The sequence below is a fragment of the Macrobrachium nipponense genome, chromosome 12 (genome assembly GCF_015104395.2).
Source record: "Macrobrachium nipponense isolate FS-2020 chromosome 12, ASM1510439v2, whole genome shotgun sequence".
Taxonomy (NCBI): Eukaryota; Metazoa; Arthropoda; class Malacostraca; order Decapoda; family Palaemonidae; genus Macrobrachium; species Macrobrachium nipponense.
This window is the reverse complement of record NC_087205.1, coordinates 8,959,086-9,031,174: the sequence shown is the minus strand read 5'-3', so window position 1 is coordinate 9,031,174 and position 72,089 is coordinate 8,959,086. Positions and strand designations below refer to the sequence as shown.

General features: G+C 40.8%; 1 protein-coding gene across 1 annotated transcript; it reads left to right on the top strand.

The window, feature by feature from the left end:
* Positions 1-16,272: 16,272 nt before the first annotated feature.
* On the top strand, positions 16,273-69,161 carry LOC135224339 (ribitol-5-phosphate xylosyltransferase 1-like). The gene is given in 13 exon segments (XM_064263247.1): positions 16,273-16,542; positions 22,078-22,279; positions 22,890-22,990; positions 36,909-37,074; positions 48,140-48,289; positions 48,292-48,302; positions 50,004-50,131; positions 52,557-52,730; positions 61,256-61,360; positions 62,963-63,127; positions 63,310-63,449; positions 64,416-66,300; positions 66,844-69,161. Coding segments are annotated over 11 exon segments (1,425 nt in total). The 5' UTR covers positions 16,273-16,443; the 3' UTR covers positions 63,434-63,449; positions 64,416-66,300; positions 66,844-69,161.
* Positions 69,162-72,089: the final 2,928 nt, after the last annotated feature.

Sequence of the window (72,089 nt, the reverse complement as noted above, 5' to 3'; positions counted from 1 at the left end):
ATTATGCAACACAGTGCAATAGCTCTGAACTGAACGTGTCTGCGGAGCCAAGATTTCCCGCGCTCGTTACATAACATCTTGCATACATAACAGTCTCCTCCCCCTTTACCTGTGACTAAGAAACAACTGTTCCTCACATTTACAAATCTAATCTTTCAGGAGGTTTTCCTCTACTCATTCTGTTAGGGAGTACTATAAGTGTGTTCTGACCTGTTGCATGATTTTCCTCTCTATTTACAGTTGGTGGTTGAACATCTTGGTGAGCAGTTTGCATATCTGAGTTGTTTAAGTTTGAGGTATTTGAAACTTGTACTTCTGCATGATTTGTACTAAATGACTGCAACTGATCAACATGACGTTTTACTATCTTTCCACCGACATTAACATCATAATGTAAATTACCTATCTTCCTGACAATTTCTCCTTGTACCCATTTTTCTGGTGTATTGTATGACCTTACCATGACTTAACCTGAAGGAGCGAAATGTCTTACATTGGGAAGTTTTTTTACTTGATCATAACCTTTCTGTTCTAACTGACTCTGCAAGCTTGGATACATTAGATCTAACTTATTCCTGATCCTCCTCCCCATCAACAAATAAGATGGTGTTACACCCGTAGTATTATGCACGGTTGTTCTATAGGATAATAGGAACTTTGCAATGTGAGATGCTACATTACCAGAATTTGCTTGTCTACACTTCATATTATGTTTGAAAGTTTGAACAAATCTTTCTGCTTCACCATTCGTGGATGGATGATAAGTAGCTGATAATGTATGTTGTATACCATTTACATTCAGAAATTCCTTAAACTCCTGTGAAGTAAACTGTGGGCCATTGTCTGTCCTATTCTTTCTGGCAAACCATGCGTTGCAAAGATTTGCATGAGTGATCTTATAGTTGCTACCGATGAAGTTGTTTGCATTGGTATAACTTCTGGCCACTTACTATATGCATCTACTAATATCAAATATGAGTATCCTAAAAATGGACCTGCAAAATCTACATGTACACGTTGCCACGGGTATCTGGGTAATTCCCATGGGTGCATTCTTGTTGGTTTTGGATTATTTTGTTGCATTGCACAATTCATACACTTCTTAACCAAATTTTCAATGTCCCTATCAACACCTGGCCACCAAACATAAGTTCTAGCAATTGACTTTGATCTGACAATACCTTGGTGGTCTGCATGTATTTCTGATAGAACTCTATTCCTTAATGCATTTGGAATCACTACTCTTGATCCTCTCAAAATACATTCTTGTGTTACACTCAATTCATTCCAAATTTCTTTGTATGGTTTACAATTGGCATCTTCTGCACAAATATCTCTGCCGGTTATTAGACTCTGCACTACTTTTGAAAGTACTGGGTCTTTCTTTGTACCTTGGGCTATTTCCTTAGCTGTAATAGGTAAATTATATGCAGAAATCAAAAGAATACTTTCCTCATATTGTTCTGGTGCTTTGTCTACAAGCAATCTCGACAAAGCATCTGCATTACCCATCTTAGATGTTGGTCTATATTCTATGTTGTAATCATATGCCGCTAATATGGTTGCCCAACGTTGTAGTCTTGCAGCTACTAACGTCGGTAAACTTGCCTTTGGACCTAAAATCATCAATAATGGTTTGTGGTCTGTAACTAATGTGAACCTTTTCCTGCCATACAGATACATATGGAACTTTTTCACTCCATACACTAGTGCTAATGCTTCCTTTTCTATTTGTGAGTAATTTCTCTCTGCTTTGTTCAATACTCTAGAGGCAAAAGCTATTGGTTTTTCTGTACCATCTGGCATTACATGTGCTAGTACTGCACCTAATCCTATGTTTGAGGCGTCACAAACCAACTTTACTGGCAAATCCATTTGATAATGTACTAGGAATGTGGGTGATGTCACTTCTGCTTTGATTCTTTCAAAAGAATTTTGACATTCCTTTGTCCAATTCCATTTTACATCTTTGTTCAGCAAATTGTATAATGGGTGTGCAATTGTCGCTAAGTTTTGAATGAAACTACCATAGAATGTTACTAAACCTAAAAATGATTGCAATTCCTTGACATTTCCTGGTAACTTTGCTGACTGCACTGCATTTACCTTATCTTGAGTCTTATGAATACCTTTACCATTTACAATAAAGCCTAAATACTCTACCGTATCAACTTCTAAAATACATTTACTCTGGTTGACCTTGATATTGTGTTCCTTTAGTTTCTTTAGAACTGCACGTAACCTTTCTCTATGCTCTTTTTTGTTTTTGCCAGCGACTAATATGTCATCAATGAAAATGAATACTCCTGACATACCTGCAAATATTTTGTCCATTGTTTGCTGCCATATTGCTGGACTGCTAGCAACACCATAGGGAAGTCTTTTTGTTTACAGTACATAGCTTTTGGGAATTTTCATCCATGGATAGTTGTTGAAATGCTTGTCTAAGGGGAATTTTCATCCATGGATAGTTGTTGAAATGCTTGTCTAAGATCTATCTTAGAAAATACTGAGCATCCTGACAAAGTTGCGAACATATCTTTAGGATTTGGCAATGGATGTTGTGCTACTTGCAATTGTGGATTTAATGTCACCTTGTAATCTCCACATAACCTAACTTGACCGTTATCCTTAACAATTGGAACTAATGGTGTAGACCAATCTGAATAATCTACCTTTTTCCATGAACCTTCACTTTCTAACCTTCTAATTTCAGTTTCCACAGCTGTTTTCAATGCATATGGAACTGGTCTTGGAGCAGAAAATCTAGGAGTAGCATTCTCCTTTAAAACTAAGACTGCTTGTGCATTCTTTACTGTTCCTACTCTGTCTTCAAATACTACTTTGTAATCTGATAGAAGATTAGTTAATGAAATTTCTTCTGCTGGTTCTTGTTTTGTACCTGTAACCCTTAGAATACTAGGCCAATCTAATTTTATGCAACTTAACCAATCTAATCCTAATAATGTCTGTCCTTGACCCTTGACTATTGTCAATGGTAACTTACCTATCTCTTGATCGTTGTACTGAACTTTCACTTGTGATGAACCAACTACTTCTATGTTTGTACCATTATAACTTTTGAGCACTTTGTCTGAAAGTCTTATCACTAGGTTAGGTATCGTTTGTGCTACTCTTTCAGAAATTATTGTCACATCTGCAGCTGTGTCTATTTGCATGGGTGTGAGTTTCCCATTTATTTCTATCTGAGCCATAAGACGTTCTTGTGCATCTTTGTTCACAGAATTAATGTGAAATGCAAATTGTTCTACTTCTGTGGTCTTATGTACACTTTCTTCATTTGAGCTAGAGCCATCATTTGAATCTAGGGTTCTATTGATCTGTTTTGTGGTCTTTTGCTTAGCAAATTTACACTGACTTGTTAAATGACCACGCTTCCTGCAATTATTGCACGACTGACCTGAGGCTGGGCACTTATCCCAATCATTGCTATAATGATCTTGTTTACCACATCTAAAGCACGATTTCTTTTGAGGTTTTTGTGTCCCTATGTGACTTTGACTTTTCTGTGAGTAGGCATTAGGTTTACCCTTGTTATATTTGGATATAACTGGGCTAGGCTTACTCGTTTCATTTGTTTGCCCTTTCTTTGCATGTTGGTAACTCCTTTTATAGGCTACATGATTCACCTGACTACTGTTGTTATGAGTCTTACCTACAATGACATTGGACTGATAATTAGCTGTTTCTATTGCTCTTGCTATTTCCAGAACTTTTTGCAAATTTAACTTCTTTTCTTGCAGTAACTTTTTTCTAAGCTCTTGCGAGTTACTCCTTACTATAATTTGCTCTATTAACCTGTCTTCCAGATCTCTAAATTCACAAGTTGAAGCTAATTTCTTTAACCTCGTTACAAAAGAATCTATTGTCTCACCTGATTCCTGTGATGCTTCTATGAACTGATAACGTTCAAAGCATTTATTTGCTTCAGGAGCAAAATAATTTGAGAGCCCTTCAATTGCGTCCTGCAATGAATCACCTGTTAGATTCAAAGTATTGAATACTTCCTGAACTTCTAAACCTGCAGTATGAAGTAACAAAGCCTTCTGCTGCTTTTCGTTTATTTTCCCTAGTGCTTCTAAATAAATTTGGAAGCTGCCTATCCACTTTTTCCATCTTGTACCCACTGATTTAGGATCATCACCGATGCTAAAGCTGTCTACGCTTTGGACATCTATCGGCATTTTTGCTGTGATACTAAGAAGTTTAGGCTAGGCTAGGAATTTGGAAGTTCTTTTTTTTTCTACCTTGTAGGCTACACTTGCATAGACATACCTTTTGCACTTTTACTCTCTAAACCAATCCTTTTTTTGTGTGTGTGTTGACGCTCCTGACTTGGCACAGCGTTGCTTGGTTTGAGTGTGATGAAGGCATCTAGATAATTGAGAATCTTCGTTTTCGGGTAGACAGTAGACTTCGTCCGATTGGGGTCGTCGTCTTCCGCTTCTTGGCTAGGAGATTAGGCGTAGGCTATAGGCTCCATTTGGCTGCTACGAGTTCGTCATCTGCGTTGCCAATGTTTTGTCGTCATTATTTTGGGTCTGCTTTAGTTATATGACCCATACGACAATTCTTCACTCTTACCTGTAGGTAGAGGGAAAGATGGTTTTTAGTATTGGATGTAAAGTCCCATCCTCGTCGCCAATGTTTTGTCGTCATTATTTTGGGTCTGCTTTAGTTATATGACCCATACGACAATTCTTCACTCTTACCTGTAGGTAGAGGGAAAGATGGTGTTTTAGTATTGGATGTAATATTCCATTTCTCGTCGCCGAGGTTCCGGGATGAAGGGCGATAATAAAGCAATATCTTCTGGCTTGTGTTTATTGTCTTAAACTACATTGAAGAAGGCGGGTAGTTGAATATACAAAATGTAGGAATGTTCCATTTGAGGTACGATATGTTTTCCCTGTTATGTGTATCTCTTTGCACGGGGTTCAGGAAAAGACACAAGTCAGTTCCCGCTCATCCCTTGATCTGTAATCAACTCTTGTACATTAAAGGAATCAACTGGTCCCGAGTATGTCTCAACCTGCTTACATGGCGCAGTGATTCTCGTTCCAAAGCAGGACCTACAAGATGCTGAGACGAGGCCATCACAACACACCCAGGGGCACAGCAAGACGTTCCCCCAGGGGTACTGCAAGCAGGAATGCAACACCGGCACGCCGGCACCACGAGGGACAGGACTTGTTACGGGCTTTGGTTGGCCTCATGGCACAAGGAAGACCACATGGTTCAGCCTCGGCAGGTGTTAGAGCGATGTGCCCTGAGAAGTGTAGCTATGAGATGACACAAAGCAGTTTTCGAGAATGGTGTCGCTCTATGAGTGATTGGCTGGCCTTAGGAAACGTCTCAGGAGAGAATGCACTTATCAGTATCCGGTTAAACTGCGATGAGAAGTTAAGGATGGCTATAGATGCAACGCACTCAGAGGTTCAGTGGAACTCATTAACGACCTCTGAGGCATTTGACAGACTGGAGGAGATCACGACGAAGTCTGTGAATAAGGCAGTGGCATGGGACAAGTTTTTCTCAGCGCAACAAGGCGATCAAGAAACCGCGAAATCTTTTTGTGCATAGTGCCAACAATTGGCCTTAGTTGTGGGTTTAAGTGTCCCCATTGTCGAGCTGATCTGAATGATTTTGTGTTAGTTCAGCGATAACAAGTGGTTTAAGCAATGTGGGACTTAAGCAAGAGATCCTACAGGATCATGAGGTTTTCAATACTGTGCAGAAATTGTTACGTAAATGCGAAATTTATGAATCCGCAGAAAAGGATAGTATTAGCGCTCGTGGAAGGGTAAACGTAGCTAGTTTGGTAAAAGGGGATGAGATAGGCTTAGGCCTAGTTGAAAGTGGGTTAGAAGGTGAAAGTAAAATTATTGCTAGCTATAGGTCTAATAATAGTGACAAGGGACACGGCCGTGGCCGTAGTAGCTCGAAACCTACTGGTAACAGTAAGTCAGATACCAGGTGTAAAAAGTATGGTGGTCGTTCTCATTGGCAGGAAAATGTTCCTGCTGTAATGTTAACTGTTTTCAGTGTGGTATTGTGGGGCACTTTGCTAAATTCTGTCGTCAAGGGGGGCAACAGCCCGCAAAAACGGCGCCTATTGTGGACGCGTCTGTTACGTCATGCACTGTTGGGGGTGGTGGTCGTCAGCGTGAGATGCCATACGCTGCCACGGAGGAGAATGTCCCTAGGCTGAGGGACTGGCTACTGCAACGTTTTGCGAAGACTACGTTCAACGTTTCAAGAAACCCTCTGCCGATGATGAAAGGAGCCCCTCACCACATTCACCTGAGGGAAGGTGCCATCCCCTATGCGTGTCATACACCTATACCAGTTCCTAAGCATTAGGAGGCCGATGTTAAGGCTCAGCTCGACGAAGATGTCAAATTGGGAGTAATTAGGGAGGTCCCTGCTGGTACAGCTACGGACTGGTGTGCGAGGATGGTAGTAGTAGCAAAGAAAAATGGTAAACCACGGAGGACCGTGGACTATCAAGAGCTGAATAAGAATTGCAAACGAGAAACGCATCACACATGTGCTCCTTTTGACATGGTCTCGGGTGTGCCACTTTGTACATATAAGACTGTAGTTGATGCCTATGCCGGATTCCACCAGGTGCCATTAGATGAGGAGAGCCGACAGTTGACAACGTTTATTACACCATGGGGGAGATACCAGTAAATATTGTCGAACACCTATGGGTCATTGCGCGGCCCCCGATGCATACACGAAAAGGTTCGATGACGTCATTATTGATGTACACAGAAAGTACAAGTGCATAGATGACGTGTTGTTATATGACGACAGTGTTGAGGGAGCCTTTTGGCATACTTGTGATTTTTGCAATTATGTGGAGATAATGGTATTACGCTGAATCCGGATAAATTCCGATTTTGTCAAAGACAGGTAGAGTTTGTGGGGTACGAACTTGATTGGGATAATTATAGACCTAATGAGCGTATGAGTGCCATTAAGAACTTCCCCATGCCTGCAAGCCCAACTATCATGGATATAAGATCTTGGTTTGGACTTGTGAACCAAATTGCACCTTTCGTGGCTGTAGCACCGGTAATGGAACCATTCAGGGATCTTCTCAAGAAATCCCCCCATCGGAAAGTTTATTGGGACCAACACCTTCAAAACAGTTTTGTTGCAGCCCGGGACAGCATTTGCAAGATGTTGGGCGACGGACTGACTATTATGATTATAAGACAAGGTGCACTGCTGTTGTTACCGATTGGTGCAGAGAAGGAATGGGATTTGTTATATTGCAACAATATTGCAATTGCGAGGATCTCAATGCCCCTTTTTGTTGTAAGGGGGGATGGAAACTGGCATTATGTGGCAGCAGGCACCTGACGGAGGCGGAGGCCGGCTGTGCCGTCATTGAGGGGGAAGCGGCTGCAGTAGTATGGTGCCTTAGGAAATCGAGATTGTTTTTATTGGGATGCCCGAATTTCATTTTAATCACGGACCATAGACCTTTGGTAACTCTTTGGGGATAGGAGCCTAAAAGACATTGCAAACCCGAGACTACTAGGTTGAAGGAGAAAACTATGCAATATAGTTTTACCATAAGATATTTGCCGGGGAAGAAGAATTCGGCAGCCGATACGTTATCAAGATACCCAGTGATTCGCAGTGAAACTACCGTCAAAGACGAAGAAGAGGAGGAACTTATGAACGAAGTTTGTATTGCCTCCATGACGTCATCGCTGGCGGATGACGTCATTACTATGGACTGGGCTACCATGAGGGGGGAAGCAGAGAAGGATCTGATTATTTACTATTGCAGCGACGTGTCAGCGAAGGGGTTGGCCGTCGTCAAGGTCTCAAGTGGAGCCCTGCCTAAAACCTTTTTTCAATGTACGTGATAGACTGAGTGTCATTGAAGGATTAGTCACATATGCATATGACGAGGGGCATGTTCGTCTGGTAGTTCCGGAGGCACTACGTTTACGCATTGCAACCAATTTCCATTCAGGTCATCAATCAACTGACGCCATGATCAGAAGAGCACGACAGGAGGCGGTTTATTGGCCTGGGATTGAGGGTGACTTGGCAAATTATAGGGCACAGTGTCATGATTGCAACGTTGCAGCACCTTCGCAACAAAGGGAAAGTATTATATACACTCCCCCTCCCGAATATCCGTTTCAGAGAACTGTTGCAGATTTATTTCAAGTAGCAGGGAGGCAGTATATGGTCTACGCCGATCGACTGACTGGATGGATGGAAATTTATTTCTTCGCTAACGGAACTACATCCGCGAGATTGATCCCAGTTTTTAGAAGATATTTTATGCAGTGGGGAGCACCTGAAGAAATATCAGTGGACGAGGGCACGAATCTAACGAGCATGGAAATGAGACATTTCTTTGGTAAGTGGGGGGTATCTTTGAGAGTGTCGTCTGCTCACTACCCCCAGTCCAACGGGCGGGCAGAAGCTGCTGTGCGCACCGCCAAACGAACATTAATGGGCAATACTCTACCTGATGGAGGGCTAGACAATGACAAGGTAGCTCAGGCGATATTGCAGTATAGAAATACACCATTATGTGGTATAGATAAGTCTCCTGCACAGCTCGCCATGGGTCGCCAACTTCGAGATTCGGTGCCAATGTTAAAAAGTTATCATTTCGTCACCGAGCATTGGTCGGAAACCTTGTCCGCAAGAGAGAGGGAAAGAAGCGTTGTTGAGCAACGAATATCATCCAAGTATAATGAGAAAGCCAAGGATCTTTCCCCCCTACAAATAGGGGAGAGGGTAGCTATCCAGGATGTGACTACACGAGCCTGGAATAGAAGCGGGTGGTTATTGAAAAGAATAGATACCGCCAATATCGCATAAGGTTAGACGGGAGCGGAAGAATTTCGACAAGAAATCGCAAGCATTTGAGATCCCTACCACCCACACCACCTGAGGGAGAACCTACTCCCACCGCCTCGGGGGAGGCTGGCCCAGTACCCACCCAGGAGAGAAGTAGCACTAGGGTACGTCGTCCTCCGCAATGGCACGATGATTATATTACAGAGTAATTCATTTTAGTTGTGTTTAATAAATATCCCCTAAACATGTCAAGTTTTGTGCATATACTTTAATCCTGATTATTTGGGTTTAATAAGTGTTCCTCTTGTCATGTTTACCATTTATGTATGTTCCAGCGCTGTGTCCGAAGGACTATCTTTATTATAGCTGAATTCCCTTTGCTTCATATGTTACTACCTTTACCAGTTTTATTATTTTTGCAACTAAAAGGAGAAATCTATACTTATGTTTTAAATATAATATGTTTGCTTTGAATGGGGAGCTTTGATCTTAAAGGGGAGGTGTAGGAATGTTCCATTTGAGGTACGATATGTTTTCCCTGTTATGTGTATCTCTTTGCACGGGGTTCAGGAAAAGACACAAGTCAGTTCCCGCTCATCCCTTGATCTGTAATCAACTCCTGTACATTAAAGGAATCAACTGGTCCCGAGTATGTCTCAACCTGCTTACACAAAATACAATAAGCGTATATAACAGAATCATAACAAACATATGAGCATCGAAGCTCTATACACAATAAGGAATCATATCCTGCATACATGAGGTAGAATTTATAAGATCGAAGCCTCTGTGTCGGACTCGATACTAACACAATAATAATTGGTTATACTTAAAACATTTATGCATTATGCAACACAGTGCAATAGCTCTGAACTGAACGTGTCTGCGGAGCTAAGATTTCCCACGCTCGTTACATAATGTCTTTTATACATACATAACAAAGACCTCACTGAGGAAGATGTATGTAAGGAAGGAATCACTTGACATCGTATGTCGCCGGATCGGCGCTCTTCGGGCACTCAAAGGACCCCGGGAAGAGGGTAGGGAGGTGATTTACCTTGATGAGACATGGTTTACCACAAGAATGACTAACAGCAAGAAATGGGTGGACAGTACTCGGAGCGCTTACAGTTCAGTTGACCACGGGTTTCGTCTGCTATGGAATCGGCGGAGCAATACAAACAAGATGGCGGACGCTTTGTTTTGGCGCCCGGTTTAAAAACCCCGAAACCTATAAAAACGATAATGGGGGACCCTATTGGGAACCGGGGTTTTTGGGTGGGGGAGTACATGCGAGTAAATGAAAACGGTAAGGGGGAAGCCATTGGGAAACCGGGGTTTTTGGGTGGGGGGAAACCCAGATGACGACAATGAACACGAAAAACAACAAAACCCTAGCAGACGAAACCCGTTGCCAAGTAAACTGTAGGAGCTCACGTACCAACAAAAATGTAGGAGGTCCCGTCCCCCGTTGTGTTAGGCTAACCAAACGACGGCAATGAACACTAAAAACCACGAAACCCAAGCAAAAAAAAAACAGTGGCCAACTAAACTGTATGAGCTCCCGTTCCAACTAAACTGTAGGAGCTCCTGTTCCAACTAAACTGTAGGAGCTCCGGTGATCGTAACCAAACGAACCAACCTAACCAAACTTAGGCCGCGTGCCCTTACCTGGCCGGGGGGCTTCGCCCCCCTGGGACCCCCAGTATAGTATATTAAGTGATTGCTACCTAACCAAAGGAACCAACCTAACCATAGTTAGTCTCCACGTCCTTACCTGGCCGGGGGGCTTCGCCCCCCTGGACCCCCCAGTATAGTATATTAACAGTGATTGCTACCTAACCAAAGGAACCGACCTAACCAAACTAAGTCTGCATGTCCTTACCTGGCCGGGGGGCTTCGCCCCCCTTGACCCCCCTGTGTAGTAAGTTAACAATTATAAATATCTAACCAATATAACTTGTCCATAAATATGGCTGGCACCCATATATCCTTACTGATAACTAAACAAAATGAATATTTCCGAGAATACATTGGACTGCGTTCGAACACGTGGACTTCTAGCGAACGTGAATGTTCGGATGTGTTGAGCGTGCCTGACTTCAGCAAAGCGGAAATAACAATGGCGTGCTTAATTTTGGCAAAATAATTAGAATAACGTGCATTTACATTGATAACCTTACCTTGGAGATGTTGCTAGTCGTCCAGAAATATAGAACTTAATAAGAGAAATCCGAGTCGTTCAAATCTTCTGGGTAGAGGATTTTTTTTTTTCTTTCTTGGCGGGACGGTTGTTTTCCGAGATGACTGAACAAGGGGAATTTGTTTTCATTAAATAACTAACTAGGGATCGTTCGTCTTGACACAAAATGTATATGTCTTCCAGCGTGACGGGAACGGCGGCAGCGAACGCCACGTGTGCGGAACACGACAAATTCTCGGCAGAAGAAGACATGGTAGTTATGACGAAGCACTGAACTGGCTGAGAAGCAGGAACAGACTGAAGGGTCGAGGAAGGTCGGGCATGGTCCGTTCCAGGTACTAGTTATCCTAGCGGATAACTAGTACCTGGAAAATATGTATCGAAGAATGTAAAAAAATGTAGGTCATACAGATGAGTTGGGCAAGGAAAGAAATATCGAATAATGGGGAAAAAAATGTATCTCCTACAGATTATGTTGGCACGGGTAAAACTATCGTGGGGATGAGTCAAAATATCGAATAATGAAAAAAAAAAAATGGAACTCCTGCAAATTAGTTGGGCAAGCATGGGAAAAAAAATAGAATAACGAAGGGAAAAAAATGGAGCTATTACAGTTCAGTTGGGCATGGGTGAAAATATAGAATACTGTAAATTAAATTGGAGGTCCTAAAGATTAGTTGGGCAAGATTAAAAATATCGAAGAGAATCGGCTTTCATGTTGATGCATGTTCGGGTTCGGTCCTGTGGGTTGGGTTCGGGTTTGGTCGGCTGGGGTCGGGTTTGGTAGGCTGCGGGTCATCTGCGAGAACTACTTACCTTGGCGGAGGGATTACGGACCGGGCAAAATGGTGTTACACGGTCCGGTCAACTGAACTGTAATCTACCCCAGTACTCAGCCAATTACCAGCTATACACACAGCCGTCAAGTGCCTCCGGGAGAAGGCGAACGATTTGTAGTGGTTGCTGCGGGCTCATCGAGTGGATTTGTTGAGAATTCTTTTCTCTGTTTCCCGGCAAAAAACACCAGTGGGGACTACCACGGAGAGATGAATGGAAAATTGTTCCTCCAATGGCTGACAAGACCACTTTTACCATCCCTTCCTGAGCCGTCCGTCCTGGTAATAGATAATGCACCATATCATAATATGTTAACAGAGGATAGTCATTGTCCCACATCTGCAACTAAAAAAGATGACTTAATAAAATGGCTGGAAAATCGAGGCATACCCTATTTACCACACGCCCTGAATTGCTGAAGATCTGCAAACAAAACAAGCCGGAGCCACAATATCTGGTGGAAAACACCGAATCTATGTCATCTCGTACCTTGACCAACTCGTACCCTACCAACTCGTACCTTAACCATGTCGTACCTTTGCCAACTCGTACCTTTACATAGTCTACCGGCATAACAGTATAATAGTAACTTAACAAGTAGCTGCAAAATGCTGATTATAAATTTTGCTTATGTCTTACCTGTAGTCCAAGCTCCTGGACGTGTCTGAAGACAGCTTGGGTGTGGTGGAACAGACACCCATTGAGCATCTTTGCTGGGAAGACCTGGCGGAGAGCCTGCCACACTGCTGGTTCAAAGTCCGCAACAAAGCCACACACACTGGTCTGCGAAAGAAGGTCCTTAACAGCCTGAAACACCTGAAACAAAAATATTCTATGAGTTCAACTGTTATTACTTTTTTAAATTCAACTTAGCACGTATCTTATCTTCATGTTGAATATATCAGAAATTGAATTTGAAGTTACCTTCACTTGTCACTCAATATACTACTAAATCATAATAGTAAAAATGCACTTACTGGAATATAGGTACGAGTTGGTAGGGTACGGAGTTGGTCGAGGTACGAGTTGTCCTGCTTCCTGAGTTACACTGTGTAAATAATGACTCTTCGGTTATCAAGACTGGGCGTCCAAAATATCCGAAAGATTTTTTACGTATAATACAGCCAACAAATAGAATCAGCACAAGATTAGCTTCGCATTGTTTCAAGTTATTTGAGCTAAGGTACACTTCGAATGTTCGTTTAAGAGCCTTTAAATTTGCATCTTCAAGACTGTACTACAATAAGACTGCACTTGAAATCAGCCGGATTGAAAGTATTCCTGTGGCGAAAAAGGATGGACTTATAGTGGACTGTATTATATGCTTAACGTTGTTACTTGGTCAAAAACCGCTAAAAGCCTTACGTAACAACTCCACAAAACTCCCTTTGCGGTTTCTAAATTACGGGGAGATTTCTATCAACCCAATTCAGTATTAACTTGGATAACACACCAATATCATTAATGAATAGTAGCACAATTAAGTATTTTCACTTACTGAGCAGTCCTTGTAGACACGAACTCAGATCATAAATCGCTACACGAGATACGACGAGAGGTACGTGCCTCTCTCTCTCTCTCTCTCTCTCTCTCTCTCTCTCTCTCTCTCTCTCTCTCTCTCTCTCTCTCTCTAAATGTTGCGAGTGCTCACGGGTTGAAAATCTCTCTCTCTCTCTCTCTCTCTCTCTCTCTCTCTCTCTCTCTCTCTCTCTCTCTCTCTCTAAATGTTGCGAGTGCTCACGGGTTGATTTTCAGACCTTAGAGGACCGCTGTGTTATCTCGTTTCTAAAAGTTATTTGCATAACCTTAAAATATGAACACAATAAAGGTTTATCAGATCAATTCATATTCACCATCCACAAAACTGAAACATAGGAAAAATGAAATAAAATCGAGGGATATTGAAACGCATTTGATAAATATAAAGTTAAAATTAATTTAATAACTAAAAGTTAAGCATATCAAAGAGTAATAACATATAAGTGACAAATAAAATTAATCACTCAAGGGGATTTGTAAATCAATGGCACTCAAATGAAACAAATTACGACAAAATTCAAAGAATCAGGGCAATCGCCCTTTCTAAATCCACACACACATCACTACACAAACTAGATAACAGGTCACCTCAAAAGTTGAGCCAAGAAGCTGTCCGTTCCGTCCTGCATTCGGGTTTTGTTGGGGAAAAGGAGACAAGTTATACAATTACCACGAATGCAGAACTGACGTACAAGGTTTTCATAAACATAAAAAACTCTACAATGATTATCAACTTCGTTGTCAAAAATAAATTCCAAAATATAATAGTGTGCAACTTCAATATATTTATTAAATGTAGTGAATTAATTGGTGGTGTGTGTCATACAGTGTACTACGCACATACGCATACACACACCTAGAGGGGCACGCAAAGGAGCGTTCAGAGGGGCGAACTACCACCCTTCTTTTCCTTTCCCGATCTTTTGACCTCTCCTAATGGCTTCTCTGGCGAGAGGCACAAACAAGACCCAATGACACCAACTCTTACCATACGTAATATGCGCAATACATTCACCAAGAGCAATTTCATATATATAAAGACAAATGAATCATCATAACTAAAACAGTAATTATACTTCGCTACTAAAACGTCTACCGACGTTATGTCAAAAGACTTCGTCTTTGTGTAAAATCATCTTTTCGGTGCTAACCGCACCACAGATACTACGTACTAGAACATAGCAAAATCAGATAAAATAATGTTAAGAGTGTCATTCTCGAATATATGTGGTTCTTCACCCTTATTATGTCATGCAATGTAGACGTACATATCTTTACAAAATATATGGGCATGCGAATATATTTGGTTTTCACATGAATACAAATACAGTAAGATAGTTCCTGTCTGTCGATTACCTGACAGACGGCAATACGCAGTGAAAATCAATCAATAATTTCTTATGAGACAGACACTAATAACTATAATAAAAGACAAATAGCGTGGAAACAAGTGGATACAAAAAAATATTAGAAAAATAAAATCGTTGTGAGAGGAATTCCTCACAATTCCCTTCCCAGAAAATTTTGAAGATTCTTACTTTCTGAGCACTGTGACATTGTCGATTTGACAATTTATGTGGAGTAGTATAATGTATGTTGTATAAATCTCAGAATGTCTTTGCATAATTTTATGACAAGAGAGTTTGCGGGTATCACAGAGTGCCTTTGGAATAGTGCCTGAGTAAAAGACAGTTAAGTATGTGTGTGTGTGTGTTTGGAATTGGGTCGTGAATGGAATGTGGGATGGCTGATTTCTGCAGACGTATAGGAATTGTCGAGGTAATTCTCTCTCGATTATTGAATCTTGGGGTTGAAAGGACGAGGTATACAGAGGAGACGGAGAGAAAGTTACAGGCTGGTGAGACGGTGTACGTGCGCAAAAATAGGGTTGAATGGTTCGTTACAAGTTAAAAATGTCGATCTCCTCCTCCTCCTAATTCAGTGGTAGGATGAATGTTTCATGATCTTTATGTTCAACTCTCTCTCATACAAAAGCTGTATGTATACAAGGACATGCGTCTGCGCGTGGTTGTCCGTACGAGTGTGTATTTGTTAGTTTCAAAGTTTTCTTTTTTAATTTTCGATAACCTTCAATACATCGATCAAATTCATATTCAGTTAATCTAATTTCATTTGTGTGTGCGTTATAAATATAATATTCATTTCGTACTAACGCGTTTTCAAGCAAATTACAATACATTACGTTATTGATCTTGGGTGCTAACTTCCAAATGCGGTGGTCCGGTTCTATACTGAAAATAACTGTTCGAGGGGAACGGGAATGGCGACGACGGGACTGCTGATGGGTGGTTGGGCAGAATGATTCAAGTAGTTAATGGAAGTTGAATGGGCACACCCATTTGGTCTTATTTGTACCAGTCAAGAGAATTCTCTCGTCTTTTATAAAAGATCCGAGTGGATGAAACAAATTTTACAAACCTCCGGGGGTTACTCACTCACTGTTTGATGTATTTATCATGTTAGTCTGCTTTAATTTAATAAGAAACACTTTCAGTCTCAGACAATTACTTAGAATTGGACTGTGCGGAATAAGATGATGTGGCATTTTGAGTAATTAAAGATCTCGCTGAATGATGAAGTTCACGTAAACAAACTTACAAATTCTGAAATATTTTGTCAAATAATAGAGATGTGAGCTCAGTGGTAACAAGATGACTACTTTACAAATTGGTTCTATCACATTTTCGGCAGTTATTTACGAAATAGTTATCTTGACGCTTACGCGTATCTATATATACGGGGCATGTGTGGTATGCATGCCATACTCAGCGAATTGTGGAAATAAAGAACGCATCCGCGACGCGCCCTTTATTTGGGGGGAGGCAAACGTCAAAAGAGAAAAAAAAAGAAAATGTCGAAGCGAACGACTCCCAGTGTCGCATAGCAGCAGCGGACGAAGTCCTCGGTGGGCACTGGGCAGGCAACTCGATACCTCGGAGAAAGGGGCATTCAGAGGACTTTTCTGCATTTCAAGGCCAATGCAGAGGCGATCACAGCAACCGACGCCGAAATCTAAATCGCCAAACCAAATGTCAGGCAAAAGGAAGCGCTCGCTAAGCCCTTCTATCGTGAATGATGTGAGTAGACGCGAAAATCCATAGTTGGAACGTCTCTTGTTTGTTTACTGTAGACTTGTTTACCGTAGATTAAAGATGTAAACAACGGCTCCTCGGTCATAACCAGTTGACTTGGGTTGAATGCTGGACATTTGGACCCGATATTTACTAGAATTTTCAAAGGTTTAGCGACGATTATTTTTATTTCTGTAGTATCTATCTAGCCAGTACTACCAACTAGGTATACCTAGTATGAGTTAGGTATGGGTAAATAGACAGGTTGTGCAAGTTACTAAAGGTAGCTTACTAGTAGTAGGTAGCCCTAGTCATGAGTATGGTAATTGGTATCACATCTAACTACTGCACTAATGTCGTCTTCAATTAGCCTGTATTCTGGATCACCTTGCCATTTTGGTGAACTTCTTAGACTTTATTAGATCCAATCGTTTTGACGGCGGGATCTGTAGCAACGTAGCCAAAGCTTATTTTAGCGAGGGGTATAGCCTAATTACCTTATTTCACTCATCTAGTGAGGCTTTTCCTGTTGAGTTAGACTAAGGAGATTCTCATGGCAACACATATAGCCTGGCCTAAAGCAGATACTACAAGGAAAAGGTTTTGCAAGTGCGTTTTGAAAAAAATCCTGTACTCCTAGTAGCTATTATCGCGGTGTAGGCTACTGGTCATTCTAACCTTGCCTAACCTTACTAGCTTATGCTCAGTTAACCATTCCCCATATTTCCTAACCTTATCAAGCCTGTGGTTTCACCCCTGTAATCCTGTTATGTGTGCCATCTGGTAATCTGTAGGCTAATGTGCTTCATTTATAAGAATTCAGAGCAAAATCATGTGTCTACAATAGGTACATTTCATTTTTTATAGGTATGACTTATTGTACAATAATTATGATAACTTGCTGTGGTTTTTTTTAAATGTCTGGAATAGTTTGCATTATAAGCATTACAGTGTGCTAAATTCTGTCAGCTGAAAGTGTGATATTGCCATACTGACATGATAAGATGACATAGGTAATAGGAACTGTTAAATTCTAAGGACAACTTATGTTTCACCCATTAAAAAACAAAAGATTTGATATACTGTAGTTACCAGTTTGGTGAGATCTGGGATTAGTAGAGCAGTAAACTGTAGTGCCCGCAGGGGTGGAGACCACTTGGACACGTCCCCCCTCTCTAAGTCGAGGTGAAAAAATGATATCTGCATATTAGAAGCAGTTCTTACTGAAACTAAACCCTCTCTATTGAAGTTAAAATGCCCAGAATAGCTGTTAGCAATACAGATTTAACCACCCATATAGTAGTGTAGAGAGAGCCACATTTTTGCCATTTTTGGATTTCATCATTGCTAAGTTTCATGATAAATTTGCTAATTATCAGTGTTGATAGGTCATTTTACTCATAGATATAAAGTTACTTCAGTTGCACTACATTCCAGGGTTTGGTTCCGGCACCGGATTTATATAAAACTTATATATGTACTTGAACATATAGTAACCGATGTCGAGGAATATGAAGTTGAACACAAACTTGTAAAGAGTTAAAGGAGAGCAACGGTGGGACAAGATTGACTGAATGGCCTTGCCAAATTATATATTCACTATGCCTTTTCAGAAAATTATCAGGAAATTATTTCTTTTGTAACCAATATATTTTCTAGAAAGGTCAAGAGGCGATGACTTTATATCGTAGGTAAATAGTTTGTCTATTACGATAGTCTAAGATTAATCAAAGGCACTACAGAATTTGTAAAATTTTGAAGAAAGATCTAATATACGATTTTGATATTTTTTTTATTGTAAAATTTATGTTGCCTCATTGGTACTAATATCTGAAAATAAAGCAATACTTAAATCTATAGTTGGTACAACTTTCCTAGGTGGGGCTGAGTCTTATCAATTTGGGGGAGAGAGACTGTGTGATATGGAAAGGTGGCTCCCGATCAAATTTCTGCTCTCTCTACTGACAGTAATGCCATCTTTTTGGAAATTCTGTGGACAATTAACATGCCTCCCGCTCAAAGAACTTAAGACTTGATAAGTTGCCAGTTAGCTATTTATAGTCCACTCAAGTCTAACAAACGTGTTCCTTGAATTTTGTTCAAATACCATGGTGAGACATGAGAGGATGCATGAGGTTTGTCAAACACAGCCACAAAGACAAGGGGTTAATATTTAACTTACAGGCATGAGATTGGGGAGTTAACCTAAGAATCCAAAGCTCAGCTTATTGCAGTGAACTTGAAAAATCCGGTATGAATGGTAATGGTTTACTATGAGGTATGTAATGCCAAAGAAATGAATCTTTAGGTGCACATATTAAATACAGTAGAACCTCGGTTTTCTTACATAATCCGTTCCAGAACCTCCCATGAAATCCGAAACAATAATTCCCGTAAGGAATAATGTAAACACAATTAATGTGTTCCAGACTCCCCAAAATATTAACAAAAAATAAATTTTTCCTGTAAAGTCACTTCCCCAGAGATTAATTCAACATAAACAGTCAGTTTGCTATGAATAACAGATCTCACCTATTTTTAACCATATGAATAACCACAACCACACAATAAACTGGAATTTGTCACACTTAATTTATAGCAGCAAATGTCGACACAAGAGCCAGATGATAGAGTCGGCCTTGATTAAACAAAGACAGGTAATGAACATCTCATGGGACACCTGGGGTTCAGATATCATAGATAAAGTCTTACTTCTACCAACGCTTAAGAAGATTAAAGAGAAATTATCAACCGGGGTGACCTAATTAAGTGGCAACCTATGGATGGATCTCTTGGTATAAATACCGCCTTTTCTGTAACTTTTCTCATTCATTACTTACCTGGAGAGAGAGACAGTAGTCTCTGAAATATAGTACTTATTCTCTATATTTTGGTGTTTTTATGGGCTCCTTTTATTAGATGAAATTCTGTTGTAACAGAACATATTTACCAGTCGTATATATATATATATATTATATATAATATATATACATATATATATATTTATTATAGAGAACTATATATATAATATATATACATATATATATATATCTATAGAGATAGATATTATATAATATAAATATAAGATATATATATATATATATATATAATAGATATATATATATATTATATCTATATACTTTATTATATATAAAATATTATATTATATAATATAGATACATAGAAGATATATAATAGATAGATTATATACTTAATACGAATATATATATATATATATATATTTATATATCATATATATAGAGTATAAATAAATAAGTAGATATATAGATTAAAGATATATATGTAATAATATCTAATAGATATTATGCTATATATATGAATAATACGTATATATATATATATAAGATTAGGAGATATATATCTTAAATATATATATATATATATATATATGTATAATGTAATATAGTATGTGTATATATTTATATTATATATAAAATTCTTCTGTTGAAACAGGATATGTCTCAAATATAAAAGACCTGTTAAAAAACACTGTTTTTAATGGGCCTGTTGTAATGAGCCTCTTTTATTATATATATATATATATATATATATATATATATATATATATATATATATATATATATATATATATATATATATATAGATATATATATATATATATATATATACATATATATAAATAACCCATCATGGGGCCAAAGAAAGTTAAGTTCCAAGTGCCAGCCCTTCTGTAAAAATGCTATAGAATTTAAGAAAGAACTCATAGCAAAGTGTTGGAGGATGTTACATGCCAATCTCTGTAAGAAAATGCCTACAACAAGTGCTGCTGTTAGCGAATTTAAGGCCAGCTGAAGTTGGTTTGAAATATTCAGAAAGCGAACGGGCATACATAATGTACCTACGTCAGTGATTAAGGACATGTTTGCAAAGTGGAGTGATGTAAAATATTTTGTGTGGAGAATTACCAGCCCAATAAAAACGTTGTAGTCTGTGTCTAACATGTTTATGTAATGACAATGCCATGTTTCACTTTAGGCAGATGATTCTCAAGCTTGTCTTAGTGCCAGTAAAAAACGAAGAGGGGAAGTAACCCCAGATAGTGCCAGTAAAAAACAAAGGGGAGAAGTAACTCCGAGTAGGTCCTTGATACCTGAAGTCCTTCTTGAGTGGGATTCCCCTTCCAAATGGTAACCTCCTCCCTCTCTGTCTTCCATACGCTAACAAGTCTTCCATAATGGTAAGAGAGATGTTAAATATTTATTTATCCATTTCATTGGTCATTTATATTTATTCCCCATTTAAGAGAATATTTTTTGTTAATATTAATGGGTGTCTGGAATACGTTAATTGTATTTACATTATTTCTTATGGGAATTATTGTTTCGGATTTTGTATGTTTTGGACTTTGTGAGACGCTCTGGAATGGATTGCGTACGAAAACAGAGGTTCCACTATATTGTTCTTTACTACTGTATGTGATGGTCAGTAGGCTAGATAACCACAATGATTTGGCCATCATAAGTCACCCAGTAATGTCCAGTAATGCATGTTGGAGCCATTCTATATCATTAAAGGCGTTAAAACCTTACCTAGCTTAGGCGTGTACAAATTGTTTTTAACAAAGGATTTTTTTTATGCTAAATGGAACACTGAAACCAAATTGCTTGTGTCTTTTATTGAAGTAATATTCTTTTGTGGGTTGGTATTTCTCTCTGGTGAGGTTGAAAAAGTAAGCTGTAACATATGATTGGCAGGAATCATCATCATAAGACTGTAAAGAATCAAACAAAAAGTTCTTTCAGTTTTCTACTGAAGATTGAAAAAGAAACCCACAAAATCACTTTGTAACTTGTTTACTTCTAAGTATTTACATTTAGTTTTACTACACACTCGAGTACTTTCAGGCCCTATCTGTGGCCCATTTTCAAGAGATGTTTGGGATGTTAGCCTGGGTCAAGGCCCAGCAGTCTTCTCGAGTGTGCAGTAAAACTAAATGTAAATACTTAGAAGTAAACAAGTTACAAAGTGATTTTGTGGGTTTCTTTTTCAACTGTAAAGAATGTACATCAGTCCCCGGCTTATGATGGGGGTTCCATTCTTGAGACGCGTTGTAAGCTGGAAATCGTTGTAAGCCAGAAAATCATTAAAAATCCTAAGAAAACCTTACTTTTAATGCTTTGGGTGTATTAAAAACTATGTAAACTGCATTTTTATTGCATTTTTCATAAAAAAAAATCCAAATATTGATTATTTTGCATTTTTGGAGTCATTTCTTCCGTCAGAACGGCGCCGTAAGTGTCTTAACCCTGAAACATGCATTGTAAACCTGGAAATAACTCCTGATGAATATAATTGAAAAGCATCGTAACCTCGGAATGTCATAAACCGAACCTGTTGTAAGCCAGGGACTGCATGTAGTCCAAAATATATTCAGGTTCAAACACTTAGTAGTACATTATATAGAAATGCATTTTTAAGTCTGAATAACATTACTTCATTATTTTTCTAAAGAAGATTTTTTCTTTTAGAGCATTAATGAATTATTTTCTATTTCAACAGATGACTAAGGGCCCTTACTACATTTTGCGTCGGGTCCTTGTTGGAGTTTGTTTTATCCAAGTGATCATTACTGGCTTTCTGGCCATTTGCATCTTCAATTCAGCCTTTTCATCTGTGAGGGGCATTGAAAGTTTACCTGAAGTGAAACCTAAAACATCTACTGGAAAGCAGAAGATCAAGGGACATGGGGGTCAAGTCATTGGTATGTATTGAATCACAGATATCCTTGTTGTGTTGCCTGTCAGTTTTTCTATTTTTTATTTATTACATTTTAGATGAATTCTCAAGATTAAAACTGGCAAAAGAGATTTTTTATTTGATAATAATATAAAAGTAAGACAGCATTGCAGTTTAAAGGGTCTTATTATTCTGTAGAAAGAAAAATGTGATCAGGCACAAGGTCTTTGCTTTGCACAGTAAATTAGTTTGCCCTTACATTTAAACAACCGTGTAATCTATCATAACAGTTCCTAAATTTTCTCCTGAATTTGGGAATATTGTACCCAGCAACTCAGCCTTCCGGCGTAAGTTGTAATCCAGTCATATACACTATATGATTGTTTTTTAATATAAACCCCTTATCACTTAATGAAGTTAAAGAGTGTTTCAAGTGAAATGAAGATGATCTCCATGTGGGGAGGTCTCACTCAAAAATATTAATGAGTTTTCCAGTTGAACAATATTTGTAATTTGTTGTCCTCAGTATGCAGCCCTGGGGTATGAAAGTCACCCCGAAATTTGTGAAAAGGTACTGTGTGTCTTGCGGTTTTTCAACTCTATTTAGTATGCTAGTCACTATTTTGCTATTGCAGATTTTGATATTGGAGAAAATGAAGCCGCCATAGTATTATCCCAACACGAGGTAAAGCCAAATCGATTAGAAGTCAAATGGGATGAAGGAGGCTCAAATGGGGTGAGTGTATTGTTCAGAAATTAGTGTTGTATCTTGAATGTGAATTAAATACTATAAGGTAGATTAATGAGACCAACATATTAATTTAAAAAACATTTTGTTCATGAAACTTACCTGTCAGATATATATATAGCTGTATTCTCTGAAGTCCGACAGAATTTCTAAAACTTACGACACACGTAGTGGGAGTTAGGGTGGTTAGTACCCATTCCCGCCGCTGGGAGGCGGGTATCAGGAACTTCCCATTTTCTATCAGATTTCTTCTGTCGCCGGTGTCGTAAACATCTGTTTACACACCTCTGCCTCAGTATTTTGGAAAACTTTTCATTGCTTGAGTATCCTCTTGACTTTTTGGTTTTTTGATTGGATCGATAGCTTGGCATACGTGACTTGGACTGTTTTGAATTTGGCTTAGATTTTTTCCTTAGATATGTCTGGATGTAGTTCGGCTAGCGCCAGGGTGTGTTCGAAAGTGGAATGCAAGGTTAGGCTTCCTAAAGCCTTGGTTGATCCTCACACATTGTGTAAAGGGTGTAGGGGGCAAGAGTGTAAATATGATTTGCGCTGTAATGAGTGTGAAAGCTTGGATGATTTACAATGGAAGACGTATGAATCCTACGTAAATAAGTTAGAACGTGATAGGATTAGGAGGTCTTCCTCCAGGAGTAAGTCGGGTAGCAGACAGGGTCTTAATGTATCCCCTTCTAACCCTCCTTTAGATTTTGTGTCTCCTAACCCCGTAGTGTTGCCTTCGGGCCCTCAAGTGGTGTCTGCGGAGGGTAATGCCCTTTCGCTTATCCTGGATTCATTGAAGACGCTTGAATCTAAAGTGCTTGCCCTTGAAAACAGGCAAAATAAGTGCAGTGATAGTGCCCCTAGTGAAGTGGAGGGGGCGTCAGATCGGCCCTATAGCGCCTCTAGGCTGGGACCTCTGCCGGACTCCCAGGACTCAGGGAGAGGGCATGTCGAAGGCCGAAGGAGGGTTACGGGGAACCCCCACCGATCTGACGTCCCTTCAGCAGTTCCTGTGGACGCTTCCCAGGCTGCTAAGGAGCGTGCTCGAGCACGTATCCTGAAGGATTGTTTCTCGTCTTCCGACGCGTCCTCCTCGCGCAAGGGGTGGGAATCTCGTTCGGATTCGCGACCTTTGAAGAGGACTCTTCAAGAGCTTGACGCTTCACGTCATGCTTTGTCTGAGTGGCATTCTTCTCCGGAAAGCGTAGCTTTTCCGCCCCAGAAGAAGTCTAGGACGTCATCCGACGATGACGCCCGCGAGCGCCCCAGTCGCACTAGAGCCAAGGCTGTTCCTGGGAGAAGGAAGAAGGCGTCCCCTCGCCCCTCTCCTTCTCTCAAGCGCAGCTCGTCTCCGCGTAAGGAGACATCTCAGACGGAGATCATCATTGCTATGCAACGGCAACTGGACGCTTTACTAAAGCAGAAGGAGACGGTTCCTCGTCGCAGGAAAGACGATAGACTTCCTATCAAGAGAACTAGGCAGTCTTCTCCAACGGCTCCTCTTTCGTCCCCGTCTTCTGATTTTTCGCCCTCTAGACTTCGTTTTGCTCCCCAGGGTTCGTCTAGAGGTGACGTTAGACGCCAGGTTAGAGAGAGATCTCTGCATGCTCCTCTCTCTTCCCGTAGAGAGGACGCTCGGCGTTCCGACTTCGACGCTTCTGCTGACGACGATTTTGTAGCTGTCGGACGGACTTCTATGCGTTCGGCCCCTCTTCGACATGACAGTGTTGACGCTCAACGATACGCTAGTCGGGCAGTTGATCAAGTTTCTTCGCGGGACGTTCGTAAGGACGCTTCGCGGGACGTTAGAAGAGTCTCTTTGATGGACGCTCCGTTGGACGCTTCGCTGGATGCTCGAGAGAACGCTACGTTGGGCGCTCAGATGGACGCTCGTAGACGTTCTAGTAAGAGCTCTGTGGACGCGAATGTGGAAGTTCGCTGTCACTCGGATGTTGTTCCCGAGGCTTTGGCTGACGCTTCTCGTCTTATTTCTTCTTCACGTTCGCCTCTAAAGGTGATTCCTGATCCTGTGACTGTAGGATCCGTTACCCTCTTCTTCTCTTCATCGTTCGGATAGGAGACTTGGAGCTAAAGGACTTCTGCCTCTTCCTTCGGATTTTGCACTCGGGTAGGGAAGAAGGAGAACTTAGCGCGGTTCTTCTGAGGATGTTGATGAAGAACAACCTGCTACGTCTGCTTCGTCAGATTATCAAGTTTTGGCACGACTACTTCGTGATTCGTTTGGCGATACTTTCCAGCCTGCTGCTCCTCCTTCTCCTCCTTCTCAGTTTTCGTCGTCGAAGACAGGCAAGTCTCCAGGTTTCGTGAAGATGAAGACGTCGTTATCTACTAGAAGAGCTTTCCGGAAGGTTAACGCCTGGATGGAGTCTAGGAAAGCAAAGGGAAGGACTACTTTCGCCCTGCCTCCGTCTAGACTTAGCGGTAAGGCAGGGATGTGGTATGAGACAGGCGAGGAATTAGGATTGAAGGTTCCTACGTCTGCTCAAGGTGATTTCGCCAGCGTGGTTGATGCCTCAAGGAGGAGGGCCCTTTTAGCCTCAGCTAAAGTATCATGGACGACTTCCGAACTGGACCATCTTTTGAAGGGACTGTTTAGGTCCTTAGAGGTCTTCAACTTCTTAGACTGGTGTCTTGGAGCTTTAGACAACCAATCTCGTAAGCCAGACTCGATCAGCTTGGGGGAGCTGTCCAGTGTATTGTCATGCATGGACAAGGCCGTCAGGGATGGCTCAGAGGAGTTAGCCTCTCATTTTTCAGCAGGGGTTCTTAAGAAAAGATCGCTTTATTGCAACTTTGCGGCTAAGTCTGTCTCTCCCGCACAGAGGACAGAACTTTTGTATGCTCCCCTTCTCGAGTCATCTCTTCCCCCAACCCGCTATGGTGAAGGATCTGGCAGTTAGTCTGCAAGAGAAAGCCACACAAGACTGTTGGCTCAGTCTTCGAGACGTCCGGCTGCCCTTCAACGTCGTCAGGAGCCCAACCGTTTAGAAAGCAGAAGCCCTTTCGTGGAGGGACTTCCGCTAGATCGTCTCCTCGAGGAAGAAGCCTTCCTAGAGGTAGAGCCCCTTCCAAGTCTAGGGGCAAGAAGTGAGAGATCGTGCTTCAGTCACCGGTAGGAGCCAGGCTGCAGTTGTTTGCAGAAGCCTGGAGAGTAAGAGAGGCAGACACCTGGTCTCTCGACGTCATAGAGAAGGGTTACAAGATCCCTTTCATGAAGCCGCCCCCGTTGACTTCCACTCCCAGGGACTTGTCCCCATCGTATCCTCAAACAAAGCGAAAGATACTTTTCGACCTGCTCGAGCAGATGCTCGAGAAACGAGCAGTGGAACAGGTTTTAGAGCCTGGCAACGCCAGGATTTTACAACAGATTGTTTCTTGTACCGAAACAATCGGGAGGGTGGCGGCCCGTCTTGGATGTAAGTCGTCTAAACCTCTATATAGAAAAGCAGAGGTTCAAGATGGAGACACCTCAGTCAGTTCCTGGGGCCTTAAGACCCCGGAGATTAGGATGGTATCACTCGACCTCCAGGACGCCTACTTTCACGTCCCGATACATCCCCAATCGATGAAGTACCTTCAGTTCGTATTGAAAGGGAAGGTCTTTCAATTCAGGGCTCTTTGTTTCGGACTGAGTACGGCCCCTTTTATCTTCACCATCTTAATGAAGAACGTTGCGAGGTGGCTCCATCTTTCCAACATCAGAATCTCGCTCTATCTGGACGACTGGCTCATACGAGCCTCCTCGCAGACCCCGGTGCCTGAAGGACTTGCAAACGACTCTGTCTTTAGCTGCGTCCCTGGGACTTCTGGTGAACTTCGAAAAAGTACATCTGACCCCAACACAGTCCATCGTGTATCTGGGGATTCAGATGGATTCAGTGGCTTTTCGGGCTTTTCCGTCCCAGGAACATCAGCAACAAGGCATAGAAAAAGTGTCGGCCTTTCTAGGGAAGGATTCATGCTCGGTGAGGGAATGGATGAGTCTGCTGGGGACCATTTCCTCGCTGGAGAAGTTTGTTTCCCTGGGGAGGCTACACCTCCGACCTCTTCAGTTCTTTCTGTCGGACAGCTGGACAGAAAAGGACAACTTCGACATGAAGTTAAGCATCTCGGAAGAGGTGAAGAACCATCTAAGATGGTGGCTCGATCCGTGGAAGCTGTCAGAGGGCATATCCCTCAAGCTTCAGAACCCCGACCTAGTGTTGTTCTCCGACGCGTCATCCACGGGGTGGGGAGCAACTCTAGGGGGGGAGGAAGTGTCAGGTACCTGGAGAGGGGAACAGGTAACCTGGCATATCAACTTCAAAGAGCTGGCAGCGGTTCAATTAGCGCTCCAGTTCTTCCAGAACAAAGTCTCCCGTCGTGTAGTTCAAGTCAACTCGGACAACACCACAGCCCTGGCATACTTGAAGAAACAAGGAGGAACACACTCTCGCTCCCTGTTCGCTCTAGCGAAAGAGATCCTACTTTGGGCAAAGGAGAGAGAAGTCACAACTATTGACAAGGTTCATTGCCGGAGATAATCGAGAACGTCCGGGCAGATCTCCTCAGTTGACAAGGACAGTTATTGCCGACAGAGTGGACTCTCAATCAAGACGTATGCCAGGAGCTGTGGGGTCTTTGGGGATGCCCTTAGTGGACATCTTTGCAACGTCAAGGACGGCGAGACTTCCTCTGTATTGCTCCCCGGTTCTCGATCCGGGAGCAGTAGCAGTAGACTCCCTTCTATGGGATTGGACGGGGCCTGGTAATTCTTCTTACGGCTTTTCCACCCCCCTTCAAGGATCCTGGGGGAGGTGATGAGAAAATTCGCAGCATCGGAGGGGACGAGGTTGACTTTAATCGCCCCCTTTTGGCCCGCAGCGATCTGGTTCACAGAGGTGATGTTCTACCTAGTGGATTATCCGAGATCTCTTTCCGTTAAGGAGAGATCTACTCAAACAGCCCCACTTCGAGAGGTACCACAAAAACCTCTCCGCTCTGAGTCTGACTGCGTTCAGACTATCCAAAAGTTGGCCAGAGCGAGAGGTTTTTTCGAAATCAGTGGCTAAAGCTATCGCCACCGCGAGGAGACCATCATCAATCGCGGTTTACCAATCGAAGTGGGCAGCCTTTAGAAGTTGGTGTAAGAGAAAAGGAGTTTCCTCTACCACTACCTCTGTGAGCCAGATTGCCGACTTCTTGCTTTATCTTAAACAAGATCTGAAGTTGGCAGTGTCAACTATTAAAGGCTACAGAAGCGTCCTATCTGTAGTTTTTCGCCATAGAGGTCTTGACCTCGCTAATAACAAGGATCTCCATGATCTATTGAGATCTTTCGAGACGACCAAGGTACCGCTACCGAAGTTACCTTCATGGAACCTGGATGTGGTCCTCAAATATTTAATGTCAAATCGCTTTGAACCTCTTTCCTCTTCGTCTCTACGAGATTTGACGAAGAAAACTGTATTCCTAACTGCTCTGGCGACGGCGAAGAGAGTTAGCGAAATACAGGCTATCAGCAAACACGTCGGCTTCAAAGGGCATAATGCGGTCTGCTCTTTGGGTATGTCGTTTCTGGCCAAAAACGAAAACCCTTCCAATCCGTGGCCTAGAACGTTCGAGATCAAGGGTATGGCAGAGATCATTGGTCAAGAGCCAGAAAGAGTCCTGTGTCCTGTTAGGGCTCTTAGAGAGTATATTTCGTAGAACGAAGGATTGCCGAGGTTCTGCGGAGAACTTATGGTGTTCGGTCAAGAGACCAAACATGCCCATGTCCAAGAGTGCACTGGCATTCTTTTTAAGAAACACCATTAAAGAGGCGCACTCTTCTTGCAAGGACAGCGACTTTAAGATACTAAAAGTTAATGCGCACGAAGTAAGGGCTATTTCGACCTCAATAGCCTTTCAGAAAAACATGGCTCTTAAAGACATTTTAAGTGCTACTTTTTTGGTAGGAGTAAACTCAGTGTTCGCCTCGCACTATGAACCTACGGGAGGTGAGAAACGACCTATGAAACTGTTACTCTCTTGGGCCATACGTCGCCGCAGACACTATTTTGGGGGCAGGAGGTAGCACTCATCCTTTCCCATAGAAAAGGGTTAGGTGAGTTTTTAATATTTGTATGTTTATGGTTGTAGGGTCGGCTGCCGAGTACGGTCGTCCCTTCCTTTAGCCTTTGGTATAAGGGAGTTTGTTGTTAGGCTAACTTAGGTGGTGGTTTTGCCTCGTTGCCCTCAGAAGTATGGTCATGGTCTAGTCACATTGTGGTCCCGTCCCCGTTGACAGATCATCTAGAGCGCACCAACTACACAGGTCACTACCTTGTTGGTAACTCTAGTGAAGCAGAAGCAGGCTTGGGTGACAGTAATCACGAAGTCAGCTATGCTAACAGGTAAGGAACCAAGATGTCAATCATCTACATTTATATTTTCATACATTCAACTTCCCTGTCAGATATATACTTAGCTATAGACTCCGTCGTCCCCGATAGAAATTCGAATTTCGCGGCACACACTACAGGTAGGTAGGTCAGGTGATCTACCGGCCTGCCGCTGGGTGGCAGGAATAGGAACTATTACCTTCTAAGGACAGATTTTTCTCTATCGTTTGGACTGTAAACACACGTTTACGGTTCCTCCTGATTTGATTTTCGTGTTTCATCGCCATCGATCTTCTGGGCTGTCTTTTGCAGGGAAGTACTGGGTCTTTGGTTCGGCATACGCTTTTATTAACTTTTTAATGAATTTCGCTTCGAAATTTCGAAGAAAATACTAATTGAAACTACCGAAATTATCGGTAGACACTCACATAGTTTGCAATAAAGGGAATTATTAATATTTATTCATTATTACATGTAATAAAGGTTACAACTTTATTGAGGAAATATTAAACTTTAATTTCCTACTTTAGGAAGTCAGAAGAGCATATAACTAGATACGCTTACTTTATAAGCTTTAATAGCGTTTGTGCTAACGAGCAGTTAGAGTATTAGCAGTACTAGTAGTAGTTGCATCCTCATCACCTTCTTACTCCACAGAAACTACAAATTTATATATGCAAATTTGAAGATAATGGATGTAGCTCAAAAGCGAGCTCTAAAAAGGTAAGAAGTGAATATAGTGTTCCCCATTGAAGTGGAGGGTGCGTCTGATCGGCTCTGTCTCGCTCCCAGACCTAGACCTCTTCCAAGCTCCCAGGCCCAGAGGAGAAGGAATGTCGACAGTCGTACGGAGGTTACGGAGAATCCCCACCGATCAGGCGTCCCCTCGGCAGACTCTGTAGAACGTCCCAGACTGCCAAGTTCGCCATTGGAAAGGCGTCCTAAAATAATGGAGGGTGCGTTCCGATCGGCTCTGTCTCGCTCCCAGACCTAGACCTCTTCCAAGCTCCCAGGCCCAGAGGAGAAGGAATGTCGACAGTCGTACGGAGGTTACGGAGAATCCCCACCGGTCAGGCGTCCCCTCGGCAGAATCTGTAGCGTCCCAGACTGCCAAGGATCGCCATTGGAAAGGCATCCTAAAAGAGTGCTTTTCGTCTTCCCATTCGTCTCCTCGAAGAAGTGGATGGAATTCCGACGAACTGTCGTGTCCGATCAAGAGGAGTTGGAAAGCTCCGACGTTGGACTCGAGCCCGCAACGTTTCCCGGACGATTCTCCCTACGAGAGGAAAAGAGCCAAGAGGACAATATCTCGATCTCCTACGCCTTCCAGAGCGCATTCTCCTATTCATGGCAAAGAAAAGGAAGAAACTGCGACGGACTTCCTACTTAAAATGCAGGAACAAATTTCCTCTTTAGTAGGAGTATTGAGAAAAGACCTTCCGAGGAGAAAGGACGATTTTCTTCCTGTTAAGAGATCTCGTCCTACGGGCGTTCTGGACTCCAGACTTATCTCCTCTACTCCTCGTACGAGTACAGAGACGAATAAAGAAAGAAGGACGAAAACTCATAGGATTGAGACGCAACATACGGACAATGACGAAGAGTGTCCGAGTCGGACAGAACCACCCAGGCGCTCGGCGCCAGAATTGGACTACTCGGACAGGAAAAAGTGTCCTACGCGGACGGCTCCAACCAGACAGACTCGTGCCGATTGCGGACAACCTTGACAAGGCGGACAGCCTGGATTGGACAAAACGTCGTGCGCAGGCAACTCCGTCCGGGCGACAGGCGCCAGAAGCGGACAAGACGGACAGGCAGAGGTGTCGTACTGGAATGACACCAGCCAAGCGCCAAGTTCCATAGGTGGACAGCTCGGACAGACGACACGGTCCGAGACGGACAGATACGTCCAAGCGCATTGAACAAACCAGACTTTCGGCAACGGTTAAGCACCAAGCGCCAAGATCTTCCTCAAAAGAATCATACGGAGAAATCAACCAGGAAGCGTCTCTTTATGATTTGGACCAGGAGCGGATTTTCTCTGGACAGAGACGAAAGGTGCCGCACAGGCGGCCGTCGTCCTGTTCACGATATGTCCGTTTCGGGTGGAAATCTGCCGCAAGCACAGCTGTCTCCTGAGAAGAATGCAATATGTCGCACAGGCGGCCGTCATTCTTGTCAGGAGGAGGACTTAGATGATGATAGAGTTTTTTCTCAGGATCGTTTGAAAATTAAACAAGATTTGTACGAGCTCTCATTCATTGATTAGAGGCTCTTCCAAATAATAGAGGCATAGAATACGGCCTTATATCCAAGAGAATAAAAATTTGAGGGATTCTCTTCGATCCTAGAGTTTTCATTGCGATCTCTTTTCGACTAATACTAATTCGTGTTTATTGACGAAAAGAACGAAGAGGGCAAGATTTCCTTTTCTCTCTCTGGATCGGAGAGGAAAGAATGTAGTAGCAAGACTTGCTGTATACGACTACTGAATGACAAGTCATATACCCATACCAGAGTTGCCTTTGTGGTTCGCTACGGAATTATCTATATCCTTACAGGTTTTTTCCTGGTAAGGACTTCGCTTAAAAGGTTTGTTACGACAATACCTACTCAGCTTCGGTATTTAACAAAGGTTGTTTGGCTTAAATTTGCATTATTAAGAGCTTCCTTAGGCTCGAGAATAATTGTATTATATTCCTTCATTGAATGAAGTAACTGGCAACTCATGATGAATGCAGTCAGGCAGCGAGCGAGACTGCCGGGCTGTCATTCTAAGGCCAATACTGAATACAGTACCATCCGGTTCTCGGTCATGATTAGTCGATTACATCTCTCTCTCCAACGGGATCGAATGGTTAACCGTATATCCCCCCACAATCATGGACTTAGTCTCGAATGGAGGAGATAGTTAAGCTAACACAAATAAAATATTGTCTGCCTTTTGCTAAGAAGCTTTCAATAAGAAAGATATTATAACCTTTCAATGCTGTTTACCGTAGGTAACATTATTAAAGGATTCTAAGCAGTAGAACATTATATTATATAATGCTCTCATGCTTACGAAAGCATGGCTTATTAGAATACATGCTTAGTGAGAAGATGGATGTAGTAGAGAATTCACTTTGAGACTACGGTATGGTCAAGTCTTTCGAGAAACGCACACAACCTTTTAAGAATCGGATATTGCTCAAGAGAAGATGGATGAGTGGGATGGGAAACATTCTCTTCGTGGCAGAAATGGTTTCCCTGAATGGACTATACTTCGTATATAAGAGTTTTTTCCTACTAAGAACGGAATTAACATGTGAAAGGAGGTCGGGTACCATAAAGGCACAGATGTTCTGACACATAACATAAAGAGAATTAGAAGAAAGCGCCAGCCGGGCGCAAAGCGCTAGAAGCGCCAACCTGGCGCAATGCGCCAGAAGCGCCAGGAATGCGCCAGAAGCGCCAGCCTGGCGCAAAATTGCGCCAGAAGCGCCAGCCTAGCGCAAAATTGCGCCAGAAGCGCCAGCCTGAAGCAATGGGCCAAGAGCACCATCCAAGATATTTTCTCGTTTTAGCGAGTTATTAACCTAAGAATCCAGTAGCCTCTCGGACAGCAGGCTCGGTAACGGCAAGAATCGTTCCTGATTTCGTTACCCTTTTATCACTTAGGCCAATTCCACGACTCTCTCATATCGCAAAGAGCATCGAGAATCTCTTTTTCGCTCCTGTTCGCGTTAAAAAAGAGAACCTATTTGGAAAACAGACAGGGAACGTAACGATCCTTAAGAGGTTCGATGCAAGATATTTCATGTCCGTGAGAACCTTCTCGATCGACGATAATAACTGTTAACGTATGTCTAACATTTATTGGAAAGAGTTGTGAGAACCTGCGGAAAGTCTTCTTCATAGATCTCTTAGCAAGGTAGAAGACGAACAGGCTTCCTATAGAATGCTTCCTTTTCCTCGAACCAAGAGAGGTAGCAATATACGCCATCTTTATTTTATAGAAAGGGGAATATACTATAGTCTTTTTTTCCCCTAAATATAAATATAAATATAAATTCTTTACAGAATTTAAGATAAAGGGCGTCAAAGAAAGAGAGGATAATACTTTATGCCTCATTTTGGCTTCAGAGAGGTTGGATTCACAGAGGTCACGTTCTTCTCACAGCATGTTTTTGGAAGTCTTTTCCAAGAGAGTCTGGATATTCTATCAGCATCTATTATTAAATGGACCTTAACAACCTCTCCACTCTGAGTCTGTCTGCATGCAGACTGACCAGAAGTGGACATAAATGAGAGGATTTTTCAAGGTAGATGACAATAGTCATGGCCTAGACATAGAATTGCTGCAGATCGTGCTAGAGGGAATGAGGAAACTGTCCTCTTCCGATACCTGCTGTGAACCACATAGCGGTTTTTTCTTCCCTTTCAGAGGGAAGAATCACCTTTGTATATATCTGCTATCAAAGAACGCAGTAAAAGGCTATACTCTGTCTCTACAAAGGGAATTGGAGATAGCAGAGGATTAAGATCTTCGGGATCTTATACGATATATACCTTAATATGACAAGAGTAGGATATCATGTACTTCTAATGGGATTTTTTTTTGTGGCCACAGATTCCATGTTCCGACAAGATGGAACTGCTCCTCATCAAACTTCTTTGAGAAATTTTTGTGAGGGAATTCTTTGTTTCTCTGGGTCCTAAACGACCAAGAAGACAAGTGAATTTTTTGAGCATTGGAATCTCGCATCAGATTCTATGGAGACTAGACAATGGGTTCTTGCCAGCATAGTATGTCTAGCAAAAGAACTGAAACCCCCTATTCCTGATTCAATGTTTTCAGATAGAGGTTTCGTTGTCCAGGCAGAGTACTTACGTTTTCATCTACAGTAGAATGGTTCAAACGTTTGCCTACAGAGTCTTTGGTATGCGATGACGCTCGAAATGCTTCCCAGAAGGTGTTCAGAGGGATACAATAAAGAGCTAGAAATCAGGAGTACTCCCAATTTCAGCTCGGAGTCTCCTTCGACTTCCAGGCTTTTTCCCTTCCTTCTTCGGGCAAGGATAGGGAAGATTCTGCAACGAGACACCCCTTCAACATGTAAGAAGAGATCTCGTGAGCACGGAAGTATTCATGATAAGGACCCTCCTCGGAGGAAGACTCTTATCTCTCATACGGTTAGATATCCTATCGTCTACTGGATGTAGCTGATGACAATCACCTCCCCTTACCGGAGAGACCAAAAGCTCAAAGTGAAAGAATTTCTTCCACCCTTCTCCAGTCTCCTGATAAACGATTGTGGATGTTAAGGACTTTCGGACAATGTAGCGCCAATCAGGCGCCAAAATACCAGAACAGGCGTAAAGACGCCAGAGGAAGACAGTCCAAATAAACACTGTCATTGTCTGATGAGAAGGAGCGTGCCTCCAGCCTGGCGCAGATGCGCTAGAGGCAAATAAATCGGAAAAAGTGTCCGATGTGGGCATCGCCAGTTTCCTCGAGACTCTTTAACAAGCTCGAAGCTCCAGCAAGTGGGGAGAAGTCAGCCAGGCGCTAGGCGCGAGGCTCCAGGCAGGCGCAAGGCGCTAGCCAGGCGCCAGGCGCCAGGCAAGCAACATGCGCCAGCCAAGCGCGAGGCGTCAGACAGGCGCGAGGCGCCAGCCAGGCACAAGCCAGGCTCTAGGCTTCATCCAGAAGAGATCAATTTCAAAGAAAGCCCTGGTCTTCTTTGGAACAGTGTGATCTCTAAAGCACTTCTTAAGTAACTTGATGATTCCTTCAAACAGCTGAGAATTAAAAGCACTTGAAGTGCGAGCTTTTAACAATTCTTGTTCTTTCCATAACGATATGTCGTGAGAGACATATTAGCTGTAATTTACGGGAGATGCAACTCTGTGTTGTCTTCTCTTTGCACGAAGGAGGTCAAGTTGACCTATGAGAGATCCTTCTCTCTTGGTTACGTGTCTACGGATACGTTGCTGGGATAGGGAGCCGACACTGATCCTTAACTAGTGAGTTAAAAAATTTTATTTTAACATAAGTATACTATTTTCTTTGGGTTATTTGAAATGAGTTTGGGGATAGCTCTTTTCAAATTAAGCACAAACCCTCGTGTTAGGATCAGGTGATCGGGATCGGTGTTGTGCTCCTTAATTATGCCAGTAGGCATAGGTGTTTTGTCATGTAAGTGGATAGGACCCCTTTGACAAATAACCATTAGATTCTGTCAAGTAAGTGGATAAGACCCCATTGACAGATCTACAAGAACTCTTAGCCATTGGTCACATCCTCGCTGAGGCTCTTGAGACGAAGCAGACTCCTAGCAATAGCTAGGAGGTCAACCCTTCGTCTAAACACATAGGAACCAAGGTTTTATTTATTTATTACCTACAACGTATGTTGTTTACCTGTCTAATCAGTAATTAGCTGTCTCTTACCCACCGCCAAAGGTGCCAATCAGCTAAGTATATATCTGACAGGGAAGTTGAATGTATGAAAATGATATTGTTATTGTACAATAAAGTTTCATACATACTTACCTGGCAGATATATACTTAGCTATAGACTCCGTCGTCCCCGATAGAAATTCGAATTTCGCGGCACACGCTACAGGTAGGTAGGTCAGGTGATCTACCGGCCTGCCGCTGGGTGGCAGGAATAGGAACTATTACCTTCTAAGGACAGATTTTTCTCTTCCACCTGTCTCCTGAGGGGAGGCTGGGTGGGCCATTCAATCGTATATATCTGCCAGGTAAGTATGTATGAAACTTTATTGTACAATAACAATATCATGTTTCCTAAAATCCTTTTTCTGTCTCTCCCACCGCCAAAGGTGGGATTCAGCTATATATATATCTGACAGGTAAGTTTCATGAACAAAATGATATTGTTAAGATACAATAAAGTTTGTTCATACTTACCTGGCAGATATATATATTTTTAGTACCCACCCACCTCCCCTCAGGAGACAGTGGAGATAGAAATCTGATAGAAAATGGGAATGGTTCCTGATACCCGCCTCCCAGCGGCGGGAATGGGTACTAACCACCCTAACTCCCACTACGTGTGTCGTAAGTTTTAGAAATTCTGTCGGACTTCAGAGAATACAGCTATATATATATCTGCCAGGTAAGTATGAACAAACTTTATTGTATCTTAACAATATCATGTTTGAGAAATTCTTTAGTGAAGCATAAAATGTATAGGGACATTTATGACCCTGTTGGCCATAATGCAATGCTAGATATACTTTCCTAAACACTAAGAGATTGATGTGTTTGGAGAAAAATACATCTTTTAGAACTGTGAACTAGATTTGGTAGTTTAACAGCGGGATGTGATTAATTTAATTTTGTCCAAGTAGAAGAAGTGAGATACGAAAGTGCTGTGTAAAAATAACAAGTACATAGATTAAATACTGGATTGTTTATTTTATATAAATAATAACATTCATATTAGTAAAACATGGTTTGTTTAGCTACTGTCATCATTTCTTATATAAGATATATAAATGGACTTCCAGGGTGGTGCTGTGACACTTCCTGTTGTTGAGATGTGGAGTAAAGCAGCAATAGGGACTTACCTCTGGCAGCATATCCTTGAAGGTGAGGAGAGTTTGGATGAACTGATTCCAGGGGCAACAGTTGGTGAACTTACAATGCCAGCATTTGTCTTGAGATATAGATCAGGTGAGTGGTTAGAAATTTCTTTTATGATAAAATAAGGTTTTATATATATTTGCCTACCAAATAACTACATACATAGCTATTAGTTTCTAATTATCACTGGAGCTTAAATTTTGAAAGTCTTGGTAGCACTTGATTGTTTTGGGGAATAATAGGTGCAACATAGCTGAAGAGCTCAATTCATTTTTCCTTATGTCCATGAGAGGGAGGGCTCTGATCATGTAGTTACTTGGTAAGTATATTTAAAGCTCGTTATAAAAATTTTATTTTTATATAAGTAACTTACCAAGTAATGTCATAGCTGAATCTCACATTGACAGAAGGTGGGATACATGGACATATACTACTCAAAAACACCCAGTAATGGAAATGAATTTGAAATAGAAAATGTAGCTAGCATTGGTAAAAATGTTTGTTGTAACTTTGCATGGTGAGAGAACTACAGCGGAAAGACCCTGCCCTTGGCGGCTACCAAAGCGTTACAATAAAAACGAGCGCACTTGCTCTGGGTGCAGTACCACAATAAACCAGATAACCCTATTACCTACACATCACACAAAATTCAAATACCCACTGTCCATCCATTAAAAGAACTCACCAAGTGGTGGGTGGTACTCCAGGTACACAGTACCCCCAAGCTTCCCAAAACTCGAATTGACTCCGGACCCACTGGTCTGTTTTTTAGACCTGTGGAAACTGTGGGGAAGACCAATGTTGGATCTCTGCAACGTAGAAGAATTTTCGACTTCCTCTATGCTTTTCGCCAATTTTGGATCCTCAGGTATGGGCAAGAGACACCATGCTGGTTGACTTGTCTGACAATTCATTTACACATTCGCCCCATTCGGAATGATGAGAGAAGTATTGAAAAAGTTTTGTCTCCACCAAAGTGTATCAATGATCTTAATTGCACTATTTTGGCCATTTGGGGAATGGTTCCCTGAACTCATGAATCTGCTGGTAGATTTTCCAAGGCCTCTACCTCGAAAAATAAAAAAAAAGCTTCTCAGATAGCCCCATTTCAACTACTTCCATCAAAGGTTGTCCTTTCTGGCTCTGACAGGGTACAAAGTATTGAAAGACCCCTCAGAGCAAAGGGTTTTTCGAGAGCAGCTTCAGAAGCTATTTCCAAGTGCGGACGTCAATCATCAGCTAACATGTACCAAAGCAAGTGGTCAATTTTCTGAAGTTGGTGCAAAAGCAATAGAGTCTCTTCTAAGACAACTATGACAGATATAGTTGATTTTCTTTTATTCCTGAGAAAAGCAAAAGGCCTGTCCTCCTCTACCATCAAAGGATGCAGGGCTCTATTTGGTTCAGTATTTAAGCATAGGGGCCTGAATGTATTATCAAATCAAGACCTTTCGAATTTAGTTAGATTCTTTGATACAAAGAAAAAGAACCCGGAACTTGTCTCTTGGAATCTGGACATAGTCCTGAGGGATGTCATTTGAGAGTCACACTTGCAAGTGAGAGGAGAATGTCAGCTTTCGAAATTAAGAGCCCATGAATCAGGAAGCAAATTACTGGAGATGCAAGACATTATTTGTGACTCATTGTCTCTGGGATGTGGAGATGACATTTAAAGATTGCAGTACCTTAGGACCTTTATCTTTGGCTGGTATGGCATTGGGGGAGGAGTGTAGAAAGCACTTCTTCCATCTTCACCTTTTTTACTTGAATTTTAATGTTGAGTCCTATGGGTACAATGTGCCTGGGTACCCACCAGTTTTTATGGTTTGGTTGGTGGTAATTTTAATGATAATGTGTAGGTGACCGTTTGTTTTCTGGTTTTTATATTGTTGGTACTTTGCCCTTGGCAGGGGAGATTATTTAGTCCTTAATTGTGTTTGGAGGTATCCTTCGCTCTGAGGCTCCCATTCATGTAGAGGCAAGCCATGGCTGTGCTGCTCCACCTCTACTGGTTAAGTTGAGCGAGATACCAGAGACAGTACCATCCTAAGGCAGCTCTCTTAACAGGTAAGGGAACAACAAGTACTCTGGTAGTGCTAGGAGAAATGTTCTCTCAATTCATTGCAGTTATTAACATTGTTTGGGAGTAGAATAGTCCATGTATCCCACCTCTTGTCATTGTGAGAATCAACTTGGTAAGTTACATTTTTATAAAATTAGATTTATACTTACCAAGTAATTACAGAATGGGAGTCCACTTGCCTCCACACAAATGGACTTATACATAAATAAATTGGTTTTCTTTGCTCAGTTGTTCCTCTCCTTCCCAAGAGTTGGCGGGACTAGTTACCTTTGCCACTAACAAAATTTCAAACATTTTTAGCTGTTTATACTAGGAACCTATAGCTATGTCATAACTTGGTAAGTATATATAAAATCTAATTTTATTATAATTCATTCGTTACAGAGTGCAAATATAATTGCATCGTGAGCGGTGAATAATTTCCAGCAAGGATAATTTTGTTAATGGCTTTTTGGCATTTCAATTTTGCTTGAATAATGGCCAATTTCATTTACCTTGAACACATTGGATTGTTTGGATCAAGAGAGCTAAGCAGTGAGGTTGTGTTTGGTGATAAAAATCAAATCGACATTTTCATCTGGATGCTAGATGGATTCTGGGAGCTTTAGGTGTATTGTCTATAATGAAAAGGATAGAATTCCAACACTTTCTCACTCAAGAATTTCTTCCTTTTTGGAATAAGACAATGTCTAAATAACTCTTCAAGCTTTATTGTTTTGTCAGAACGTGCATGAATGACTCCTCACTTTGTTCTTTATGGTACCTGGCTTATTAACCTTGCTTACAACACCAGGCTTAATTATATGACCCACAGAAATGGCAAAAAGTGACGTTGTAAGTCTTGTTTTTATACATTCAACTTCCCTGGCAGATATATACTTAGCTATAGACTCCGTCGTCCCCGACAGAAATTCAAATTTCGTGGCACACGCTACAGGTAGGTCAGGTGATCTACCGCCACTGCCGCTGGGTGGCAGGAATAGGAACCATCCCATTTTCTAAGACAGATTTTCTCTGTCGTGGGTAGCCACAACATCGTTGTTGTTACCTCCTGACTTGATTTTCGTATTTCATCGCCGTTGATCTTCTGGACTGTCTTTTTGGTGACGTATTTGGATCTGTGGTTTGGCATACGCTTTTGTGGAACGTTTTTTGGATTTTGGCTTCGGATTTTGCTCAAAAATGTCTGATTCTAGCTGCGAAGTTAGAAGATGTGTGAATGAGGGTTGTTTGGTGAGGCTACCGAAAGTGTCGTTAGATCCTCACAAGGTATGCAAGAAGTGTAGGGGATATGAATGAACTAGAAATAACATGTGTGATGAATGTGTGAATATGGATGAGGAAGGATGGAAGACTCTAGATTCCTACTTAAGGAAACTAGAGAGAGATAGGGTTAGAAAGGCTGTCTCTAGAAGCATGAGTAGATCTCGCTCTAACGAGCCAGTTAGTATAACTAACCCCCAATTAATTGATTCCTCACTTGCAGTATCAACCTCTCCCGTAGCAGATGTTGCAAGTTCTGCTGCGGAGATTGCAAATTTGAAGTCTGCATTAAGAAGGATGGAGCTTGAAATGCAAGCTCTTAAAGGTAAGAATGTGGAAAGTGACATAAGTGTCCCCAGTGTAGTGGAGGGTGCGTCTGATCGGCTCTGTCTCGCTCCCAGACCTAGACCTCTTCCAAGCTCCCAGGCCCAGAGGAGAAGGAATGTCGACAGTCGTACGGAGGTTACGGAGAATCCCCACCGGTCAGGCGTCCCCTCAGCAGAATCTGTAGCGTCCCAAACTGCCAAGGATCGCCATTGGAAAGGCATCCTAAAAGAGTGCTTTTCGTCATCCGATTCGTCTCCTCGAAGAAGTGGATGGACTTCCGACGAACTGTCGCGTCCGATCAAGAGGAGTTGGAAAGCTCCGACGTTGGACTCGAGCCCGGAACGTTTCCCGGACGATTCTCCCTACGAGAGGAAAAGAGCCAAGAGGACAATATCTCGATCTCCTACGCCTTCCAGAGCGCATTCTCCTATTCATGGCAAAGAAAAGGAAGAAACCGCGACGGACATCCTACTTAAAATGCAGGAACAAATTTCCTCTTTAGTAGGAGTATTGAGAAAAGACCTTCCGAGGAGAAAGGACGATTTTCTTCCTGTTAAGAGATCTCGTCCTACGGGCATTCCGGACTCCAGACTTATCTCCTTTACTCCTCATACGAGTACAGAGAGGAATAAAGAAAGGACTAAAACTCATATAATTGGGACGCCACATACGGACAATGACGAAGAGTGTCCGAGTCAGACAGAACCACCCAGGCGCTCGGCGCCAGAATTGGACGAATCGGACAGGAAAAAGTGTCCTACGCGGACGGCGCCAACCAGACACCATTCGCCAGATGCGGACAGCCCGGACAGGCGAATATGTCCTATGCGGACAACTATGTCCAAGCGACTCGTGCCGATTGTGGACAACCTTGACAAGGCGGACAGCCTGGATTGGACAAAACGTTGTGCGCAGGCAACTCCGTCCAGGCGCCAGGCGCCAGAAGCGGACAAGACGGACAGGCAGAAGTGTCATACTGGAATGACACCAGCCAAGCGCCAAGTTCCATGTGTGGACAGCTCGGACAGACGACACGGTCCGAGACGGACAGATACGTCCAAGCGCATTGAACAAACCAGACTTTCGGCAACGGTTAAGCACCAAGCGCCAAGATTTTCCTCAAAAGAATCATACGGAGAAATCAACCAGGAAGCGTCTCTTTATGATTTGGACCAGGAGCGGATTTCTCTGGACAGAGACTAAAGGTGCCGCACAGGCGGCCGTCGTCCTGTTCATGATATGTCTGTTTCTGGTGGAGATCTGCCGCAAGCACTGCTGTCTCCTGAGAAGAATGCAATATGTCGCACAAGTGGCCGTCATTCTTGTCAGGAGGACTTAGATGATGATGGGGTTTTTTCTCAGGATCGGCATTCGCCGGACAGGGACGCAAGATGCCGCACAGGCGGCCGTCGCCCTTGTCGGGAGGGAGCTTATTCTGCGAAGAGCCCTTCACCTTGCGAGAAGAGACATTCTCCCTCGGCTAATAATGATTCTCCGGGGGAACTTGCATTGGAAGTTGTCTCTAACACCGAAGACCAAAAAGGGGCTGGACTATCGGACTACAAAGCGTTGGCTGCGCTTTTGCTCCAAGAATTTGGAGATTCTTTGAGTCCTGCCGCTCCTCCGTCTCCTCGGTCGCTTTTTACGAGCGCGAAAACCTCAAAGTCGTCCTCCTTCCTGAAGATGCGGCCGACAATTTCCATGAAGAAGGCTTTGCAGTCTTTTGGAAATTGCCTTAACTCCAAGAAGGAGGCGGGAAAGACTGTCTTTACCTGCCCTCCCTCCAGACTTTCTGGGAGGAGGGGTATCTGGTATGAGACAGGCGAAGCAATGGGACTCGCCCTCCCAGCTACTGCAGAGGCAGATTTTTCAACGCTGGTGGACGCGTCTAGGAGACACACTCTATCTTCAGCCAAGACAACTTGGGGAATGTCTGAAATGGACCATCTCCTCAAGGGATTGTTCCGTGTCTTGGAAGTTTTCAACTTTCTGGACTGGTCCCTTGGGGTGATGGCCAAGAGGACACAAGACAATGAACAACTGAGCCCCGATGTCCTTAATAGTATTTTGACTTGTATGGACAAGGCAGTGCAAGACGGATCGGGAGAAGTGGCCTCCCTTTTCGGGGCGGGAATACTTAAGAAGAGAACTGTATTCAGTTCTTTTCTTACGAAAGCTGTCTCTCTGGCACAGAGGTCGTCCCTTCTGTACGCTCCTCTGTCTAACCAGCTTTTCCCTTCTCAGTTAGTGAGAGATATTTCTCACTCACTTACTGAGAAGGCGACACAAGATCTTCTGGTTCAGTCAACCAAAAGACCGAGGACAGCTGTTCCTGCCACGAAGGGGGAGACACGGATCCCAAAGCCGCCCTTTCGAGGGAGTTCGTCTTCTAGATCCTCCTTTAAGAAGAGAGGAGCAGAAAGAAGAGGTAGGTCTTCTGCCTTTAGACCTACCAAGAAAAGCAAGTGAACCTCAAGTCCTCCAAACACCAGTAGGCGCCAGACTTCTGAACTTTGCAGAAGAATGGGCGTCGAGAGGGGCGGACAACTGGTCCCTGTCAATTGTGAGGAGAGGATATCTCATCCCCTTCAGGGACAGACCTCCCTTGACGTCTACTCCGAGGGAACTGTCGGCGAAGTACACGGACCCTGTCAAGAGGAAGACCCTTCTTCAACTAGTAGAACAAATGTTGGACAAGGAGGCCATAGAATTAGTACAGGATCCACACTCTCAGGGCTTTTACAATCGACTGTTCCTCGTACCAAAAGCCTCGGGAAGGTGGAGACCTGTCCTGGATGTGAGCGCACTGAACCGATTCGTAGAGAAACAGAAGTTCTCTATGGAAACATCCAACTCGGTTCTGGCGGCTCTGCGTCCAGGAGATTGGATGGCCTCCTTGGATCTACAAGACGCATATTTTCACGTCCCTCTGCATCCGTCATCGAGGAAATATCTACGATTCATGATGCCGGGAAAGGTCTTACAATTCAGGGCCATGTGCTTCGGCCTGTCTACGGCTCCTCAAGTGTTCACCAACCTGATGAGGAACGTAACACGGTGGCTTCATCTGGAGGGGGTGAACATATCCCTCTATCTGGACAACTGGCTAATAAGGGCCAAATAAAAACAACAATGTTTGGAGGACTTGGAAACGACTTTGAATCTCGTTCACTCACTCCGACTGCTCGTGAACCTCGAGAAGTCTCAGATGATCCCCAGCCAGGACACTGTCTATCTGGGGATTCAGATGGATTCTCGGGGTTTTCGAGCTTTTCCATCGCAAGACAGAATTGCTCGAGGCTTGGAGAAAGTCTCAACCTTCTTAGGGAAAGAACGAAGCTCAGCGAGGGAATGGTTAAGTCTTCTGGGCACCCTTTCGTCGCTGGAGCAGTTCGTTTCCTTAGGGAGGCTCAATCTGAGACCTCTGCAATTTTACCTGCAAAGAATGTGGGACAGAAAGAAAGGGGATCTTTCGGATCAGTTTCCCATTCTACAAGAAATAAAATACACCTGAGGTGGTGGTTAACCCCGCTTCAGAAGAACGAAGGTATATCCCTTGCGATTCGGAACCCTCTCCTAGTGTTGTTTTCCGACGCCTCGGAAACGGGATGGGGAGCAACCCTAGGAAAGAAGGAAGTGTCAGGAACCTGGACAGGAGAACAGGTGTCCTGGCATATAAATGTAAAAGAACTTATGGCAGTTCATCTAGCCTTGAAGAACTTCGAGTCGGAGGTCAGAGGCATGGTAGTCCAGGTAAATTCGGACAATACCACGGCTCTGTCTTACATCCGAAAACAGGGGGGGACTCACTCGCTCACACTATACAAGATAGCGAGAGACCTCTTGATATGGGCAGAGGAACGAGGCATTGTACTGTTGACGAGGTTTGTACAAGGGACCAAAAATGTCAGAGCAGACAGACTCAGCAGGAAGAACCAGGTCCTTCCAACAGAGTGGACCCTCCACTCCGAAGTCTGCCGAAAGCTCTGGTCTCTCTGGGGGAAGCCTCAGATAGACCTGTTCGCCACGTTCCTCTCCAGAAGGATGGAAAACTTTTGCTCCATTGTAGAAGATCCAAGAGCAATAGCAATAGATGCCTTTCTCATGGACTGGTCGGGCATAGATGCCTACGCTTTTCCCCCTTTCAAGATTCTGGGGGAAGTGTTAAGAAAGTTCCGTTCCTCGGAGGCGACGAAACTGACACTCATTGCCCCATATTGGCCCGCTCGAGACTGGTTCACAGAGGTACTGGAATGGACGGTGGACTTCCCCAGATCTCTTCCCATGAGGACAGATCTGCTCAAACAACCCCACTTCGAGAGATATCACGGAAACATCCACACTCTCTCCCAGACTGCCTTTCGACTATCGAAAGACTTGTCAGAGCGAGAGGCTTTTCTCGAAAAGCTGCAAGCGCAATTGCCAGAGCCCGCAGATCCTCTACTCTGCGGGTCTATCAATTGAAGTGGGAAGTCTTCCGTAGATGGTGTAGGTCGAAGAAGCTGTCCTCTTCCGATACCTCTGTGACCGATATTGCTGATTTCCTTCTCTTCCTTAGAGAGGAATCACGTTTAGCTGTTTCTACCATAAAAGGTTATAGAAGTATGCTCTCTGCTGTATTTAGAAACAGGGGCCTTAACATAGAGGACAATAAGGATCTCCATGATTTGATACGATCCTTTGGTACTACAAAGTCTAAGTCTTCTATCACTCCAAGTTGGAACCTAGATGTGGTCCTCCAGTTTCTCTCTTCGGATACTTTCGAACCACCTGATAAGGCATCCTTTAGAGACCTCTCGAGAAAGTGCATTTTTCTCTTGACCCTTGCGACGGCCAAGAGGGTCAGTGAGATACATGCATTAGACTCTCGGGTAGGTTTTAGAGGAGATTCTGCTGTTGTCTCTTTCCAACCTCTGTTTTTGGCCAAGAATGAGAATCCTTCTAAACCTTGGCCCAGAAGTTTTGAAATCAAGGGCCTCTCTCCCCTTGTGGGTAGAGAAGCAGAAAGGTCTCTCTGTCCGGTCAGAGCATTGAAGTTTTATCTGAAGAGAAAGAGTCAACTTCAGGGTTGTAATCAGAGCCTATGGTGCGCGGTAAGGAACCCGAAGAGGCAAATGTCGAAGAACGCATTAGCATTCTTCGTGAGAAATGTGATAACGGAGGCTCACATGAAATGCCAGGAGAAAACATTTAAGCTGCTTGGGGTTAGAGCACACGAAGTCCGTGCAATTGCAACTTCCCTAGCCTTTAATATAAATATGTCAATGAAAGACATATTAGCAGCAACATATTGGAGATGCAACTCGGTATTTGCCTTCCACTACTTAAAAGATGTCCGTGCTGGGGCAGGGAGCTGGTGCTGATCCTTAAATAATATTGTTTTTAACTATAAAATTATTTGGTTTTGAGTTTTTATGGTCGTTTGAAAGGATGTTTGGGGGATAACTCTTTTCAATCGTAGTACTAACCCCGGTTTTAGGATCAGGTGATCGGGATCGGTGTTATGCTCCTTGATGATGCCATATGGTAAGGTGTTTTGTCATGTAAGTGGATAGGACCCCATTGACAAAGATCCTTAGGTTCTGTCGAGCAAGTGGATAAGACCCCATCGACAGACCATCAAGAACTCTTAGCATGAGGTCACTACCTCTCTGAGGCTCTTGAGGCGATGTAAGCTCCTAGGCAGTAGCCATGAAGTCTTTCGCCGACACAGGTAGGAACCAAGGTTTCTTATATTTTTGTTACCTACAACGTATGTTGTACCCTGTCTATTCAGTAATTAGCTGTCTCTTACCCTCTGCCAAAGGTGCCAATCAGCTAAGTATATATCTGCCAGGGAAGTTGAATGTATAAAAATGATATTGTCATGATACAATAAAGTTTTATACATACTTACCTGGCAGATATATACTTAGCTATAGACTCCGTCGTCCCCGACAGAAATTCGAATTTCGTGGCACACGCTACAGGTAGGTCAGGTGATCTAACGCCACTGCCGCTGGGTGGCAGGAATAGGAACCATCCCATTTTCTAAGACAGATTTTCTCTTCCACCTGTCTCCTGAGGGGAGGCTGGGTGGGCCATTTAATAGTATATATCTGCCAGGTAAGTATGTATAAAACTTTATTGTATCATGACAATATAATTTTTCCATACCGTGAACCCTTTAGTCTGCTTTGCACTTTTACTGAATGTTTGATTCTGTAACATTTTACAGAACAATTCGTTTTCATTGGAGTCAAAAACTTGTTCTGGAAGGTCTTTACACTTTTGGGCCAATATCATCATTCTCAGAATCTATGGAACTATCTTTTTCTTATATACAGCAATTATTTTGGTGTTACTTCTCCAGTAGGTGATTTAGTAATAGCTGTGTACAGGCTGCCACAGCCATTGCAAGGATACTGGCCCAGGAAATTTGAAAGAGGAATATCAGTAACTCAGAAACCCTCCCTTGGGGGATTTATTCAATTTCCTGAATTTTTTTATTATGGCATGAATCCTCAGTCCTTACAGGTGAGTCTGATGTACTGTATCCTTGCACTGTATATGACTTGTTCAGTTGTCAGTATCATTAAATATTTTAACAAGATCACTGGGTAACATTCTAGAATCTCTTAAAGCAAATGAGTGGCCAGAATTGATGAAGGGAAAGTTGAAGAGGTTGGATAACAAAAATTAAAGAGATTTTAGGGAACTGATGAAAAGCAAGAGGCAGAAAGTAATGCAGCTGGGGGTCAAGGGTATTCTGCAAGGAACCATAAATACATTAAGACAGTAGTTTTAAACTATAACGTCCGTGACCTCTCAACACCTCTGTTCTTTAGTTCAAGTTTCAAAAATTGTTAATCATGATACTTTGAAGTTTCATAAATTGTTGATCAAGATTCTTTCATTCTGTATACGTACTTAGAAAAGAGCAAGTGGTGAGAGAAGTTGGCTCTGGGCTGGATGATGGCAAGTCTAAACTTGATGGTCATCGGTCATAAACTATCATTATCACATAGGACATATACACATACATATTGCAGTTTATTATATTAAGATTATACACATACATATTGCAGTTTATTATATTAAGATTTTCCTCTTTGATTCTGTATTATGTTGCTAGGTATCTAATCAGAGATACTGTAAATGCCTTTCAGATGTATTGTGATTGGCTCATGTTTTTAACAGAAAAAGGTTTATTGACACTGAGAATAAAAACTTGTTAGGAATTACAGTTTTTGTATCAGGTGATTATGGGCTGTGAAACACAAACTTTTGAATAATTGTAGATTTGTAAAACTGAGATACTTGCATGAAAAAAGTTGAAGTGTCTTTCATAAATAAATATTGACAAGCAGGACATGGCTGACTTCAGATCCCTGTCATTACAGTTCACTTTTGTTTTATTATTTATTGTAAATGGGAATTGGTGGATTTTATTTCATATTTTTTTCCAGTAGTACTTTCATAAATGTGTTTTCTTTTCAACAGGTCCTGGTATTGTACCTGAGACAGTGCCACATGATGTAACTCACTTAGTGCTTGTGGTCAATGGGCGCACAGAGGAAAAAATTGGGCATGCAAAAGTTTGGCTGGATGATTTAGTTACATGGGAGAAACCTCCAGTGACAATTTTACTTATGTGGGAAATGAAGTAAGCTGCATATAGTTTTTGCATATGTTGTATATTGCTGATGTTATATAAGGATTGCTGTGGAAATAAATTGGCATGTCATGGAATTGCAAAGGAAGATATGTTTCTTAACTTTTTTGTGATGTGTTTTGTAAGTTCTGCCAGATTAGTTGTATTATTAATTGTCATCCAGACAATGGTTGGACGGAAATTATCAAGTTTCATTATTCAAGGCTTTGCCATTAAAGTAGTTGACAGAATAAGAATTAGCTTTTTGCGTAAAATCCAACACTAGAAAGGCAAGAAATATGATGCTAGATTTAAAATTAATTTCTGGGTTGTTCCATCACAATCCCACATGTATATGACTGACTTGTGATCTCAGTCACACCAGTGTTTTGTATATTAGACAAAAGTTTTATTGTGCCAACTTTGGATCCACATGTCGGGTCTCCTCAGTGGCAGCATCAGCTGTATCTCCTTGTCCAATGTACGAGATTTCTCCAATCCTCCTGCATAAAATTCAAACTGGATTGGCAGCGGGGAGAGAGATGGGGTTGTATTTAAAACAAGGAGACAGTAACCTTGTTGGAGGACTTGTTGTCCCCCAGGATTTGGCCTCAGTGGACTTCCAGACCTCCCACATAAGTCCTTCAGATCCTCTGTAGGTTGATCAGTTCCAGAGGAGTTTAATGTTGCCCTCTTGCTTGGTGTCTCGTCTTGCCTGGTAACAGTCGTGAGTGCTGAATGCTCCCTTAGGTTGGAGACTGTAGAGGTAGAGGTGAGGGGGAAGGTTCTGCAATATGTGCATTCTTCATACTTCTAGAGTATGTATATTTCTTGGAAAGCAAAGCAGGCTCCAGTACTATTTCTTAGTAAGGAAATAAAGGGACTGTACTTTATATCCAAAAGGAGGGGAAGTCACTGGAAGAGTTGGAAGTTGTCGTGATGAGAGAGCATTTCCCTAATTTTGGGGCTTGATCTACCAATCAGGTACTTGTGGTATTCCTGGTTTTCTTTTCTCCTTGACTGACTTCCATCTGAGGAGTTACTCCTTGCAGGACTTCTGTTATTGGAAAGGCTGGGGCTTGTGGGTTGCTTCTTAGCATAAGGGCAAATGTTTTAATTTTGAAAAGTGAGTCATAACCACTTCTCAAACTCACTGAGAATGACAGTCAATCCTTCCTGGTTTTTTTGTTGTAAAAGTCCCTTTTGATAGCTGTAGGGTATCAGCCTGAATCATTGCAGTTTGGACACGGGCTAGAGTCTGGTAGAGGATGGTCCACAGAGGCTGTTGAAGGTGTCATACTCCTTGGAGAAGTTGTCATGTGGGCAGACACAGTTGTTATGGCTGCATTGGAGAAGCAGTTGTCCAGCCTAAGGCATAAGAAACTGCTGCTGAAGGAAGCAGTGTTCCTGGCAACTGTGTCTGGTATGGGGTTATGATTAAAGAAATGTAAACTAGTAACCGTTTCTTGATATTTATGGCTGCATTTCAGCCTTGCAGTTGTCTTGTAGTTTTATTTTGATAAGATGCTGTATGAATTGATATTTTATTTTGAAATATTTAACTAATGCTATGATGTGCTATTTTTATTTTGAACCATGGAAATTTTTTCTGAAATGAATAGATAGACTGTTTTTTCATATTTAATAAACTAACTAGAGAGTTAGACAGTTTTTAAAGGCTTGTAAGTACTTAAAAGATAATTCTTTTTAAAGAAATGTGAAAACCGTTGGATTGATAAATATATGGCACCAAAAGGACCCGTAACATCTGTTCTGCTTACTTATGATGACCCACGAGTGGACCAAGTAACCTTTCATCAGTGGCCCCTAGGTGTAGCAACGTAAGTTATTGTTATTAATTTGAGTCACTTCTAGAAAATAGTAGGTAAGAATTTGTTGAATACATGCTACAAAGTAAGATGTGTATATTGACCATTGTTGATGATGTGGCTTGTATATTTGGGATAATATGTAGACCACCCAAGATTACATTCATCTCTACATCTTAGATTAAAGTTATGGGAAAAGGTTCAAGTCATCATGAAATTCCAAAGTAGGTGGAAATGATATTTTTTAATTCTTAACCTCAATATTGTTTGGTTTACGGAACTTTTGTAATGTAAAGTTATACAATGTTTTAATTTTTTTGCAATTTCTTTTGTAATTTGCTTTATCCATAGTTTTTAATTTATTATACTTGTTCTGCAAGTTACTTCATAATTTCTTTTCTTATGTATTAGGTTTAAAAGGGTTTTTGTTACTGACAGGTATTAAATGCTAATAGCAAGGCTAGGGTTTTCATGTTACATGAATAGCGTTGTAAGGATAATCACATATTAGTGCAAGAAAATCATTTTATTGCTAAGGAATTGTGGTTAAACATCAAATAAAAATAATTAGGTATGAAAGATATACTATTAGGGACCAAAAAGTTTCCAGCAAGAGTACTTTTTATGGACGAAAAGCCATTAGAAGCCTAATGGCCCTTGGTCTTCTGTAGGTCCAGCCCAAGAATACCAGGTTTTATGAGTGTTCTCACTCATACTTAAATCTCTCCTTAGATTATGTGCAAAGAATGAACTAGTACACTTTTAAGATAATTTATCTAAACACTATACATATATCACAGAACATCATAAACAACATGCAGTAGAACATAAATGGCTGGTCATTATAGGTCTAAATATTTCTCAGGTGTAGGATTTGCAGCCTTTTCACCCAATAAAACATACCAGTTTTCCTTGCCTAACAATGTCTGTTTTCAAAGCAGGATTATGTGCTGTAGAATCAGCCATTGAAATTATTAAAGATATCCCATCACAGATAGTCTAGAACTCCTATAGAAGCACTCTTTAATTAATCACTTCACAAATTTTATGATGGTAAAAATGTAATGGTATGTTGGATTCCTGTCTGTGGATTAAAGCAAATGAAGCAGCCGATAAAGCAGCCAAAACTGAAACTACTATGACAAGATTACATAATACCTATAAAATTAATTCTAAACAGTAAATGGCAGAACATATGGAAATTGAGCTTCCTAATAACAAATTAAAATAGATCAAGCCCAATGTTGTAATATATAATTCATCTTATCAAAATGAATGGCAAGTAATTTTGACTTGTCTAAGAATTAGTTGCTCTCACTTGACTCAAGGATGTTTGATGAATAGGCCACCAAGTCCAATCCCATTATATACAAGATGTAAGAAATCCCAACAGTTTCACATTCTTTTTTTCATGTGTGAATGTCTAAAAGGTAAATAGCTAATGAATGTCAAGTTTTGGAAACAAATGGACTGAGCAATTTTGTAAAAATTTCTGTAATTTTCAAATAACCCAGTTGTAAAACTTTTTAAAAAGTCTTGATTTAATATATAAAATCTGAACTTCGTGATTAATAAAGACATCATTTGCTCCAGCCCTCTAAGAGGTTAGTAGATTGGCTTGGTGGTCTGGTGAAATTACTTAAATCTCTTGAAGGCATAAGGCATCATGTTAGACTCCATAGTGAAGGGAAAGGTAACAAATAACCATAAATGCATTGTATAAAAACTCTGTGTTGTTCAGTTTAAGAAATTAGTGCTCTCAGGCATCAGTATTGCTAGTGTAATTCGTTCTATTTATTCTTTTAATGTTGCTAACAATATTGTGTAGCCTCGTGCACTTTCCCTCTAAACGTATATAATTAAAAGAGTTGCATGGAACTGAAACTACTGTATTCATTATTATTTCTGAAACTTGTTCATATTGTTGATTATTTTGCCTTGTGGGATAGTATAGATCCATCCTTAGCTTTTTTAATGGGAATACTTGAGGTTAAAATCCAGATGATTATCTAGCTTTGTGCTAAAAGCTGGACATTGCTTTTATTGTTTTTAATAATTGTAAACTTTCCATTATTAAAATTATTTAATGGAGTGGTTTTCAATTGTAACCAGCCTTGCAGTTGGAAAAACTAACTTGGAGCGTCTTGGGTTAGTTAAGATGGTAGTAGAAATGGTCCTTAGTTTAGAGCTTGGTAACTGTTGGTGCTAATGTAAGTTATTGCATAATCATTGTCATTGTAATATTAGGATTGGACATTCTGTATGATTGTTAGCAGTACATGTTTGAAATATTGTAAGAAATATGAATAATGTATCCATAACATCAGTGAAATATTCTGATTGTGTTAATACTAGAAATACTGATGCTGCCGCTACTGTTGATGAAAGTGGTCAGGGAATGGCTTTATAGTAATGCAGTTATGTCTTTTATTCATAGGTACAGACAGTTCCCTGTTATTGAAGAAGAGAAGATTTCACCTGAAGCTCCAAGGAAGTATGTGTGTAATCTACGTGCAACATTGCATCCCAATTCAAGTAGGATTGCACTCCACAATTTCTTGAAGAATGATGACTTTGCTTCTGCCAGCTGTTTTATATCGGTTAGAGAAAAGTATGTATACATTGTATGTTCATATTTTAGACTACTGATGCATTGTAGTGTTTTATCATATTTTGGGCCATTCTGCTGTAGTGAGGAAAATTATTTAGGCAATTCAAATGAAAATTTATCTTAATAGGTTAACATCTCATTTTTATATACATTAAATGTTTTTAAAGTTGTGTCAAGTGAAAACTTTTCATTCATAAGTGTAATCCCATAACAAAGGGCACCTCTTGCTTTGTCTAGTGAAGGCACTGAGGCTATACTTGAGGAGGACCATAATTCAGGGTTGAAACCTTTTGCAGACCATTTTTTCCATGGTCTAAGGGAGGAAACATGTTGCAAAGAACACCGTCTGCTGTTCACTTGGCAGGTGATTTTCTGCAAGTGCACAAAGTTAGAAAACTGTCTATTCTTGTTGCTTTTTATGCATAATTTAGAATCATCTTTATCACCTCCTTTATGTTCAGGTACTTGCCAATGCCACTTATCATTGCTACTTTTTGTATGAGAGATGTTACTCTTAACGGGTTGGACTTGTATACATTGTAACCAGTAGTTGTGGCATGTTTTACCTAAGGGGGGGAAAATTTGGCACTCCTCGTCTTCCAATTTATCATAACTTGTCTTCATTTCTCATTCATGGCATTTTTAGAAGATGTAGACTTCCTAAGGTAATATACTATGTTTCACATGGCTAGTAAGTGTAGTTCTTTTCCTGTTCTGTAAGACCTACCTGATACAAGACCCTTTTTTCACATAGCATTAGCTGTTCTCCTTGGGTGTGTAATAGAAAAAAAAGATACGCATGACAATAATAGAACAAACGCCAAGACTAAGACCAAACTGGGTTTGCGTTATATCAAAAGGGAAAACCAGGTTAGAGAGGGAAAGAAAAAGAAGGGCTCATAGGCTATAACGAGTTGATAGCAACTATGTAGCATAACTGTTGGAATATCTACACTGCAAGAAAGAGCAAAAATAACAAAATATAACAGAGAATAACTTATTACACTATTTCAAAATAGGCAAAAGATTTCAAAACAAAAATTATATTAAAAAATGAAAAGAATAATAATTGAGAATTAAGTTGAATGGCAGGAAGCAAAAGAGACATGTCTGTCTCAGATGCATCCACAAGGAAAAGTGAATACATACCAACTGGATAGCAGTGATTCCTCTCTTGCCATCAGTAGCCAACTGCCTGTTTTTTTAGTTAAACAGCTGGTCTCCAGCTTGAGTGAAAACAAATTACTTTAAAAAAATTTTATTTGAATGGGTTAGTATGAAAAAAATATGAGTTACCTAATACTCTGAGGAATGTCTTCTCAAGATAAAAAAAAATTGAAATTTTTGCTTGGGGCTATTCTTATTGTTTCCTTATCTCAGAGATTGCCTCTATTGGCAATATTCCTTGCATACAGTTTACAACATTAAGGAGTATTAAAATTGCTTATGAAAGTGTCAGAATTTTTGTTGTACATTTAATTTCTTCTTTAGTTATAATTTTTTTTTTGTAAAACTTGCACGAGAAAGAAATGCATTTGCAAGTATGAGGGAGTGTTGAAAATATGACAAAATCACATAGAATAACATTTCAGTGTACAGTATTGAACATTCTTTAGTTTGTATCTTTTTGTTATTTTTATAGTTGTAGAAGAGGCAAATGAATGTAAAGTAACGTTATCTACCCTAATGGGACTGAAATGGATGTTCATAGCAGTCTCATTGTAAGTTTCTGCTCACCAACAACCAAGTAAGTTCTGATATTGTGGGATATAATGGCAGTGTGTTGCTCCCTTTCCTATGAGACCTTCTTTCTGTATTTGATATTAAATTATTGTTTGTTCATGAAACTTACCTGTCAGATATATATATAGCTGTATTTTCTGAAGTCCGACAGAAATTCAAAAACTTCCGGCACACACAGTGGTCGGCCAGGTGGTTAGTACCCATTCCCGCCGCTGGGAGGCGGGTATCAGGAACCATTCCCATTTTCTATTCATAATTTTTCTGTCGCCGGTGCTGGAAACACCTGTTTTCAGTACCTCCGTCTTAGGATTTTGGAAACTTCATTGCCGCTAAATATCCTAATTGTCTTTTGATTTATTGACTTGGATTTGTGGCTAGGCATACGCTATCTTAAATTGTTTTGAATATGATTCATTTTTGTATATCTGAATCTAGTTAGGCTAGTTTCAGAGGGTGTTGTCTGCTAAGACAGGGTGTGGCTACCGAAAGCTTCGGTAGTTCCGCACTTGATATGCACGAGGGCTATGGGTCTTGCTTCTTTGTTGAGATTTGTCATGTAAGGAGTGTGAGACTTTGTCTAATTCCGTAAGGAAGACGTATGATTCGTATGTACGCAATTAATCAGTAAACAAAAGTCAGGGTAGGCTAACCTACCTGTAGACTTTATTTTGCCTAACCCTGTAGTATGGCCTACGGGCTATAAATATGTCTCGTGAGGTAATGCCCTTTACGTTATAGATTCCATCTGTATCTTGGAATCTAAGGTGCTCGCTCTCCTATCATTGTGGTGAAGAGTGCTACTTCTGTAGTTGTTACTCCTAACCCTGTAATGTTGCCTTCGGGCCCTAAACAGTTTCTGTAGAGGGTATTGACCTTTCTCTGATACTCTATCGATTCGTAACTTAGAATCGAAAGTGCTGGCTTTGGAGAGCAAAAGTGAAGTGGCTAAGTGCAGTGACAGTGCCCCTTGTGTAGTGGAGGGTGCGTCAGATCGGCCTTATTTCGCCTCTAGGCCGGGACCTCTGCTTGACTCCCAGGAACAGGGAGAGAGCATGTCGAAAGCCGAAGGAGGGTTACGAGGAACTCCCACCGATCTGACGTGCCTTCGGCAGACCTGAAGATACTCCCAGGCTGCCAAAGTTCGTGCACGAATCCTGAAGGATTGCTTCTCGTCCTCCGAAGCGTCCTCCCTGCGCAGGGTTTGGAGCTTTCGGAAGAACTCGCGCCCTCTAAATAGAAGCTTTATAGAAGAGGACGTTTCACGTCCTCTCTCTCTCTCTCGTCATGCGTTGCAGTGAGAAGTAAGAAGGCGAACGTCGCCTGAACTCGTGTACGTCTTTCCACCGAGAAAAGGGAAAGCAAGTCATAGTAGCAGAACGCTTTTGAGCGCGGACGTCCTAGCTTTGTTGCTGTGAGAATAAGAAGGCGTTCCCTCGCCCCGGGTATTCTCACACGATCAACCCTTCACCTGAGACTGCTTCGTGCAGTCGGTTTTCTCTCCGAGATGTTTCTCGCTCTTCCCTGAAGGCAGTTTCTCTCGCTTGCATTGACGCCTGTCAGGAGCGTGACGCTTTTCTGCACGCTTCTTTTGACGCTCGGCTTGAACGGGACGCTCGGATGGACGCCAGGCGTGCGCGGGTGCACGCTAAGCGCACGCGGATGGACACCAAGCGCGCGCCAATTGGACGCCGAGCGCGAGCCAGTGGACGCCGAGTGCGCTCCAGTGGACGCCGAGCGTGTGCCAGGCACCAGCGCACGCCAGGTGTGTCGCCTGCTGAACGTTTCTTTTAACTCTTCAAGCTGATTTGGGCCTAAAGATTTTTTACCTACCTTCGGTGATCCCTTCTACCTCGCCTGCGAAGAATGTGAAGTAAGCAGTGCTTCGGAGGAAGCTTAAAGTGAAAAGGCAACTTCGTTTTCGAAACCCAGCAAGACCACGGGTTTCGTGAATTCTAGAGGTCGCTGTCAGTTAATATTGCTTTTCGTAAAGTCCAGGATTGGATGGAGTTATGGAAAGCTCAAGGAAAGATCTCTTTTGCTCTACCGCAGTCAAGACTTTGCGGTAAGGCAGCTATGGGTTATGTAAAAGCTCGACGTCCTGCACGTCAGGACTCTCGGCAACGTTCAGTAGGATTCTTGCAAAGGCACTCATCAAAAGGACGCTCTTCAGGAAAGCACAAGACAGGACTTCCTTTGCCATACTGCCAATAAATTTTAAGCTTTAGCAGGCATTAGTTGTGATACGGGAGAGGAAGCTGGTTGGAGAGTTTCTTCCTCTTCCCAGGATAATTTTGCAAGCTTTTTAGCCCATCTGAAAGGGCTTTTCAGATGATAGATTTTGTTAGTTCTTAGTCGGGACTACGCTGCCGAATTGAACATCGTCGTTCTACCTGTCGTAAGCCGTCTCTTAACAGGATTCTTGCCCCTTCCTCGTTTGAGACGGGAATCGAAAATAAAATGCTCGACTTCCTGGATTACGTTTTGTCAATTCAGTGAATTTCCCCCATTGACAATATACTATCGTTTTGTCAAGTAAGTGGGTATCCCCTCATTGACAAAATATCTCTTTGTCCCGTAAATGGGTTAGTTCTCATTGACAAACTTCTCATTAACTTTATATTGCGTAAGCGGATAAGCTCTTATTGACAAGATTCGGAAGAGCTCTCATTCATCATTCGCAGACTCGTACAAGAAATAGACTTGTAGACTACGTCAATGAACGCTTATGTCCAATAACATAAGAAGCTTGAGCTGTCCGCTTCAATTCTCTGAGTTTTGTTCATGAAACTTGCCTGTCAGATATGTATGTAGCTGTATTTCCGAATTCAGCTATAGTATATATGTCTGCCAGGTAAGTATGAAAAAACTTTATTGTAATATAATATCATATTTTGCCTTGCGTTATTTTACTACTGGTTGGTTCAAGTCATATACGCTTGCTGTAGTTACCTCTTCGGATGGCAACCGAGAGGTCTATTGTCTATTATTTTAAGGACATTTAATCGTTACTCCCTGCAGCCTTCCAGGAGTTTCCGATTTATCTTTTACCGTTGTATGGTAGTGTTATGACGACACAAACGCATCTATATATTTAGCGTTTTCTGTTTCGCTTAAATATACCAGCTTGAGAGTCTCTTTATGCTAAAAAATAACGGACCTATTTCTTCGTAGAATAGGGTAGCTGGCAACCCAGGCATAAAGTTAAGAGACGACGATCGTAAGCTGCTGCTGTCACTGTCCTCTCCTCCAGTGCAAACGAGCCAGTACCAGCTCGTTCGCTGTCATGCGCTGTAGGTTACGTCTCTCTCTCCTGCGGGATTGACTGACTAACCGTATCTCTGTGCTGGCAGTTACGTCTCTCTCTCTCTCCTGCGGAATTGACTGACTAAATGTATCTCTGCCCTACAATCACGGACTTTAGCCTAAGATTGAGGGGATTTCTTACATGAATGAATAAACATTGCATTCGTTTTGCCTTACTATGTTCTACAGAGATATCTCTTACTCCTTTCGGTGCTCGTTACCGCACGGTATAGGACTACGAGTCTACCACTACATTGCACTATTGTATGCTCTCCTGCTTAGGCAAAGCGCAGCCTTATTAGGGAAGTAAACATACTATGTGAGGGAATGGATGAGCTTGCTGGGGACCATTTCCTTCCTAAAGAAGTTTGTTTCCCTGAATAGACTGCAATTCAGACCTCTACAGTTTTTTCCTACCGGGAAACTGAAATTTTATTAAAGATCTAGTAATGATTCTGAACATCTCTCGGTGTGTTAAGTATCACTTGAGGTGATAGAAAGAAGGTGCCGGACATCTGGAGAGGGTTTCAGATGTCCTGGATCATAATCTGAAAGAAGTGGAAGCAATTCAGTCGTCCCTCCAGTCCTCGAAATGAGTTTTTGGAACCAGTGGTCCATATCAACTCTGATCTTCCACAGCTCTCTCATATCTTAGGAAGTATCTTCTCTCGGTCCCTGTTCGGGTTTACGAGAAAGAGCCTATTATAACAACAGGATTGCAAAAGTCCGTACGAATCGTCTCGATCGACGGCAGCAACTACTGACTTCCGAGTGGAATCTTTCTTTAGAAGTATGTTGAGAGTTATGGAGACTTTAGGGACGTCCTTTCATTCATCTCTTCGCTAGGTTGAGGACGAAGAGGCTTCTTCTTCTCTGCTCCCTTATTCTCGATCCGGGAGCGTTACCATTAAACGGCATCCTATGATATTGAACGGGGATGGATGTTTAGTCTCTTTTCCCCTTTTTCAAACGCTTAGGAAATGTAATAAGATGATTTATACCATCACAGGGAGCGACAATGACGCTGATCGCCCCATGTTGGCCTTCAAGATCCTAGATTCACAGAGGTCACGTCCTTCCAAGGACCTTTGCCGAGAGAGTCGGTCTACTTTGACACGAAAGGTACCTATAACCTCTCCGCTCTGAGTCTGGCTACGTTCAGACTATCGAGATGTTGACAGCATAAGATTGCCGTCTTCCCTTTCCGTTTGAAGAATGGGATAAGCTGCCAGTCACAACTATTAAAGAATACGCAAATATGTTGTTGACGGCCTTTGGGCTCAGAGATTTGCTTCTGTCAAACAACAAAGCCCTTCACGATCTTTGAGTTCTGTGGAATCTCGAAACTCGCTCACCAACTACTTTTTGTCTCACCTGTTTTCTCGGAGTCAGACACTCGTGCGAGATCAGGAGACATATGGTAGCCCTGAGTTTCTTGTTGACGAAGTCGGTTGCGTTTATGCACCCCCGATGATTGTTTAACATGAGACCAGGTTGGACTATCAGGCATTCGTCCTTCGGGACTGAATCGCCTTTTTGCTCATCGCTCCTTTCCCCTGGCACCAGAAGCTCGAGTCAGGAGTGGCTCAGGAGTTGATTCGCTAACGACGTTGGGTTGCGTTGATACACCCCCCAAGGTTTGCTTAGCTTGAATCGCCCAGGCAGTCCAGACACTCATCCTTCAGCGAAGAATAGTGCCTTATGGTCTTCAGGGTACAGCCTTGCTGTCCTTGATTCGTCTGACTGGTCAACTGGTCGGTCACCTGACTTTAGTACAGACGGACTGACTGTGCATGTCCAGATCGAAGCTTTCAATATGGAACTTAGACATAGTCTGAAGTTCTTGATGTCAAAACATTCGAACATCTCCTACCTGTTAACTTCTTGCACGTGATCAGGAAGGCCTTTTTCTAACCACCCTAGATACGACAAAGAGGGTTAGTGAGGTTTTCAGCCATCGTCAGAAGTTTTGGCATTAGAGAACACAAGGCGGTGCGTTCTCTAAGCCTTCCGTTGTGGCCTAAGAATGGAAACCCGTCTTGTTCTTGGGCCAGGAGCTTGGAATCAAGGATGGCACAAGTTATTGGGCAGGAGCCAGAGAGAGTCCTGTGCCCTGTCGGGTCTCTCAAGTTTTATCTACATAAAACTCAAGAAAGTCGAAGTCGTACGGACAATCTGCAGTGTTCCGAAAAGACCAGACTTGCCCATATCGAAGAACACCCTGGCTTTATTGTTAAGGAGTTCTTTCAAAAAAAAAAAAAAAAAAAAAACCTTCATTGTGTTTGCACAAATATTTGAAATCTTTTGATTTGAATGCTCACGAGGTGAGGGCGCGGCCTCGGAAGCATTTCAACAGAGCATGGCACTCAGCAACATCCTGAGTACCATGTTTTAGCGAAGCAACTCTGTGTTCAATTCACACTCCCTGCGAGATGTGAAGATGGCATATGAGATCTGCTGCTCGCTAGGGCCATACGTGTTTGCAGACACAATCTTGGGGGCAAGAAGTACCACTCATCCTATCCTGTAGAAAATGGTTAGGAAGAGCTCTTAATTTAGTAGTGGAGTCGCCGACAACGGTGACTTCTTAACTCTTAAGCCTTAGTTAACACACCTTAACTTTGGCTAGGTTGGTCAGGTGGTGATATATATTTTTATATATATATTTATTTTACTTCTTAGCCCTCATGGTATGGTCAATATGGTCTAGTCACGTCGTGGTCTCGCCCCTGTTGACAGATCATCTGGAGTGCACCAGCTATATAGGTCTCTACCTCGCTGGCAACTCTAGTAGCACAAGCAGACTTACGTGGCAATAACCACGAAGCCAGCTATGCTAACAGGTGGAACCAAGATGTAAATCATCTGCATGCATTTGTTTCCCAAAATCCTTCTATTCTGTCCCTTCCCACCTCCAACGGTGGGATTCAGCTATATATATATCTGACAGGTAAGTTTCATGAACAAAATGATATTGTTATGATACAATAAAGTTTGTTCATACTTACCTGGCAGATATATATATAGCTGTATTTTCTGAAGTCCGACAGAAATTCAAAAACTTCCGGCACACACAGTGGTCGGCCAGGTGGTTAGTACCCATTCCCGCCGCTGGGAGGCGGGTATCAGGAACCATTCCCATTTTCTATTCATAATTTTTATTTCCACTGTCCCCTGAGGGGAGGTGGGTGGGTACTTAATTATATATATCTGCCAGGTAAGTATGAACAAACTTTATTGTATCATAACAATATCATGTTTTTTTGGGGGGATAGATCCCAATAATTTCAAATGTATAAATGCCTTTCATATTTGGAATGGTTGGAAATCGATATTTGCCGACCTCACTCTTGATTACAGTACAGTATTTGAAATGTTTCATATTCCTATTTTTTTACCCTTAACCTTATACGTAGTGTAGTTGTATGTTTGAGGATAACCATTTCTTTTCTCTCCTCTCTCTCTCTCTCTCTGTCTAGCTGGCTGCCAAATGAGACACCTGAATCCATGAAGGACTATGTTGAATCCCTTTTGCAGTCAGATCTGACTCTGTGTCCAGCTGGTATGAATACCGAAACATACAGGTCTGTATGAAAACTTGTTAATGTTTGATATATCTACATATTGTTAAGTTATTTTGGCTGTGTTGGCACCAGATACCTGTAGGAAATTAGTTTTTACTTTAAGGGGGCTGGCCGGCTAATGCCATTTTTTTAAGGACAAGACTTTGACATTCATACCACTTAATAAGGTGACTTGGGACATCTCCAACCACATATGATTTTTGCCTCTGACCTTTGGTTTTGTGATGCCAGGGCGATTTATCCCGAAAATAACCATTTTTCAAATTCTATCTCCTCCCTTGATACTTAATATTAAGACCTGGGATTACTACCGTATATAGACCTGATGTAGACCTCCAATCAAATGAAGATTTTTTTTTCTAAAAGTTTCTAAAAGTAATTTTTTTGCTAGTTATGAAGTTTTTCATTATGGTAAAAAAATAAACCCTATAAATCAGGAAAAAAAATATAAGAAAAAAAAACTAAACAAAAATTGGAAAAAAAGGGCTTCATTTGATTGTTCTATAATGACTTTCTAAGTTATATACCAAATTTCAATGCTATAGCTTTAAAACTAAGGGAGAAGATAGAATTTGAAGGTCAACAAGTATAGTTTTGAGGTATGGGCGTTTAAAGTTTTTCTTTGTATTTTTACAAAGACAGTGTTAATAAATCATGATTATTATGAATTTTATATTTCTTTTTGGGTATTAATAAACCAAAACTATGTTACTGATCATAATTTAATCATAAATGGAGCTCCTTTTGCTCATAAATCGTAGCCTGGGGCATTGCAACTCTATCTCCTTCACTAATTCGGCTTATTAGAGCAAATTTTCTTTTTCTGTGTTAGTGAGATGTCTTCCTTGTCTTTTCTTCTTTGGCATGATGAAATTCTAGCAGAAGCAAAGATAAACTGACGTAAAAGCAAGAGAATGTCAGAGGTGAAACTCGAACCTGTACCCTCTATCATGTTTCTGCTCACACTGAAGGGTGGTAAGCTGAGAACTTTCCCTCCTGCAACTCATGGAACCTCTACAGATGCCATTTTTCACAAGTTGTTTGGCAATAAGTATAAAAATTTATGATAACAAAAGAAATATTGCATTTTCTTGTACGGATCAGTGTTTTTGGCGAATTGAGTTACGTTTACGAATTACCCTGTAACTACGAAAGGAAGAGGAATTTTGACGAAATGTATCATATACGCATTCTCCATTGCCATACGATGGTCCTTGAATTTTATCATGACTTTGCGTTTTTGCCCTATACCCCATATATGTATAGGGGTACCGGCCGGCCCCCTTAAAAAGTCCCGTACTCTCATTTACATATCAGATTACGTAATTGGAAAGTACAGAAGAATCCTTGGTTTTGTCCTTTTCCAAGTTGCCTTTTAGAAATTTGTAATTTTTGTTCTCTTGGTTTTGTGAGAGAGTGAATAAAACACCAGACTTTGTGCTCTGGTCAGTCTAATTTCTTTGAGTATGGTCATATTGAAGTTAATTGATAGTAGTAGGATTTGATGATTAAAAGAGCAGAGATTATACACATACAGGTATGTTAAATAAATTGAAATATAAATGACTTTATTCAGTTGTACTTATAAAATGTTCCAATTAGGGTTTATGAAGCACTATCAGCTGGAAGCACACCTGTGATAGAAGACATAACAACTCCAGGAGGTTGTGATGCCAAACCATGGAGACTACTGAAAAAACACGGTCCACCAGTAATCTGGGTTAAATCCTGGGAACAGCTTCCAAAAATTTTGGCCAAAGAAAAAAGGTAAGTAACATTTTGAAGATATGGATGTTGGATGGTCATAGTGTGATATTTTCCTCTATAGAGTCACTTGAGATGATTGACTGGTGTGATGTTGATGTGGTAATTAAGATTTTCTATAATCTGAAGTGAATTAGTTTTATTATTTCATTTATATTTTGCTAATACTCACTTTGCCATTTCAGATACAGTAAACAATACAAAGCTCTCCGGCGACTTCGTGTATCCCAGTGGTACGAATGGTTTAAACTGAAGATGCGAGATAGGTTTATCTCAATTGTAACTTCTTTGCTCTTGCGTCCTGCTTGAAGAAAAAGTTGTATGGGTAAGTTGATCACTCTGTATTGATAACAAAAATTTGTCTTTTTTCAGAGTCTGTCTTCGTTGTTTTTAATTCAGACTACTCTTGCAGTATCTTTAGATGTAAAAGTTACATGTACTTACAATGTAATTATAGTATTCTGTCATATTTCAGGCCAAGACTGTATTTTTCTGTAATATATATTTGTTCTATTTTATACCTGTCATACCTGGTTCATATTCCCTCATTGACAGATGCAATCAATGGAAATCCCCAAACACTTTTTCTGTTATGCTTTAGAGCATAATTGCAGTTACCCATTTCGGTATACCAGTTGAGCCAATTTCTTAACTATGATAACCTATCGACTTCATCATTATTTTTATGTATGTAGTTTGATGAGACGTCTCTGTCGTCATTTCCTACTCATCATAATAAATGACAACAGTTTTGTTCAGTTTTGTCTATGCATAAAGTGTGCAAACCTCCATACACTATTTTGTTGATGCTCTAATCCCCTGTATGTATTTTTAACCCTTATGTGTATCCTAACTCCTAAGGAGACTCCCTTTCCTCCATTCAGTGCAGTACATCACTGCTCAACTGCCATATGATTATATGATTTACACGTGTTAGCCACTTTTATTTTCCTGTTCAGCTTATTTATAGTAATTAATTTACTCTGTGTAAACTCAGTAAAGTAGAGTGATTTTGTCTTTGGAATTTAGTATCTGTATATGTACCATTTTGATTATTCTTCGGTCTGTGCTGTTAATTTTATTTAGTTCACTGTTCTTATTCAGTACAGTACATTGAAATAGTATATGTAATGAGTAAGAATGAGGAAAAGAATAAATCCTTCTTGCTTTGATGCAGCCTGAAGTAGGTAGATAGATATGGAAATCAGGCTTTCTCCAGAAATTGGCAGATTGGATAAGTAATTTCAGCTTCTGGACTTGAAATGTATTGTACCTTCCATTTTTCTTTCAGATGTTTTAAGTAACCAACCACTGTGCATGCAACACATTGTTCTCCTGTCAATCGAAGATTCAAGATTTCTTCAAGTGGATAGATGTTTTGCACTATTTATTCAGCATTGTTCACCAGTTGTGTGTGTGATTCAAGCAATTATGGCTTTTTAATTCTCATAAGGTTGACATCATTTGGTCTCTGCAGTACTGAAAGTCTTCACTGGTAAGTGCAGAGAATTTTCAGTATGAATTAGTGTTGTGTAGAAAAGGTTCTTAATTTTCATCTAAAGTTTTGACTTTAGAAATTTCAGCTTTTTAGTAAAGAAAGGTGCTATAGCAGTTAAGTCATGTGAATACTCATAATAGTGATGCTTTTAGAGTTGAGTTTTATCTTAGGCTTTATTTTTATTGAGGTGTGTGTGTGGCAGATGTTGGTTTTGGAAAATTTGGCTGTTTAATCTGGTATGTACATTTTGTATAGTTTGAAAAAAGGAGCAAGACCATAAACAAAGTAAAAAGGATCAAAATAAAAGGGGCTGGTCCAGCAACTGAAGCCCAGGTTTAGAAATGGTTTAGTGGAGATTTAAGTCCTGCTTTTGGTACTGAGATAAGAGATGCATTAAAATGCATTGAAATTGTGGAAAAAATGTGGTGGTCATTAAAAATCAGAAAAGAATGAAATTTGAAAAATTATGAGTTCTTAATAGAATCCCATAAGATGATTACTTTGTATTTTCTTTATTTTCTTAGTGGTGTTGTTGGTTAAACAGTATGCAGTATTTTTACATAGTAATTCCAGAACTGAGGTAGTTGATTTCACAAAAACTTTGTCCTCCCAGAAAGTATAATTTTGTGAACCATAATAATGAGCTAGAGCAGGCTCACTACGTACTTAATGTCAAGGTCATTTTTCATCTTAAGTCAGCCTGTTTTCTAAAGTTGACTGATGATGAGGCTGTTGGTACCATAGACATAAGGGAAGAGATTAGACAGTTGCGTGACTGTCGCTTGCAAGTAAGGCGCCATTGCTCGTGTTGATTCCCAGGTATGGCAGCAGCAACAGAGCTACCTCTGGCACCCATTGCTGTTTCATCAACTGTATTTCATGTAGGAACAGGATAAAAAAAGAAGAGGGGATCACGTTTCACAAGTAAGAGATGTATTTTCATTCATGAAAATCTTTATAACTGTGTTGAACCAACCTCAAGTAAACATGTGTTAGATCATAGTCAACTTGCAGTCAACTACACACCTGCTTTTTGAGCTAATAAAATAATGAATGTTGTAATAAGCTTTGCATTAAAGCCTATTTAACATTAAATTCATATAGCCTAATAAATTAGCACATGTTAAGCCTGACAATTTTCCTTATCACTAGGCCTGCTGCAGTTTTAAGTGTTAATAAAGTGTTATAATGCTAATAAAGTGTTACTATGTTATCAATAAGTTCTCAAACCACCTTGTATGGAGAGGACTCAGCTGAATTTGATCTGCCAGAACACTTGAAGGTAGCATTTTTCAATTATACCATTACCATTTTTTACTTCAAATTCATACTATGTACATTATAGTTTTTAAAGTAAACTTTACCTACAAGGTAGTCTACTAGGGTTGATCATCAAATAACCAAGGGTAGCCTATCACAGCCTAACCTTAGCAAAGGGAGCTTAACTTGGCATAACCTTCAGGAATGCTGATTTTTCTTTTTGTCCCTCTCACAGGCTATGAAATACAGCTCAAGTCTTGTCTAGCTGTGAAAATCTAACTATGTTATTCTTATGTTATTTCTTGAAGTGATTAGTGCACAATTCATGACAATAGTAGGTATGTATAGTTAAAAGCTGTGAAGGTTATGCCAAGTTAAGCTACCTTTGCTAAGGTTAGGTTATGTTAGGCTACCCTTGGTTATTTGATGATCAACCCTGGTAGACTAGCTGGTTGGCAAAGTTTACTTTTAAAGCTATAATGTAGTATGAATTTGAAGTATCCATTATGGTAAATAGGATAATGGTAAAATTGAAGAATACTACCTTTTAAGTTTTCTGGCAGATCAAATTCAGCTGAGCCCTCTGCATACAAGGAATGTTTGAGAACTTATTGATAACATAGTAAATAACATTACATATAACAAAGGCATAATTGGCAGCATGCACTTAAGTTTCTGCAACCGATTTCAAAGTATAGAATATGATCTGAGACAACAATGTGGTACCAAAACAGATTTAGCCTAATAAGGAGGCAAGTTGGCATATAAATCAGCACTGGCAACAGCAAGATTTATACAGCCCTCCAAACTACAATGATAATTGTATCCTTAATAATAGTATCTGGTACAGTAAATTTTAAAATCCTAAAAAATTATTGTACAGACTTGGATATTGGCTATTAGGTATATCAGGCTATTAAGCCTAGGTGATTAATAATACACTATTATTATGCCTAGGGAGGACTCTTATATGAGATGACAGCACTGGAGATGGACAATTATTTTAGCATACTGTTGTCAAATTTTACTGCATGTCATTTTGACCCATGAATAAAGAATGATAATGGTAATTAGTTCTGCCTCTAAGAGTAAAATTGTAAATTATGGAGGAAAGAATGGCACATAACATTGGCAAATTGGTAAACTTTATTGGTCAAGTTTATAAAAGCTACAGCAGCCAGAGTAAATATTTTTTATTTCCTGGTGAATGCTGCAAAGATCTTTTTACCAATCTTTAAAGACTGCTAAGAAAATTGGCTGTCAGTGCAGCATGATAATAAAGTTGTAACATTGCCATATCTGCAAAACTTGATGCTTAACTGTAGAAAAAAATATACTAGTAAAATTAAATATTTTTATTTCTGCATACAGTACATATTGTATTTAGTAAATGGTACATAAATCATTTGACAGTCTGGAAGGACAGCCGAGAAAACATGTTTTAAATAAAGAGTACAGGGTTTCATAATTAAATTGCATGAGTTGGATCATTGTTTACATAAGAATCAACCCATAGCAATGGTGCCAGGCAGTGCATGTCACAAACTGTTTGGCTATCGCAGGCTGTCCCAGTCTCTCCCTTTATATCTGTGGTTGGTACTTTGACTTTACTCCATTTTTGTATTTTCGTTAAGCCATCTGTGCTACCAAGGGTAAAGCTAATAACGTGGCAGTAAGTCATAAAATCCTTTAGTAGATTTTAGGGTTAAAGGAAGGCCCTCATTTGTGCTCACTTCGTGCATCTCATATACTTTGTAAAACCTTGAGTGGTGAGTTAGCCAAGCATAAGACACCGGAAGTGAGGTGAGAAGCATACTGTAAGCTTGACATTTCATTCTCTGAACGAGAATCGCCTTACCAGAGAATAAATGAAATAGAAGTGGAATATTTGGTTGGAAGAAAAGCTTAAAATTCACCATCCAATAGAGATGCAATTTTACATAAAGAAAAAAAATATTTGAGAGGTATGTCAGTGTATGTAGCATTTGTAACCAGAAGGAAACTGACTCAAGTACTATTATACTTAGTATATTTATGAATTCAATGGTACCCTCAGATATTGTCATCCATGATGAAAGTTCCAAGTGGTCAGTTATTACCTAGGTTTTTCTCAAGACTTAGCCATCTTTTAACAGTCAAGTAATTTTCTAAAAAAAATTTATGTAATCAGCGTGCCTCTGTGTTACCTCCACATCACCATTCATTAAGTTGTCTCTATTGCCACAATGTTTGTAGTCAAATGAGGTCACGTTTGATGAGTTTCCATTAGGTTGGTCAAGGATAATATTTTAGTGTTACCAGTAGCTCTACCTTTTTAATGAGTAATGTTCATATTATAATACTGTACACATTAGTGCTTTGACAGTAGATTTATTGTACATATGAACATCTTATTTTAAGTATTTTTGAGTTATACATATATACTTCAGCTTGTATTTACATATGATCACAGACTTCAGCTTGTATTTACATATGATCACAGGCTAATATGTTGGTAATTCTCTCTAATGGGAGTGTGATTTGACATATTTTTTTTACATGTATAAAAGGAAGGCAGATACAAAGAGAAATCAAGCTCTTGTTAATGTTGCTTGCCTCATGAGCAAGGTAAATTTCGATTGAAGTTCGTTATATTCTTTGAGATGATAAAGTTGTTTTAACTATGAGAATTTTGAGAGCAAGATTTATACCAAAGAATCTAGTAGACCAAATATAACTTTTTATGAAAGGAGAGTCTTATCTAGAGCTAATCATATATGGTTATAAGCACAGTTTTCTGTTATGTGTACTTATGCCAGGTATATCATAGAGGAATGTATAATTTTTTCCTTGAAAGATTTTAAGTCTGCTGGGTGGTGATACTGTATGTAGTTTCCAACTTTATTCTAGTGGATTACAGGATTTGCAGTTGTTAAATGTAATTTTTTTGCCAGAATATTTTATGCAAGAGTTATAAGCTAATTTATTATTTGCTTAATATATTATGCATTATTAAATAAGAAAGTTTGAATATGTTTTTGTTAATTTTAGGTAATTAATAACATCTAGAAGGTGATAATATTTTTATTCTTAATTTTTTAATAGTCAAATTTCTATTTTTTTACTTCTTTTCTCAGATTGTTTAGTTCCTAGATATTCTAGCAGAATTGAAATTTGGATGTACTTGATATATTTTTAAAACCATTGTTGATGCCAGTTATTTTTATAGTTAAGTTTGTAAAGAAGCTTATGCATAAGGTTCAAGATTTTTAAATATAGAAAATGTAAGACTTGCTTAGATCTTTGATATCTAATTTATTCCCTTTTTGTATGCATTTTCACTTTTTGATACATTTTTTAACATTTCAAGTTACTTTATATTTAAGCAGCATAGTTGATTGTTGCTGGAATATACCAAGATGAATTCAAGTAGGCTTGAACAGATTAAAAATAAAATTGCATGAACTTTTCTGCAGTGAGGAATCGGTATGTATTCATGTTCTTGCATAAATATAAGCTCATCTATTTTACTCAGATCTAAAACCATTTGTATTGGTGATAGTGTAGTGATGAAAATAGAATTACTATGTTGGTTCAAAGTAGTAAGTATAGTGTGAGCTGACAGTGCTGTGATAAAAATTGAAGTAATTACTAAGTGGGCTGTAATGCAGTTATAAGTGCAATACAGTAATGTGAGATAGCAGTCTCAAACAATCACTTATTGTCACTAGTAGTTTCGTATACATGGTAATATTGTATTTTTGGTCTCATTGATTGATTGCTTACTGGTGGCAGACCACTGTTTAGTATCCTTTTTTATTCTTTTATGATCATTTCTTTAATTGGCTCAAGGGTGACCTGTTTCTACCAAGTTTGGTTCCTGTATATTTTTGTTGCTTGTTCTGGTTCGATATTAATTCTAATGATGGTAATTAGGTGTTGTGTGTATGCTGACTCTTTAGGGATGGTTCATTACAATTTCTGTGTTCCAGTTCTCTCATTTTCAATTAGTGTTCTGTCTTGGTACAATTGATAAATTTGGTGTGCTACGTTTCCATATAGTTGTGTGGTTGTTTCATTACTATAGTATATTAAATTAAATTTAGGTGGGACCTTTTTATTCAGTAGTTTCTAACCAGGAATGATTTTGGAATATTCAGACTCTTTTCTAATATACAGCTTTAACACTCATTCTTCCCTTATCAGCTTTTTGTTTACATTTTCCACTAAGCAGATACTCTTCCTGCAACTTTACACTGGAATTCTCTTGTGGCTTCTGAGAGATGAGTCATTTTGTAAGGTAGCAAGGAATTCCTTGTGCACCTCTTTGTTTTTTCAGCACTGTGCAGCAAGTGGTGGGTGGTAATGTCCTTTATGATCCTAGAAGGGAGAGATAAGCTTAAACTCAGGTCACAGACTTTCCCTTTTACTTTAGCATTAGCCTTCTCTTCTTCAGTGGAGCTGTCTATTCTGTAAGTGTTGAATAATCTTATTCTTTCCGGAACTTCAGTCCCAAGTGACTTGTGTTCTTAAGTGCTTTAAGCACCATGAGGTATTTTGCAAGACTGTACAACTGTTCTTTTCTGCCTTGACTTATAACAGGGAAAGTCTTATGCTTTGCCCTATCACTTTCAGCTTTTGGTAGGGCAGAAATCGTTGACATTCCATCTTTCCTCAGTATGCACGGAAGCTCAAGTCTCGTCTTTTCTGACGAGCTTGAGAGTTTGCCCAATTCTTCCCTTCGAATTTCAGGTGGAGATCTGGACGAGGTATTGTGGTGCTGGCCTGTGTTTTTCAGTATAATATGAAGTTGTTCACTCCCAGGCTTTGGTGTTTTCATCTTCCATTAGTGCTGATAATGCTAGAAAGAGTTGTGTGGACTAGTGTCTCTCTCATTCTCATTTATCCCAGAATTTCTGACCAAGACATGAATTCGTAGGTTTCAAACCCAAGGGTTAAGAGTGTGGACTCCCTTGCTTCGATAATGCCTTGGAGGGGAGTCAGATGAAAAGTTGCTATGCCCAGTTTACGCACTGTGAAAAACCTCAGAGTGCAAACGCCTTTTCACGAGTATGGGATGTTGCAAAGAGGTATCCAAACACCATCTTCTGGCTATGGGAAATCACTTCCAAAGTGTTTAAGTCCCCAGATTGTGTGGAGGGTCCTCTGACCTGCCCATGTACTCACGGCATTAACCGTCAATGGACAGATACCCTTATATGAGTAACAATAACAGGTTTTGAGTGGTAGACTGATTCTTCACTCATGGTGAGTATCAATATTATGCACCATCGATTTGGAGAAATCGGGCAGGAAAGAGGTTCCATTACTTCAATAGCCTATAAATTTACTAATGGTAACTTTCACACTGATTTAGCTCGTCGATTCTAAGCATCTCAGTAGTGTACTTTACTTCAAGGGGGCATGTGTGTGTTGTCTCAGGTGACTTTTTTTTTTTTTTTTAATATATATATTTGCTCATGAATATACCCAGGGGTTGCTGTTGATTATAGTTCTTATCTTTTATGATAGTATGTCACCTATAATTGTATTGACTTTAATTGAATCTAGAATTTAGACCAAAGGCCTATGTGGTCATTCAGCGCTGGAAACGGAAATTGATAGTAGTATAAGGTTACAAAGGTCTAACAGGAGGAAAACCTCTCAGTTGCACAATGAAACAATTGTTAGGAGAGGGTGAAAAGTAAGATGGAAGAAAGAGAATATGAAAAGAGTTACAGGAAAAGAAACGAAAGGGTTGTAGCTAGGGGCTGAAGGCATGCTGCAAAAAACCTTAAAAAAAAGTAATGCCTACAGTGCACCGCACGAGGTGTACTGACACCACTACCCCACTATGAGGTGTTATAATTGTAATTCTGCAAAGAAAAGTGATTTTAGTTCTTATCTGTTACGATAATTGTTTGAGCTGTAATTATAATTTTACTAAAAGTAAATTTAATTATTAGAAAAAAATATGTATGACTTGGTAGAATTTACAGTCTTGTAACGGAAACCCTGCTTCCTTTACACAGGTATCTTAATAGTCACTTTCAACTTACTGTGGAAGTTGGGGAGAATTTTTAGAATTTTTCTTGTGCCATCTGCATTTGAATGTCTTTCTCTTTCCATTGATGATTTTTTTTTTTTTTTTTTTTTAAATTGGCCAACCTCAAAGTTTCCCCTGGTTTGGGGGTGCTGCGTATTGATTTTTCACTCCTGCTCCTAACC